This window comes from Ischnura elegans, chromosome 7, assembly GCF_921293095.1.
Source record: "Ischnura elegans chromosome 7, ioIscEleg1.1, whole genome shotgun sequence".
Lineage (NCBI taxonomy): Eukaryota > Metazoa > Arthropoda > Insecta > Odonata > Coenagrionidae > Ischnura > Ischnura elegans.
Genome location: NC_060252.1, coordinates 76,180,857 through 76,252,945, shown reverse-complemented (window position 1 = coordinate 76,252,945; position 72,089 = coordinate 76,180,857). Strand labels below are relative to the sequence as shown.

The 72,089-nt window shown below is 38.0% G+C and overlaps 1 protein-coding gene across 1 annotated transcript; it reads left to right on the top strand.

The window, feature by feature from the left end:
- The first annotated feature begins 11,791 nt into the window (after positions 1–11,791).
- Positions 11,792–58,958, top strand: LOC124163002. Its single transcript, XM_046539784.1, has 3 exons — positions 11,792–11,965; positions 12,836–14,515; positions 58,866–58,958. The coding sequence occupies exons 1-3, from the start codon at positions 11,792–11,794 to the stop codon at positions 58,956–58,958; spliced, it is 1,947 nt and encodes a 648-aa protein (XP_046395740.1).
- The last annotated feature ends 13,131 nt before the right edge of the window (positions 58,959–72,089 follow it).

The following is a 72,089-nucleotide window of genomic DNA, read 5'->3' as shown; positions in this document are numbered from 1 at the left end:
ACGGGCATAGTTGAGAAGGTGAGAGATAGTGGATGACCATAGAATGAATATTAATCAATATCTCTGAGCATTTTACTTTTAGAATGCAAGTATATTCGAAATATCGATTCGATTATTATAAAAAATACGAATATTGACATAACTTGAAAAGTATTTGAGGTAGATGAATGAAATTTGGTAAATGAGTAAATATTGGTATTCTTCAAAATGCACATTGGACATATGTTTTGTATTTAGTCTCTCATTCGATATATATCGAAAATGCGATTACTTAAGGTGCATCACATTGCTTTACAACATAATATTTTGTATCCACGGGCATATTCAAGAATGTTTATAGATAATGGATGAATAGAATGAATTTGTATGGATATTTTGATGAAAGTATGAATAGATTTGTGTATTTTTCAATACAGATGTCACTTTATTCATAAGTTCGATTCGATTATTGTAGCAAATATGCAAATTGACATATCTTCATTACTATTTCAGTTAGAGGTATGAAATTTCGTGTGTGAGTACATATTAATATTCCACTTGCTGTCAAATAGAAATTAATGGAGACTATGGGCTAAGATCCAATTAATATCAAATATGAGTTTTCATAAAATTAATCGACTGGCTTTACCTTTGACATGGTGAAATTTTCGACCTTTTCAACAACTTATGGACCCAAGACACAACTACTTATGACACCACCATATCTCCTTACCCACCACGACACGCTTGAAGAATTCAAGCGCCAATATACTCGTTGCATATAATAAAGCTGCATTCGGATTGATGACTTATTCATTGATACAAATTCACAGCCTTAACTACCGGGCCGATCGAGATGAAATTTTCAGTGGTAAAATTAAAAAAAAATTCATCGGGAGGAAAAATCTCAAAATTCGAAAAAGTTCGATACTTTTCGATATATATCGAGTTGAATTAACATGGCAGCCTTATGGGACTAAAACTGTTTCCTTAATTCCGACATAACTAGGCGTCTCAGGGTAATCGTCTCCCACTGACGTAAACTAGAATTTTTGGTCGATTTTTTGACACCTTGGTTTTTCATCGATCTCTCTCGATCACGGTCGAAATAATTTTTAAAAATCGACAATGCTTTTCTTATGGGCCAACTTTGGAATTTTTTTTGACCCACTTGCAAAAATAGTACGTCGTTCACCGCCTAATACGTTCTTTCTTATTTTTAGCCTGATTTTTTGGCTATCTCGGATAATTCGTATGTCGATTACATTCCGAGTTATTAGCATTATCGAAATAACATTGTCGAGATAGGACGATCGATAAATATCGATTTGAGAGCTGGCGCTTCAAAATTAGGCTATTCAGCTCAAAAAAGCATGCCTACAAACGTACCTTCGGTACGTCCAGGTTTTCATTTTTATTTAGATTTCGTAATATTTAACGAGTTATTTCATTCCGAAATTTTCCCAAATTATTTTCTTGAGCCCGCGGCAATCGCCGCCATTCCTCCCCGCCAAGCGGGCGGTGGTCGGTCTCCGGAAGAAATACACGCATTTCACTATTCCATTCATGTATTTAGGCGGGTGAAATTTGCGGAGGGCTGACAGGACTATATCCAGCAAAGCCTCACGGCATAACTTTTTAAAGTATTGATTTTTTCATTACGTATTCGGTATCGCATATGCAACAGTCATTTGTTATATATAGGGATTTCCCATTGACATTGGCCATAGGCTTAGAAGGTGAATTTACTGCAATGGTGTAATGGAAAAGAGCATAACTTCCAAAGTATTTCACCTAGGCCTATGAAATTTGGCAGATAGGTACATCATTGTATTGTTATTATGACCATATAAAATTTAGTCCAATAATGGCCATCACTTTCGATATATATCGAACCTACGTTTTCTTTAATTCTATCGAATGTTAATAACTATTTGAAATACATATCTTGAGAGTAACTTATGCCGGCATAACATGTGAAACGACCAACCAATTGAAAAAAAACAAATGACATGCGTATTTCCGAGAACCTATGTCAGTCTAATCGAATTTTCGATTCGATTATTATAACTAAAATGAATATTGAAATAACTTGATAAGTATTTGAGGAAGATGAATGAAATTTGGTAAATTGGTACATATTGGTTTTCCTCATAATGCAATGGGGAAATATGTTTTGCATGTAGTCCCATATTCGATATATATCGAATCTGCGTTTTCTTAAAATATATCGAATTGCTATAACACATACGATTCGGCATCCATGGGCATATGTGCGATGGTAATTGATAGTGGATGACCATAGAATGATTTTCGAATCAATAGCTATGAGCATTTTGCCGTACAGATTTCAGTGTTATCGAACGTTCGATTCGATTATAATAAGAAATAGGAATATTGACATAACTTGGGAAGTATTTGAGGTAGATGAATGAAATTTGGTAAATGGGTAGATATTGGTATTTGGCATCATGCGTAGGGGAAATACGTTTTGTATTTTGTCTCACATTCGATATATATCGAATCTGCGTTTTCTTAAAATATATCGAATTGCTATAACACATACGATTTGGCATCCACGGGCATATGCGCGATGGTAATAGATAATGGATGACCATAGATTGAATTTCGAATCAATAGCTTTGAGAATTTTGCCGCACATATGTCAGTGTAATCGAACGTTCGATTCGATTATAATAAGAAATAGGAATATTGACATAACTTGAGAAGTGTTAGACGTAGATGAATGAAATTTGGTAAATGGGTACATATTGGTATTTGGCATAATGAACAGGGGATATACGTTTTGTATGTCGTCTCACATTCGATATATATCGAATCTGCGTTTTCTTCAAATGTATCGAAAATCTATAGTACGTAAAAATTAAGCATCCGAGGGCATAATTGTGATGGTAATAGATAGTGGATGACCATTGAATGAAATTCGAATCAATAGTTATGGTATTTTTACCATACAGATGTCAGTGTAATCGAAGTTCAATTCGATTATAATAACAAATGCGAATATTGGCATAACTTGAAAAGTATTTTAGGTGGATGAATGAAATTTGGTAAATGGGTACATATTGGTATTCCTCATAATGCGATGGGGAAATATGTGTTGTATGTAGTCTCACATTCGATGTATATCGAATCTGCGTTTTATCAAAATATATCGAATTTCTATTATGTACAGGATTTAATATCCGCGGGGAAAGTTGAAGGCGAATAATATAGTGAATGACCGTAGGATGAAATATGAATCTATAAAATTGCGCATTTCACCATACAGCTGTCAGTGTAATCGAGAGTTCGATTACATTACCTTACCAAATGCTTAAATTAGCATAACTTGATAAGTAGACTTAGACCAATGACATTTGGTGAATGAGTACACCTTGGTATTCTACATAACGCACGGTGGTAACATGTTTTGTATAGCTGGAGGCTCATTGGTAGTCTACCTCATCTTTTCAATGTAGGCACTCTTTTGTTTTCATAGCGGATTAAATAGCCCTTAAGTGTGACCATTGCAGCCATACGTAAAATACCACATCTTGGGAAGTATTTATTTTACACCAATGAATTTCGGTTTGTAGGTACATCATAGTATTGCGCACACGGCATCATGGAAAAAAATTTGGAATAATATTGGCTATATATCGAATCTGCGTTTTGGTCAAATGTTTGGAATTGTTATTACTTCTAATAGTGAACATCTACGAGGATACTACTGCAAATATTATGAAGAAGATTACCTATTACTAAATATAAAATCTATAGGGTCGCGCATTTTTCTATACTGGTGTCAGTAAAATCGAAAGTTCTATTTCATTATTGTAGAAAATACTCAAATTTTCATATCTTGGCAATTATCTCAGGTATATCAAGGAAAATTGGTGATGGATACATCATAGCTTTGTTCATACTGCACTATGAAAATATGTTTGTTGACTGGCCTCATGGAGAAATAAATAGTGATGCACTTTCCATTACTGTAGACAGTATGTCGTCTTAGATCAATTGCTCTTGCAAATAACCTAAAAGGCATATATTGGTAAGTATTCCCTTTATACTAACGGCCTTTTGCTGTATCGTTCGTCTTGCTATTCACCTTAGCATCATTTCTCGGCCACCAGCGTCGTGGCTGGATCATGGGGGGAGTGCAGGATGGGCCCAGGCTACCCACACACCCATCGCCGCCAACCAAGCGTGGGCCTTCCGCCTACGTGGAGGTAAATCTTTAAAAAAAACCTTAATAACAGAAATAGCCGTCTTATATCACATGATTGGAAGTGAAGCTGGTCTGTTTTTTGTTTTATATTAGAGTAAATAATTTTCACAGTGCTGCTAAAAAAACACTAGCTGTTGGCGTTGTTAACGTAGCCCCGTATGCTACCAGTGACACGTATTTCCTGATTTAAGTCACGTTTTCATTATGAATGCGTATCAATATACAGCGACGTTAATTTATAATAGCATAACCTTACCTAACTACGATTGATTAGGTGAAAATCCATTTTATATTTCAATTTGGGGACATAACGTTTTAGCCTCTCACCTTATCATGATACGGAGCGATTTCATTTACATTTATGGCAACAAAACCAATCGTAATTGCCTATTGGTAATTTTTAAGTAGTCAGATTGTTTGATTCTTGATGATTTGACACTTTATTTGCTGGGATGACTGTGTATTCTTCCTCAAGGTGATTTTTCATTTCCGGCCGGGTTTCACTATAAAAGGCCATTCCTCATGACTTTGCAACAAATATCCAATACACACCTAAGCCCAATAAAATATCTGATTATAAAAAAAATGTTTATCCAGTACATGTTACAACTAAGTTTTCGATTCAGTAAGCTGCTGCATTGGGATATGTTTTCTTTTGTGTCGATCCGTCAATCATATCTTAACGCGTGTTCATTACTTTCCGTTTTCATACTCAATTCATGGAATTTTCTTCGTGTATAGAAATTTTGCATTTTAAGCGCTCTTTGCTGGTATGATTACGTGTTAAATACTATCGCGTATTATGATTGGTGTGCGTGTAACAATATGGACTGATATTTTAGAAATATACATTATCATTTCCTATGCATTTTAATACCACCATAATAACACCTTTAATGTTTGAACGTCAATGGATACCTGCTCTTTCAGATATTTCTCTGCTCTTTTAATTTCTTTGTACAATCGCTAATCTTTTCAGAGCTACGATGAAGAAAGGCAAATGCATAAGTTGGTCGTCCTTTCAATTACAATATTAATATAATTTAACACAGAATTATTTCGTGCTTCGGAATGGGCTGGCTGCGTTAGGTCAAAATAACTTCCCGACAGGATCTTATGCGGTTCGTGTCGACTAGGAACGAGTTTTTTTACGTTGCCTTCACTGAAGACAGATTGGGGAACGGGGAAGTGTGTGATGGACAGTTAGCTCCGAGACGCGGCGACACGATTGAAGGGGAGGTGAGAAAAAGAGCGCTGATTGGTTAAGAAGAGTGCGGGGGGAGAGAGTGACAAAGACGTTAGGAGGTGAGAGGGGGGAGAGACGGGTCAAACCCTCCCGCGGGTCAGGTCGCATGGAGAAGATGGTGGGTGAGGGGTAATGGCGGGGGGGGGTTGAGGTGGAGAGAGAGAGAGAGAGAGAGTGAGGGCGGGAGAGGGGAATGCCCGACATTCATTGCGAGCGAGGGGGGTAGATTTTGAATGCTTGCGTAACGGACGTGGAAGCCCTCCCTCTTCCGGCTACCTGTTTGAACATGTGCTTTATAACTGCCTAGATTTTCAGAGTAGACGGACGTGGCTGAAGCTCTCTGCAATTATTTTTTCTCTGTGGGAGTTTATTCACAGTTGTTCTTCAAGAATTTCGTGCTATTCATCTTCACCATTATTACCTTATTCCACCCCCTTAGAATTTGTGAATCGTCTTCAATTTATTCAATAATCAGTGTTTTACACAAACGGAATCCATTTCGTTGTTCGAGGTCCCTGTACGTAATACGTCATGAGTTCTCCAGAGCCGGGACCAAGTGGTATGTCTTATTTCTTTGTATAATTTTTCTGTTAAAATTTATTTGCCAATGCTTTCACTATGTTCATTGTTGATTGTTGGTCAAAGACATGGATATTTGCCAGTGTTTCAAGGGTATTTCTATGGCGCGTACAGACAGCAGTATGTTCAGCGTGGGTATGAGCGACAAAGGAGGATGTTTATAGAGTAATTTAATGTCAATGTTTGAAACTCTTGTGTCTGCGGCGGGTTAACAGGTGCTACCGATTTTCATTTTTTTGTAACGGTGAAGTAATGTTGTCCAGTAAGGGGAATCCTCATATGACTTTCACACGGTATAGTTGTGGCGTATTATTTCTCTCCGGCGTTGTTAATCGCATATTAATTATGTTTCACGTACATGAGATACTGCTGATTATGTTTTTCTTCGACGTAGTTAATCGCGCATTGATTGTTTCACGTAAGATATTGTTAATTATGTTTTCGTCACATAGACGTGTGACTATTTCTACAATGCTTGCGTTCCATTTTCCGTGTTATGCCTTCGCACGTGTGACCGCATGGAGAACTATTTGCGTTGTGGTTTCACGTTATCGTGTATTTCTATTAATTGCATACAATTACGTGTTGGAATTCCCTCACCCTATATTAATTCTTTGTTTGCGTGTGGCATTTCATTGCAAAGTCTGTTGCGTCTTAATACATTTAACGGCACGCATTGTTCAGTCATTCAATAGTATGTTTCAAACCAATAATGATTTCACGGTATGTTACTACTTGCATATTAAGTATGCGGATCGTTGAGTACGAAGTGTTGCAGATATTATTTATTAACAATGGAAAAAGTTTTCCTGAGGTGGAAATTTTTTAACCCTAAATGCTTTAGTGAAACCGTGTCGGCCCTTCTAATGTGTGCACAGTAATTATAATTGAATCCTTTAATTTCGTTGGTTTAAACAATTCCCGATATATATAATATCTATGATTGTAGTTTATTAATGTTAACCCTGTTATAGTTTCCGGTGTTATAAACTGCGTAGAGAAACCTCTTTTTCTTCCCGATAACTAAATTTGCAAGCTTTCCAATAGTCCTCATCATTAAATCAATTGCTTGCTTATCTCACTTTAATTCCATGTTACGAGCGAAATCTGAAGGACTTCCATACACCATTGCTAGGTACACACGGATTTTGAATGGCGATTTTAGTGTTACTTCTATCAACATGTGTGGTATTTAGGGTGTGCGAAAACCATAGATGTTATGGGAAGAAGTGCAGAAGCGAGGGGAGGTGGTGCTTACGGAAGATAGGGGGAGCTTCGCTGAGCCCTGCTGTTTGCGGCTCGGCGTGTAGGAAGGAGGAGTGGAGGAAGAGAGGAGAGGGGCAGGAGGGGGGGAGTTAGGTGTAGGGGCACCGCTTCTGGCAGCCCTGCGGGCTAACGTGGAAATTCCTTTCCACACGCGACACGGTATTGCGCAGGCTACAACTGTATTCATTTTTAAAATGGCGTGCAATTGCGCGAATGCATGAAGGAAGTTGGAACAGGGGCTGTTTGCCATCTCCCTTCCACGCATTTTTGCAAATTTTTTAGCCATTCACCACTTTACGTGAAGCAATTTTGGCTGCGCCTTCGTACACACGTCAGATATTGCGATTTGTTTGCGTGTGGCATTTCATTGCAAAGTCTGTTACGTCTTAATACATTTAACGGCACGCATTGTTCAGTCATTCAGTAGTATGTTTCAAACCAATAATGTCTTTCACGGTATGTTACTACTTGCATATTAAGTATGCGGATCGGTGAGTACGAAGTGTTGCAGATATTATTTATTAACAATGGAAAAAGTTTTCCTGAGGTGGAAATTTTTTAACCCTAAATGCTTTAGTGAAACCGTGTCGGCCCTTCTAATGTGTGCACAGTAATTATTATTTGAATCCTTTAATTTCGTTGGTTTTAACAATTCCCGATATATATAATATCTATGATTGTAGTTTATTAATGTTAACCCTGTTATAGTTTACGGTGTTATAGAATGCGTCGAGAAACCTCTTTTTCTTCCCGATAACTAAATTTGCAAGCTTTCCAATAGTCCTCATCATTAAATCAATTGCTTGCTTATCTCACTTTAATTCCATGTTACGAGCGAAATCTGAAGGACTTCCATACACCATTGCTAGGTACACACGGATTTTGAATGGCGATTTTAGTGTTACTTCTATCAACATGTGTGGTATTTAGGGTGTGCGAAAACCATAGATGTTATGGGAAGAAGTGCAGAAGCGAGGGGAGGTGGTGCTTACGGAAGATAGGGGGAGCTTCGCTGAGCCCTGCTGTTTGCGGCTCGGCGTGTAGGAAGGAGGAGTGGAGGAAGAGAGGAGAGGGGCAGGAGGGGGGGAGTTAGGTGTAGGGGCACCGCTTCTGGCAGCCCTGCGGGCTAACGTGGAAATTCCTTTCCACACGCGACACGGTATTGCGCAGGCTACAACTGTATTCATTTTTAAAATGGCGTGCAATTGCGCGAATGCATGAAGGAAGTTGGAACAGGGGCTGTTTGCCATCTCCCTTCCACGCATTTTTGCAAATGTTTTAGCCATTCACCACTTTACGTGAAGCAATTTTGGCTGCGCCTTCGTACACACGTCAGATATTGCGAGTACGGGCCCCGCGTTAACGGTCTTAAAACCTTTTTGCCACGTGTCTGACCACGGGTTAATGTTCATAAAAATGTCATCAAAAATAAATGTAATATTGGTATATGTATTTCTGCTACTCGGAGATAGCGGAACAACATCATCCAGATCGAGTATCGCCGTATCTGATTTTCGGGTTATCTTTGCATTAAGTACAACATGGTAGCGATTATGTTTCCGGCGACAAAATATCTCTGGGAAAAAGTTGACTATCAGTTCGACAAAATAGCAATTCTGAATATGAGGAAAAACAGCATCATTTATTTTCTATAACGGTGCGACCTTATTTCTATGAGTATTGTTGATGCATATTTTATTTTTCTCTTACGCGATAACAATATTTAACCATTATCTTCTTCTTGAAAAGTAATAATGAAAGTACAAAAATATTATGCTTTACCTATTTTCATTGGCTATTGCAGGCGGTTTCTTAAAATGATTTACGATAGAATGTTTACTCTTCGTGTTGATGTTAACAGGACATGGTTTGTGTTCGCTATTTCTTAGTGTAGATCAAGCCAAGAATTTTTTCTCCATTTGATAGTATTTTCAGACACCCATATTAATTCAATGTGGTAATGAATACAAAAGTGTTCGAGTTTTCATGGATTGAAAAAGTTTTTTTACACCAAACCCTTAGGTGAAACCGTGAACGACATTCATTGGTATGTACGATCATTATTTTTTACATCACTTACTTTCGCTGGTTGAAATGATTTTCGAATAATACATCGTCTATATTTGGCGTTTTTTAATTAGTCCACGTACAATAATATCCGGTGTCGTAATAGTACGTAAAGAGACTTCACCTTTTCCCCCTTTTAATGGATTAGTGAAACTTATTTTACACAGTTATTCGATTCGTACCAGGAGAGTTCTTACCCGGCGATAGATATATAGATACACCTGACGTCGCTGCGGACGACCTTTTCCGTATATGTATGGGAGGGAGCTTAACGCTATCAGCATTGCTAGCGCGTAATATTCCGTTTTTGAAGCAATTTTAATGGTTGAGCATTGCAACCATGGACACTTTTGATAGTGTTCGGAGGAATTTATTTTTACTTCTTTTTTTAAATGTGTTAAACTATACTTGCCTTCATTCCACGGAGCGAAAACGGCATGTTTCATTTATTTTTAAAGGGATGTCAGTAGTGATTTCACTATGATTTTCAACGAGGTGTGTTAATCATTGCCCTTGAGAATTTAAGAGTATGCAAATTGACTAACTATTCTATGATTAGGCGGCAGTAACGCGGTATTTGAGAATTCAATGTATATACTATCTATTTAAAAGGTTTAACGCTACTTTCTACCAATGCAAACTTAAGTGTCAATGTATCATTTTTAACTTATCTCAAATATATCGTACTTTTTTGTGGTTATCAGTAATAAATCAAAAACAAAATATTCATATATATTACATTTATAACAAAAATATCAACCTCTTGCTTTAGACCAGTTACTATTTCTTCAAATCAGGTATCAGACCAATATGGGCTATCCGATCCCATCATTCCTCTTCGTCAGATTCTGACGGCTCTTCCATCGCTGATTCAGAGCCCTTGACGTCAGGTAATGTTTCCTATATTTAATATTGTTAATATTAATATTTCATTTCTTTTAATTTTACATTAGGTATTTTATTTTGGACAAAAACATATTGCGTAACTTAAACATGTTCATGTTCGTTTTTATGAATTTTCACTTCTGAAAGATATTTTCATATCCCTTTTGTTTATTTTCTTATTATTTTAAATCCCCAAATTCATTATGCATATAGTAAAAAATTTTTAAAATTTCCTTCACCAAGGTGTCCCACCAAAAAAGCGAGGTAGGCCCTGCAAATCCAAGAGAGGGAGACCGAAAACTTCCAGCCTTACTCGGTCACAACAACGCAATATAGCATCTAAGAAGTATGCCTCTAAAAACCCAGTTCCAAATCGAGAAGCCGTTAAACGATATAGGGAAATCCATCCGGAAATTCAAAGGGCAGCATCGCAGCGATATCAGACGGCAAATCCGGAGGTTCATAGACAGGCCGAGCAGCGCTACGTAGAGGCAAACCCTGATGCTCGCACTGAGGCCTCTCAGCGATATAATGTAGCTAACCCTGAAATACACCGGGAGGCCAACAACCGTTTTTACAGGAATGTGAACACACGTGTCCGCAATTTAATACGAGAGTATGCCGGTCCAGCGTTGTCACGCGTATTGTGCCTAGGAAATCTTCCTGGCGAAGCTCTAGAGCATATACCATCACTCGGACTGCAAGTTGAGTCCTTAAGGTCAGAAATTATTTTCCGTTGTCCGTCCTGTAGGGCCGCACTCTTCCTTGAGGAATCTAAAAGAGCTAAATGGTGCTGTGGAGGCGGAGATTACATAGTAAATGCTTTACCGCGTCTTGAGGCTCCCTTTTATTCCGATAATTATTTTCTTAAAAACGCGCGGGCTTTCAACAACTTTTTTGCTTTTTCCGCTTTGGGGGTTAGTGGTAAATTTCAAAATCCCGACGCAGGTGTTGCCTTTGTAAAGATTCAGGGGAGGATTTACCACCGCGTATTCGATTTGAGCTGGAAAGGGGAGAAAAACAATATGGCGTTATACGTAGAGGACCCGCAGGAGCGACTCAGGTTAGCGAGGGAAATAGAATTGAGGCAGGACGTAGTCAATGACGTCATGGAATACCTTGGTCAGGTCAACCGCCTTATTGCAGATTTGCGGAATCTCAATAATCACGTCTCCGAGTCGGCGCACTTGGTTTTTAAACAGACCTCCAGGAGGACCGATGGACCGATAATTGGAGATGCACCCGCGACGAATGAGATAGCTGGAATCTTGAGCACAAATTTCGAGTATCATCCCCACCAGGTCGTTGTATGGAAAAAAGGAGAGGCGAAACCCCATCAGGTACATTATTTGAGTGAGACGTACGAGGCGTTGCAATATCCTCTTATATTCCCGTATGCGTCATCGGGATGGTCACCCGCCCTGCGCGATCGTTCGGGTAATAAAATTACGCAGGTTAAATATTATAGGAAACTGCTCCTCTCGGAGCCAAGATTCACGTTTTTGCGTCGGCTTTCTCAGGAGTATTTCGTAGACATGTGGTGCCGCGCAGAAGAGGAGCGTCTGCAATACGTTAAGCTTAATCAGCGTAACATTTTGAGAATCGCCTCGAGACAGGAGCTGGACGAGTCAATCGCCGCTGAGGGAGACATTGTGCCAGGGAAGGTTTACCTGCCGTCGACGTTCACCAATAGTCCGCGTTACATGCAGGTAAGGTATCTTGATGCAATGGCGCTGGTTTCGAGGAAAGGGAAACCCAGTTTTTTTCTTACCGTTACCTGTAATCCGTCCTGGGTCGAGATTAGATCTAGCTTAAACCCGGGTGAGGATGCCGTCGATAGACCAGATTTATGCGTGAGAGTGTTTCAGGAAAAGCTTCGTAAACTCCTCAATGGCATCAGGAACGGCGTCATTTTCGGAGAGCTAATTTACATTCTTTACGTGATAGAGTTTCAGAAGCGTGGCCTTCCCCACGCACACATCGCTTTTCGCGTCGCCGGTGGCGGCCCGACGCAATCAGATGAGATAGATTCTTTCGTCAGGGCCACCATTCCACCGAGAGAGGAGGCGAATGGCCGACTTCACACGTTGGTCCTTCAGCATATGGTCCATGGACCATGTGGCATTAATAACGCGAATGCACCGTGCATGGACAGGGAAACCGGGAAATGTTCGAAGCGGTATCCACGGTCGGCAAACGAAGTCACTCACGCCGACCGGAGAGGGTTCATTCTTTACCGTAGACCTTGCGATAGGACCGTCGAAATGGGAAGGAACCGAGTCGTAACGGATGAGTGGATCGTACCTTACAATCCTGCAGTTCTCCTCCTCATGGAATGCCACTGTAACCTCGAAGTGGCCACGAGTCAAAGAGTAGTCAAGTATTTGTTTAAATATATTAACAAGGGACCGGACCGCGCGAGAGTAGCGATCGTAGAGGACCAGTCGATGGACGAAGTTGAAAACTACGCCAACCTCCGATACATCAGTGCCTGCGAGGCCTTATGGCGTATATTAGAATATGACGTCAGTTGCCGGGAACCGACCGTGTTAAATTTACCAATCCATCTCCCTCAGCAGGATAACGTTATATTCCGCCCAGGACAGGAGAGGGAGGCGCTTCAGAGGAGCAAATCCAAGTTGACGTTGTATTTGAATAGGCCGGAAGATCCAGAATTCACGCCGTTGACGTTGATAGATTTTTACGAACAGTACGTAGTGGATACGACCGCTAAGCCAGGGAGCATTCCTTTCGACGATGGTAATCATTTCATTCATAAGCGACAGCGTGGGAGCAGCGTAGCTCGACTTCGGTGGCTCTCCCCCACGCTGGGGGAATTGTTTTTTCTGAGAATGCTCCTGGCGCGATTCCCGTGTAGGAGTTACGAGGAGTTGCGCACCGTAGACGCCGTTACCTACGGATCTTTTCAAGAAGCGGCAATGGCAAGAGGGTTGCTCGACGAACTAGACGAATACGGACACGCTCTAGAAGAGGCTGCGTCTTTTAAGACGGGAAGAGCCCTGCGACAACTCTTCTTCGCCGTAATTATGTTTGGTGCTCCCGCAGCCGTTCTTTGGGAAAGATTTAAGGGCCCCCTGAGCGAGGACTACGCGGGACGTTTAGACGAAAGAGCGGCCTATCATCACGCCCTATGCGATATAGATCACATGCTTCGTCCTCACGGAAGATGTTTGAGGGACATGGGTCTTCCTGAGGTCGAAGACGTAACTACGGAAGTCGGTCGAGAAGAGGTACGATGGAATCCCGAGGACGCCGCCAGGGCAGTTGAGGAGTGGCGTCCCAAGCTGACCGAGGAACAGCTTAGCGTTGTCGACGCCGTAATCACCGCCGTTAGGAATGTTCAGATGAGGGATAGAGTATTTTTTATTGACGGGCCAAGCGGGACGGGGAAAACCGTGGTTTTAAATCACCTGACGGCTAGGATGCGTGCAGAGGGCGCCATCGTGTTATGTACAGCCTCAACGGGAATAGCTGCTTTGAATCACCAAGGGGGTATCACCGCGCATTCAATGTTTCAATTACCGCTAGAGACGGACGACCCTAATGCACCGTGCGGCATTACCGGAGGGAGCCAGAGGGCCGATCTTATACGTAGGGCTTCGCTAATTATTTGGGATGAGGCGCCCATGTCACATAGAAACACAATAAACATTCTCGACCGATCATTGAGGGATATTTGTCAGGTGGAAGCGGCGTTCGGGGGGAAAGTTGTAGTGCTAGCCGGCGATTTCAGACAAATACCGCCTATTATTCCAGATGGGTCAAAGGCCGACATAATCGACGCTTCCCTTAAGTCATCCGTATTATGGCCTATCATTATTAAGAAAAAACTCCGTTCCATTCTTCGCTCTCGAGACGACCGTGCGTACTCGAAGTTCGTTCTCGCTGTCGGGGAAGATAGAGTCCCAACCGTAGCGATGGGGGAATATCAAACTATTCCTCTCGGTAGTATTTCATTCACAACATCATTGCAGGAGCTTATAGATTTCGTGTATCCCGCTGATGTTTTAAGTAATCCAGCCCTATGCTGTAACCGCGCCATTCTGTCGGGGACTAATCATAACATCTCGGAAATAAATAGATTCGTATTGGACATGATACCGGGAGAAATTGTTCGCCTGTGCAGCGCCGATAGCACACCACCGTGCGCGGGGGCGGTGGATAACACATTAATACATACGGACGTTCTCAACGCTATAAGTCACTCGGGTGTCCCTGACCACATTCTGGAGTTGAAGGTTGGCTGCGTGGCCATATTGATTAGAAACATCAGCTTTGAAGATCGTTTAGTTAACGGGACGAAAGTTATCGTAGAGAAAATATCCCGGCGATTTATTGAAGCTAGAATTCCGAATGCGACAGACACGGTAATGATCCCTAGAATACCTTTTAAATTTGCCGTTTCAAATTCAGGGATAGAAATGATCCGTAAACAATTTCCTTTAAAAGTGGCGTACGGAGTCACTATAAATAAGTCTCAAGGCCAGACCCTGGAAAAAGTAGGCGTCGATTTGCGGAGCGATGTATTTTCTCACGGTCAGTTGTACGTTGCTCTAGGCCGCGTTAGATCGGTGAACGACGTGAAAGTCTTAGTAAACGAAAACAGAGTAAGTAATGACAGGGCTCATACAATTAATATCGTTATGAAAGAACTATTAGATACATGAACACGATAGTTAAGTTTGCACGGGAAAAACATGTAATTTTTGAAAACGTTCACTCAAATAGAAACACAACAACGACGATAACAATTTATGGTAACGGTGACTATTGCCTCGCGTAATTCACGGTTTGAAAAATGCTTTTAACAGGAATAATTTAGAATTAAAGTAATCGGGAACCGGTGTCCAATGAAGGCGTCGCAGTAAATGAATGCCAATGAAAATTTATTCATTCCTGGCAAACACCAAAGTAGTATTGTTTTCTCCCATGGGAAATAGTATATAGCCTTGGGAAGGTCTCGAAGAGCAGAAGACAGAAGTAAAAATTTTTGTAATTGAAGAAAGAACATTGAAAGATGGCCCTCATTCTGCCCGCATCATCCTCGAAGATTTCGTACGAGAAAAAAGAAGACTATCCACCTGCGTATTCACTATCCGAATCCATAAACATGCGCTGCGCTGAGTTGTGTAGGATTGCTACGAGAAGTACGAGAATGCCTTCCATGTCTACGCTTTGAGGTGCTTAGGGTGACCTTATCCTCGCTCGAAAGAGTTGGTCACCAAGAAGATTGTAGAGTAGGGACATGTGAAGGCCGAGTACTGGCCATAGGGATAGGGTGTGTGAAGACCCTACGTGCCTTCAATCGTAATCGTTCTATATTTTACGGAGACCCATTAGGACGCTGTGAACGGCTGGTCTCCGGCGTAGGGGGGAGAAGGCACCACGGGTGTTTCCACCGCAGAGAGAGAGAGGTATCCAAGAAGATTGAAGACTAGGGAAATGGAGGGGATTAGTTTCGTAATTCGTAGGTAGAAACAGTAGTCGTTTTAATTTAAAAAATACAAAAACCCAAAAAAAATGAAAAAACTAAAATACAAAAATAGTATATTAATTTTTTTGGTATTGCATGTTGTTTGATCAAAATGAACTTTGTTTTTCCATCACATTATTTCATTATTTCCGTATAACTTCGAAAACTTCGAAGTTCCGCATGACCGGAGGTCAATTTTTTTTAACACACTATGAAGAAATAGTGATTTATGCATGTTAGGGAAAACAAAAACCATAACCACAAATAAATTCAAAACGGTAGAACAGAATATTAATAGTTTTAGTGTAGAAAATGTATTAGTACACCATATTATGTATGTCAACTCTTTAATAAGAAGCACCTAGCATGATATATTAATGCATGTGCTCCAAGATGAGTTTCTTCGGAGTACGGTGTTATTTATTTTATTTACATTATATCAACTAACTTATCCCCGGTATGAGTGATGTAATATGATTTTGACATTAACTGAAATGCGTGGAGGTTCCGCATTGCTGGTGGGGAATACATATTTATTCAGAACAAGTATGATTATTATTTTATGCATGTAATAAAAAAGGAAAAAAATTAAAATTTCTTACATAGGACTGTGGAGTTGTGTTATCACGTGGATGAGTCAAGAATTCTGCTGCAATATTTGATTGTTGGCACCTATCTTATCATTAATGTTAATCAGCAAAGTATTTTTAGGGTAATGGGGCCTGTTTCGAAGGCGTCTTAATTATGGTGGCAGTAGGGCGTCAATGATTGGGGATCCTGCCAGTTGGTGAAACAGAAGGGGTCCGCAATCATTGGCGCGATGGACCGGCCATCGGTATTCATATTCATTTGTTTGAATGCTGGAAACGGGTTCCTAACGAGCTGTTTGTGGTACCTCACGGGTCAGCATGGAAAACCACAGTAAACGGAAAGAATTTCTAATGAAGAAGCAGGATCAATTTCAAAAATTTTAAATTTATTGGTACTCCCAGTTTCGCTGGTACCAGTATATTTAAAATTGTGAAAATTGCTCCTTCTTCTTCGTTGTGTTCCGTTTCCACTCCATTTCGCCTAATACCTAAGATTATATTCGAAAGACCTTCTGTCTAAAAAAAATGAACTCCATCGTTGTACATAGAATGTGAAAGCTATATTATGTATTCAGGTCTTACTATTTTTGCCATTTCTCACATGAGATAGTTCTACTTGAAACATCCTTAAATATATTCGTGTCCAAACTCCCCTAAACAATAAATTACTACAAAATGGACCCTTTCAACATTTTCAGCGTGTCATGCGATACACATTCACATTTTTCTACCCGTTTCGGTGACTTTTTATGAGAATACTTGAAAGGCTTATGGACTCAATACTAGATCTCATATGACACTACCATGTCCAAATACCCTGTACACACACGCTTGAAGAATTCAAGCATTATATACTCGTTACATATATAAAAGCTGCAAATTCATTGATGACTGATTCATTGATACAAATTCACAGCCCAAACTGCCGGGTCGATCGAGTTGAAATTTTCGGTGGTAAAACTAAAAAAAAATTCATCGGGAGGAAAAATCTCAAAATTCCGAAAAGTGCGATACTTTTCGATATATATCGAGTTGAATTAACATGGCGGCCTTATGGGACTAAAACTATTTCCTTAATATCGTCATTAATAAGTGTCTCAGGGCAATCGTCTCCCATTGACGTAAACAAGATTTTTTGGTCGATTTTTTGATACCTTGGTGTTTCGACGATCTCTTTCGATGACTGTCGAAATAATTTTTGAAAATCGACAATGCTTTTCTTATGGGCAAACTTTGGAATTTTTTTTGACCCACTTGCAAAGGTAGTTGGACGTTCGCCGCCTAATACATTGTTTCTAATTTTTAGCCTGATTTTTCGGCTATCTCGGCATTTTTGTATGTCGAATAGATTCCGAGTTATTAGCATTATCGAAATAACATTGTCGAGATAGGACGATCGATAAATATCGATTTGAGAGCTGGCGCTTCAAAATTAGGCTATTCAGCTCAAAAAAGCATGCCTACAAACGTACCTTCGGTACGTCCAGGTTTTCATTTTTATTTAGATTTCGTAATATTTAACGAGTTATTTCATTCCGAATTTTTCCCAAATTATTTTCTTGAGCCCGCGGCAATCGCCGCCATTCCTCTCCGCCAAACGGGCGGTGGTCGGTGCCCGTAAGATATACACGCATTTCCCCATCTCATTCATACATGCAGGCGGGTGAAATTTGCGCAGGGCTAACATAGGACTATACCCAGTAAAGCCTCACGGCATAACTTTTTAAAGTATTGATTTTTTCATTACGAAACCAGTATCGCATAGGCGACACTCATTTGTTATGTATACAGATTTTGCATTGACATGGGCCCATGCTTTAGAAGGTGACTTTGCTGCTATGGTGAAACGGAAATGCGCATAACTTCGAAAGTATTTCACCTAAGCCTATGAAATTTGGCGAAACGGTACATCATTGTAATGTGCATTTGACTATATAAAATGTAGTCCAGTACTGGTCATTACTTTCGATATGTATCGAAACTACGTTTTCTTGGATTTTATCGAAAGCTAATAACTTATTGGAATACTCATCTCCGGGGATAGTTGTGCCGGCATAACATGTGAACCGACCAACCAATGGAAAAAAACAAATGACATGCTTATTTCCGAGAACCTATGTCAGTATAATCGAATTATTCGATTCGATTATTTTAACTAATATGAATATTGAGATAACTTGACAAGTTTTTGTGGTAGATGAATGAAATTTGGTAAATTGGTACATATTGGTATTCCTCATAATGGAATGTGGAAATATGTTTTGCATGTAGTCCCATATTCGATATATATCGAATCTGCGTTTTCTTAAAATATATCGAATTGCTATAACACATACGATTCGGCATCCACGGGCATATGTGCGATAGTAAGAGATATAAGATGACCAAAGAATGAATTTAAAATCCAAAGCTATGAGCATTTTGCCGTACAGATGTCAGTGTAATCGAATGTTCGATTCGATTATAATAAGAAATAGGAATATGGACATAACTTGAGTAGTATTTCACGTAGATGAATGAAATTTAGTAAATGGGTAGATATTGGTATTTGGCATAATGCACAGGGGATATACGTTTTGTATGTCGTCTCACATTCGATTTATATCGAATCTGCGTTTTCTTAAAATATATCGAATTGCTATAATACGTAAAATTAAGCATCCAAGGGCATAGTTGTGATGCTAATAGATTGTGGATGACCATAGAATTAAATTCGAAACAAAAGCTATGAGCATTTTGCCGTACAGATGTCAGTGCAATCGAACGTTCGATTCGATTATAATAAGAAATAGGAATATTGACATAACTTGAGAAATATTTGAAGTGGATGAATGAAAATTGGTATCTGGGTACATATTGGTATTTAGCATAATTCATAGGGTATAAACATTTTGTATGTCGTCTCACAGTCGATATATATCGAATCTGCGTTTTCTTAAAATATATCGAATTGCTATACTACGTAAAATTAAGCATCGAAGGGCATAGTTGTGATGCTAATAGATTGTGGATGACCATAGAATTAAATTCGAAACAAAAGCTATGAGCATTTTGCCGTACAGATGTCAGTGCAATCGAACGTTCGATTCGATTATAATAAGAAATAGGAATATTGACATAACTTGAGAAGTATTTGAAGTGGATGAATGAAAATTGGTATCTGGATACATATTGGTATTTAGCATAATTCATAGGGTATAAACATTTTGTATGTCGTCTCACAGTCGATATATATCGAATCTGCGTTTTCTTCAAATGTATCGAATTGCTATACTGCGTAGAAATTAAGCATCCACGGGCATAGTTGTGATGGTAGTTGATTGTGGATGACCATAGAATGATTTCCGAATTATTGCCATGAGAGTTTTACCATAGAGATGTCAGTATAATCGAAGTTCAATTCGAATATTATATTGAATACGAATATTGACATAACTTGAGATATATTTGAGGAAGATGATTGAAATTTGGTAAATGGGTACATATTGGTAATTTACATAACGCACAGGGGAGATACGCTTTGTATGTCGTCTCACATTCGATATATATCGAATCCGCTTTTCATTAAAATGTATCGAATTGCTATATCACATAATATTTAGCAAAGTTGAGAAGGTCATATACGGTTGATGAAGAGAATGAATGGAAATGTATAATTTGATGAAAGTATGAAGAGATTTGCTTTTTTCTCAATACAGATGTCACTTTATTCATTAGTTCGAATCGATTATGGTAGCAAATATTAAAATTGACATATTTCCTTAACTATTTCAGTTAGAGGTATGAAATTTCAGGTGTGAATACATATTAGTATTTCACTTACTGTTGAATAGAAATTAATGAAGATAATTGGCTTACTTTAAATTTATATCAAATATGCGTTTTCATAAAATATATCGTATAACTTTAACTTGGTGTGATGGAATTTTCTAAGTTTTTACTAACTTATGGACCCCGGACTAGGCTACTTCTGACACCACTCTACCTCAATACCCTTCACTAACACGCTTGAAGAATTCAAGCGCCAATATACTCGTTACATATATAAAAGCTGCAATGTCATTGATCACTTATTCATTGATACAAATTCGCAGCCCAAACTGCCGGGCCGATCGAGATGAAATTTCCGGTAGTAAAACTAAAAAAAAATTCATCGGGAGAAAAAATCTGAAAATTCCAAAAAGTGCGATACTTTTCGATATATATCGTGTTGAATTAACATGGCAGCCTTATGGGACTAAAACGTTTTCCTTAATATCATCATGAATAACAGTTTTAGAGAGATCACCTCCCTCTGACGTAAACTAGATTTTTTGGTCGATTTTTTGGTATCTTAGTTTTTCGTCGATCTCTTTCGATCACTGTCGAAATAATTTTTGAAAATCGACAATGCTTTTCTTATGGGCAAACTTTGGAATTTTTTTTGACCCACTTGCAAAAGTAGTTGGACGTTCGCTGCCTAATACATTGTTTCTAATTTTTAGCCTGATTTTTCGGCTATCTCTGAATTTTCGTATATCGGTAACATTTCGAGTTATAAGCATTATCGAAATAACATTGTCGAGATAGGACGATCGATAAATATCGATTTGAGAGCTGGTGCTTCAAAATTAGGCTATTCAGCTCAAAAAAGCATGCCTACAAACGTACCTTCGGTACGTCCAGGTTTTCATTTTTATTTAGATTTCGTAATATTTAACGAGTTATTTCATTCCGAATTTTTCCCAAATTATTTTCTTGAGCCCGCGGCAATCGCCGCCATTCCTTTCCGCCAAACGGGCGGTGGTCGGTGCCCGTAAGATATACACGCATTTCCCTATCTCATACGTGCATGTATACGGATGAAATTTGGAGAGGGCTAACATGGTTATGATCCCAGTAAAGCCTCACCGCCTAACTTTTTTGAGTATTGATTTTTTCATTACGTATTCGGTATCGCATATGCAACAGTCATTTGTTATATATACGGATTTCCCTTTGACATTGACCATAGGCTTAGAAGGTGAATTACCTGCAATAGTGTAATGGAAAAGAGCATAACTTCCAAAGTATTTCACCTAAGCCTATGAAATTTGGCAGATAGGTACATCATTGTATTGTTATTATGACCATATAAAATTTAGTCCAATAATCACCATCACTTTCGATATATATCGAACCTACGTTTTCTTTAATTCTATCGAATGTTAATAACTTATTGGAATACTCATCTCCGGGGGAAAGTTGTGCCGGCATTACATGTAAAAACGACACACCAATTGAAAAAAAAACAGATGACATGGATATTACAGAGAACCGGTGTCAGTATAATCGATTTTCGATTCGATTATTATAACTAAAATGAATATTGAGATAACTTTATAAGTATTTGCAGTAGATTAATGAAATTTGGTAAATTGGTACATATTGGTATTGCTCATAATTTAATGGGGAAATTTGTTTTGTATGTAGTCCCTTATTCGATATATATCGAATCTGCGTTTTCCTAAAATATATCGAATTGCTATAACACATACGATTCGGCATCCACGGGCATATTTGCGATGGTAATAAATAGTGGATGACCATAGAATGATTTTCGAATCAATAGCTATGAGCATTTTGCCAAACAGATTTCAGTGTTATCGAACGTTCGATTCGATTATAATAAGAAATAGGAATATTGACATAACTTGGGAAGTATTTGAGGTAGATGAATGAAATTTGGTAAATGGGTAGATATTGGTATTTGGCATCATGCACAGGGGATATACGTTTTGTATTTTGTCTCACATTCGATATATATCGAATCTGCGTTTTCTTAAAATATATCGAATTGCTATACTACGTAAAAATTAAGCATCCACGGGCATAGTTGTGATTGAAATAGATTGTGGATCACCATAGAATGAAATTCGAAGAAATAAATATGAGAATTTTACCATACAGATGTCATTATAATCGAAGTTCGATTCGATTATTATATGAAATACGAATATTGACATAACTTGAGAATTTTTTGAGATACATGAATGAAATTTGGTGAATGGGTACATATTGGTATTCCTCATAACGCACAGGGGAAAAACGTTTTGTATGTCCTCTCAAATTCAATATATATCGAATCCGCTTTTCATTAAAATATATCGAATTGCTATATCACATAGTATTTAGCATCCACGGGCAAAGTTTTGATGGTAATAGATATTTGATGACCATAGAACGCAACTTTAATCAATAGCAATGAGTATTTCACTGTACCGATGTCAGTATAATCGTAAGTTCGATTCGATTAATATCGCAAATACAAATATTGATATAACTTGATAAGTATTTCAGGTAGATCAAAGAAATTTGGTAAATGGGTACATATTGGTATTTCTTATTATGCCAAGGGGAAATACGTTTTGTATGTAGCCTCACATTCGATATATATCGAATCTTCGTTTCCTTAAAATGTATCGATTTGCTATACCACGTAGGTTTTGGCATCCACGGGCATAGTTGAGAAGGTGAGAGATAGTGGATGACCATAGAATGAATATTAATCAATATCTCTGAGCATTTTACTTTTAGTATGCAAGTATATTCGAAATATCGATTCGATTATTATAAAAAATACGAATATTGACATAACTTGAAAAGTATTTGAGGTAGATGAATGAAATTTGGTAAATGAGTAAATATTTGTATTCTTCAAAATGCACATAGGACATATGTTTTGTATTTAGTCTCTCATTCGATATATATCGAAAATGCGATTACTTAAGGTGCATCACATTGCTTTACAACATAATATTTTGTATCCACGGGCATATTCGAGAAGGTTTATAGATAATGGAAGAATAGAATGAATTTGTATGGATATTTTGATTAAAGTATGAATAGATTTGTGTATTTTTCAATACAGATGTCACTTTATTCATAAGTTCGATTCGATTATTGTAGAAAATATGCAAATTGAATATCTTAATAACTATTTCAGTTAGAGGTATGAAATTTCGTGTGTTAGTATATGTTAGTATTCAACTTGCTGTCAAATAGAAATTAATGAAGACTATGGGCTAAGTTCCAATTAATATCAAATATGAGTTTTCATAAAATTAATCGACTGGCTTTACCTTTGACATGGTGAATTTCTCATACTTTTCAACAACTTATGGACCCAGGACCAGGCCACCATTCACACCACCATATCTCCTTACCCACCACGACACGCTTGAAGAATTCAAGCGCTTATATACTCGTTATATATTTAAAGCTGGAAATTCATTAAAATTGCGTGATTGACCATAATTAGCAGCCCAAACTACCGGGCCGATCGAGCTGAGATTTTTTGTGGTAAAACTAAAAAAATATTCATCGGGAGAAAAAATCTGAAAATGCCAAAAAGTGCGATAATTTTCGAGATATATCGATCTACTTTAACATGGGCTCTTATGGAAAAAAAATAAATTCGCGATATGACCCACTTTAAATCGCCGCACGCGGACGAGATCCAACTGGGAAACATTAGTTTTTTGGCCGATTTTTTTGGCATGGGTTGGAAGCTTCCAAGTCGAGCCGATTTCGAGATATCGATTTACACGCGACCTTATGTGATTTCGATTTGAGAGCTGGCGAACGAAAATTAAGCTATCTAGCTCGCGAAGTTGTTGGCACAAGCCTAACTATTCGTTAGACTTTGGGTTTTCTTTTTTAATTAGGTATTGTAATAGTTAATGAATTATTTCATTTTGAAATTTTCCCTAATTATTTTTTTGGCTTCCCGGCGATCGCCGCCATTCCTCCCCGCCAAACGGCTTGAGGTCGGACTCGGTAAGAAAAACGCGCATCGCCTTATAGGAGGGAGCATGGCAGTAGACGGGAGAAATACGATAAGTATGGGACGATACCCAATCAACCATCGCGGTCCATTCTTCGAAATGCATTGCTCTTTTGTTTTCAAATTATTATTATCTTAGGCCTCATGCACCATGGATGGGTATATGAGTTTGATATAAGGGCCGCCATTGCCTGTTCGGTGAACCTATGCTGCCATTGAAAAACGCGAATTTGCACTACTTGGTTGGTATTACAGGTAGACCAATGAAATTTGCAGGAATGGTACATCTTGGTATTCTTCACGGAGCATTGTTAAACATACTACTGCTGGTGGGCTCACCTTCGATATATATCGAATCTACGTTTTATTGTATTTTAACGAATGCTAATAAGTACTTGGAATATTCATAAATGGGGACAGATTAGCCAGCCTAATATTGAGAAAGACCAAGAAATGGAATACCAACCAATGAAATTGCGTATTTCAGAGTTCCGGGGTCAGCATAATCGAAAGTTCGATACGATTATTATACCAAATACGTAAAGTAGCATAACTTCTTAAATATTTTTGATAGACCGATAAAATTTGGTTATTTGGTACATCATAGTATTCCTCATAATTCATTGTAAAAATATAATTTGTATGTAGTCTCATATTCGATATATATCGATTCTGCGTTTTCTTAAAATGTATCGAATTGCTACACCACATAGTATGTAGCATCGAAGGGGTAAGTTGAGGTGGTATTAAATAGTTGATGATCGTAAAAAGAATTCTGAATCATTAGAGTTGCGCATTTCACCATACAGGTGTCAGTGTAATTGAAAGTTCGATTCGATTATTATACCAAATAAGTAAATTGGCATAACTTGATAAGTATTTTCGTTACACCAACGAAATTTGGTAAATGAGTACATCTTGGTATTTGTCATGAATTACACTGGGAATACGTACTGTATGTAGTCTCACATTCGATATATATCGAATCTGCGTTTTCCAAAAATATATCGAATTGCTATAATACTTAGGATTTAACATCCACGGGCATAGTTGAGAAGGTAATAGATAGTGTACGACCATAGAATGAAATTCTAATCAATAGCTATGAGAATTTTACTGTACAGATGTCAGAATAATCGAATGTTCGATTCGATTATTATAACAAATACGAATGTTGACATAACTTGATAAGTATTTGAGGTAGATGAATGAAATTTGGTAAATGAGTACATATTGGTGTTCCTCATAATGCACAGGGGAAATATGTTTACTATGTAGTCTCACATTCGATATATATCGAATCTGCTATTACCTAAAATATATCGAATTGCTATAACACATAGAATTTAGCATCCACGGACATAGTTGAGAAGATAGTAGATAGTGTACGACCATAGACTGAAATTCTAATCAATAGTTATGGGCATTTTACTGTGCAGGTGTCAGTATAATCGAAAGTTCGATTCGATTATTTTACTAAATACGTAAATTGCCATAACTTAATAAGTATTACTGTTAGACCAATGAAATTTAGTGAATTGATACATCTTGGTATTACACATATTGTGTTGTGTAAATATGTTTACTATGTAGTCTCATATTCGATATATATCGAATCTGCGTTTTCTTAAAATATATCGAATTGCTATAATACATGGGATTTAACATCCACGGGCATAGTAGAGAAGGAAATACATAGTGTACGACCATAGAATGAAATTCTAATCAATAGTTATGGGCATTTTACTGTGCAGATGTCAGTATATTTGAAAGTTCGATTCGATTATTTTACTAAATACGTAAATTGCCATAACTTAATAAGTATTACTGTTAGACCAATGAAATTTGGTGAATAGATACATCTTGGTGTTACATATAATGTGTTGTGTAAATATGTTTACTATGTAGTCTCATATTCGATATATATCGAATCTGCGTTTTCTTAAAATATATCGAATTGCTATAATACATGGGATTTAACATCCACGGGCATAGTTGAGAAGGAAATAGATAGTGATCGACCATAGAATGAAATTCTAATCAATAGCTATGAGCATTTTACTGTACAGGTGTCAGTATAATCGAAAGTTCGATTCGATTATTACAATAAATACGAATATTGACATAACATGATAAGTATTTCAGGTAGATGAATGATATTTGGTAAATGGGTGCATATTGGTATTCCTCATAATGCACAGGGGAAATATGTTCACTATGTAGTCTCACATTCGATATATATCGAATCTGCTTTTACCTAAAATATATCGAATTGCTATACCACATAGAATTTAGCATCCACGGGCATAGTTGAGAAGGAAATAGATAGTGGATGACCATAGAATGAAATTATAACCAAAAGCTTTGAGCAATTTACTGTACAGATGCCAGTATATAATCGAAAGTTCGATTAAATCATTGTAAGTTATACCAATATTGACATAACATGATAAGTATTTGAGGTAGATGAACGAAATTTGGTAATTGGGTACATATTGGTATTCCTCATTATGCACAGGGGAAATATGTTTTGTATATTGCGTCAAATTCGATATATATCGAATCTGCGTTTCCTTAAAATATAACGAATTGCCATACCGCATAGAATTTAGCATCCACGGGCATAGTTGAGAAATTAATTGATAGTCGATGAATAGAATGAATAGAAATGTATAACCTAATAAAAATATGAATAGATTTTTGTATTTTTCAAAATAGATGTTACTTTTTTTAAATTCGATTCGATTACTGTAGAAAATATTCAAAACGACATATCTTCATAACAATTTCAGTTAGACCAATGAAATTTGAAGTGTGTGTGCATATTAGTATTCCTCTTACTTCCCAATAAAAATTAATGAAGAGAATGGACTACCTTTAGATTTATATCGAATATGCGTTTTCATAAAATATGTCGAATTGCTTTAACATTACGTGGTGAAAATTTCGAACTTTTTACCAACTTATGGACCCAGGACTAGGCTACAATTGACACCACCATATCTTCTACCCTTTACACACCCGCTTGAAGAATTCAAGCACCCAATCGACTCGTTATTATTTACATCTAAATTTGGAGATGAAAAAACGATTGTTTTGTTTTATAAGAATCAATAGCAACCACAAGAACTAAATACAGATTACAAATTTCAAAGGTTTTGTTTATGATGAAATTGATTCCATGAAGAACATGTAGAGTAAAAAGAAATCACATCAATATAATGCATGTTAAAAAAAGTACCACTCCTACCCACCCACTTTAGTGGATTGTGATCTACCAAACTCCTTGGTAGATCACAATCCACTAAAAAGTCCAAGAATCAATTAAAAGTAAACATTATTCAACCAACTCGAACGAGTGAATTTCGACTCGGCAAAATAAAAATCCGGCATTTATGAAACAAAAACTCTACCAGTTTCCTCCAACGACCTAAGACTATATAAAAAATAATAAAACTACATAACGTTCACAAGCCCAGCACAAAGCCGGTGAAAGGAGAGTATGAGTAGCTATACCGTAGGGATTCAAATACGCATGCAAACCTTGAAATAATTCCCAGGTAAGAGGCAATTTATTTGCCTTAGCAACAGAGTAAAGGTCTTCCCATCTGACGACTGAAAAAGCCAGTACGAAAAATGGCAAAGGTGAGGGATGAGAAGTGGTGGAGGGGAGGGGAAACTGCGAGGCAATGTGATTTTCTGTCTCATGCAAATATGTACATGGGCACGTTCGGGGGAATACTTAAATGGTTTCAATGCTCCACCCCGAAAACATTTTTACCCCGATAGGGATGCGGAGGAAAAGTGTAAACAAAATAACTATGAGGAACAGGAGAAAGAGTGGAGGAATCATGAAGACAACAGATCGAAGACGGAGGCGGAAAATAGACGTAAATATATTACTCATAAAATGCCTTGAAATACACTGACAATGAGCGTACAAATGAGCATAAATGGTAGCCTCAAGTTTTCCGACGAAGGCACCTTAAATAAAACTAATCTATTTTTCATTAGCATAAAAATAACCTGCATGAAATGTAACATATATCAGTTTCTTTTTTATGCCTATTTTTTTAATCCTAATTAATATTTAAATTATGATTGATGAAAATATGACTGCCAAATATTGATCGAATTTTATAGAGCATGAAAAATACTCGTGTACGCAGAGTAATTTTCTTCCTTGAAAGAAACCCATGAAAACGCAGTTAGTGACACGAAGTTTGATAGCTATTAATGTTTTTTTTATATTAAACGAACGTCATGCTAGAAGCAAGTATCACGGACAGTAATAGTCAATCTCCGTCGCGACTACAGTGGTAATGCTCCCTGATGAAACTCAAGATTTTCTCAAGATTCAAATTAATATTCCGTTAAGCATACAGCATATGGGCAGAAAAATATTATGTAGATATCGATAATAATTAAGGCTATCTCTATTAAATAAATATCGATAATAATATTAATATCGACAATAATTGATGCTATTAAACTTGTCCGGATCTCAAAAGGTATTTGAAAAACCGTCATTAACACTCAACATAAAATAAAAGCAAAGTAAGCGATGCTTTGTTACGAGTTAAATAATTTTAACGCCATAATAACTCAATGAAAAATTCCTTGTAATAATGAATCTACTGAAAATTTTCATTTTTTAAATCTTTAATTTATGTAAATTATGCATAAAAAATAGTAAAAACCTACTTCTTTATATTTTTTATATTTAAAAACCTCAAAATTTAAACTAAGTTAAAGCACTAAATATAACTTTAATAGTTCTAACTCAAGTCCTGCTTATCATATTCTAAGCATCTACTCTTTAAGGTCCTATTTAAACAGGTAAAGAGCATATTACCCGAATATTATAAAAGAATAGTGATTTAAATTCTCGCTATTAATTTCATTCCTCCGATTTCCAGCAAAATGCAAAAAAAAACTTACGTTCAGATTCTTTTAAGCCAAGCGAAAAGTGAGCCTATTTCATTGCGAAAAAAAATCTCCATAGCTATTAACGGAATCATTCGTTTCCTTTTGGGATCATTTCAGTGGGCAATTGAGGGAAAAATTACAAACAATAATCCTATTTTTAATTGCGTTCGAATCGCTTTTTTCCCGCCAGGAAAAACGGCATTACGAGAAGCTCTCCATTATAATGCACTTAAATTAGTCTATATATTCCCGGGGAATTCTGAAATTCTATCACGATCTACGGCCGTGAACTCCAATTAAGAAGTCCCATTATCAGACTGCCGGAATGGCACTCGGCTCAAATGGCCTGGTAATTTGAAAGAACCGCTGACTGTTGAGAGGGAGAGAGGCGAGTTCGGGGTAGAAGGTGCGCGAATGGAAATAAAGAGAAAAAAAGAAGCACGATATTGCGAGGAGAGACAAGGGGAGGATAGAGTAGAGTTGGTTAGGGGTAACTAGTACAGTGATAAAGATGAGCGGTGGTTGAGTAAATTTTAATTCAAGGAAACACCACACCACCCCCCTCGCCACATTTTTGCATTAAGTTTCACCCAGAAAGGAAAGAATTTAAATCCTCATCCCCCAACCCCGTGTATGTACTACGGGATAAATATTTTTTCCGTAATCTCCAGCTCGCCCACATTTCTCCTGGAACACGGAACGAAATAAGATAGAGAGATAGAAAGAAACGGGGAGGGGTCGAGGGTGGTCCAGAGAGAAAGGGTGTGATGAAAATATAGAACGAAAAAATAATAAACCGCGGCCACTTTAAAAAGTAGGCATATAACGTTTAATCCCGACCGGAAAAAAATGAGTTAGGGTACGAGAAGGGGTTGGTGGTGATATTAAGGGATGGAGAGGGTGGCGAAAGCGGAGGAGCATTAGCTTAATCCCGTGAATGATGCTAAGTGATCCGATGTGAAGAGGAGTGGGCGTTGGTCTTGGGAAGGGCTTAAGTCTTAACCGTAAGGAACGTCCCGGAGGAATATCCGAGCTCACGGTGGCGAGATGAGGATTGGACGGAAGACCCTGAACCCCTTACACTTGGTTTTAATTCGGTGAAATCCGCTTCTTGCCCCTTGCTCTTCCCCCACTAACCACCCCGCCGCCGCCGAGGGCCAAGTTTCGTAAGACTGCAGACTGAGATGCAAGATCAGGAGGGATTGATCCGATAGCCTTCTGGTGACTTGATGTTGAGAAAGCTTCATTTGTGACCGATCGGGTCATGTGAAATATAAATGTCGATCGTCGGAAATTGAGATTGAAAAAATTTATCTGTATATATAAAAGAGGATTTCAAAAATGAAACAAGTTAACTTACACTTAAAAGCCTAACAATAAATTTTAAGTGCCAAATTATTCGCTATATTCAACCCCTGAAGACGCAGGCGGACTTATTCATCAAAATGTTGGGATCTGTGGCCCAAATTTACACCCGGTGGGAAACCCGAGAACTATTCCTGAAGAAGATTTCTGTTTGTCTGTCCGCTATGCATTTCCATACGGATCCACGGATTGTAACCAAAGTTAGTACGTTAGGTACATTTCATACTTGTCAAGCCCGTGGTGATACTACTCGCGGTTTTCAACGGGTCCTTTGCGTCGTTTTCTCATTACCGTTTGTTACGTCACGTCACACAACTTCTGTGGTTGGATACCCTGCCGGGTAGGCACACCTCTTGACACGCTCAAAAGGGAAAATATACTTCAAAGGATTCTACACTTAGTTATTAATCCTCTTGGTGCAAACCCTTTTGCTGGGGTATGCGTTCACACGTTTTTGGCCTACGCATGAACGGACACAAATAACGATCAATGTTGTGGAGCGGGGAATAATGTTATCCCGTGCGCGGTATGCGCATAGCGTTTTTTCCATTGTTTGCTGCTACGTATGAAAACCATCTACATACCTGTTTTGTTCGGTTACCTAAAAGTCAGAAGACGGAACAACCTTATAGGCCACATCTTGAGACATGATGGCCTGATGAAGACCATCGTCGAAGGGCAAGTGGAAGGCAAGAATGGAAAAGGAAGACCTCGAACATAATATATGGAACAAGTAAAGAGAGATGTGAGAGAGAAGAAATACGCAGGTGTGAAAAGATTAGCTGATAGGAGAATAGAGTGGAGAGCTGCGTCAAACCAATTCTAGGATTGTTGACCGATGATGATGATGATGATGACCTAAAAGTCCTGCCATGAATTCCAAGTTTCTCACTTCGCTGGGTGCTATCCTTCCCGAGCAACGCCTGGTGGCCTACTAAAATTTAATAAATCGTATTCATTGGGCCGACGAAGTGCTGGGCATGGTGGGTGAAGGGAAGTAGTTTCTTGTTCAGATACGGAGGGAACAGAAGGTATGGATGGAACGAGTGCTGAATGGGGAAGGATAAATAAAGGTCATAGTTACTATAAAATGTTTAAACAATTTAATTGAAACTAGGCGATACACTAGCAGCAGTAAAACCTTATCGGGTCACGGATTGCATCAAGTAAATTATTGACCTTCGCAACTGGAGATTTAAAATATTTATTTCATAAACGATATTAATTGGGAACGACGAAGTGCTGGGTATGGTGGGTGAAGAGAGACATCTTGACGATGCGATACGGAGGAGACAGAGGGTCTGAATGGAGCCAGTAGTGAGCGGGAAGTGAATGCTGAAAATTATGCGAAAAATCCATCATTGGCCTTGACCGGAATTCGAACCCGGATCCCTCGATTTCCGGCCGAGTGCTTTCGCTAGTTAAGCTACCGAGGCGTCATTCTCCCCTGTGGAAATTTGTGGCTTATACCGGATTTTTCGCACAATTTGTGCATTGCGGGTGATTCCGTGAAAGTTACCACCGTGGCTAGTCCAGGTATACTTAAGTCTAGAGCGAACACCTCTTCGTGTTCAAAGTTTGGGCTTTGCTCTCCGGCTGTGGCGCCGTGCGCACGACTTGGACTGCAAGTCGCATAGTATGCTCAGCAGTCCATACAACCTTGTCCGGTATAGTCCACAAATTTCCACAAGGGAGAATGACGCCTCGGTAGCTTAACTGGCTAAAGCACTCGTCCGGAAATCGAGGGATCCGGGTTCGAATCCCGGTCAAGGCGAATGATTTGTCCCCTGTGGATTTTTCGCACAATTTGTGCATTGCGGGTCACTCCGTAAAAGTTATCACCGTGGCTAATCCCGGTAAACTTAAACAGTTGAACATTGTGTTAGAGGGTTTGTTGAAAGTTGAGTAAAAGAGGGAGGGGAAGGAAGAGCATAGGATTTTTAGATAGAATAAAAGGGAGTACGCATTACTGTGAATTGAAGAGGGAACTACATGAAGGAAGAGGAGGCTAACAGAATGCTTCTTAAGTCCTCCATGGAAACCTACATTAACCGGTAGAATACTATACCGATAAAAATATTAATTGTAATATTCCTTGGATATGACCCTATAAAACACAGATAATAGCGCTCACCAAATAAGCTAATTGATGTAGATTTTCAACGAAACTATCAAAAATATCAACGCACGTAGGAATAACTACTATGCTGGAAGGCTTCCTCATTTAGATTATTTTTGAATTCTATGTTTTTCTAAGTAGTGGTGTGGCATATCTAGAAAAAAAAATATGTAAAACACGAGTGTGTTTAAAACATGGATATTTTTTATCCTCCATCCCGTATGCATTAAGTGCGCACGCTTAGTTTCTATTTTTTATTTTCTTGAGGGCTAGGTTATAGTAAAACGTAAAAAAAGATACCTTGTCAAAGTTTAAATTCATATTTAAATTGAGATTAAGGCTCCATTGAAGGGAAATATGGCTAAAGGCAGGCAAAAAATGAGTTTCAATATTTATGCCTAAAAAATCAAAAATATACGTAATAATCAGTCAACTTGGTAGGGATATTATGGGTAAAGGAAAGCTACAGAAATATAATGTTACTGGCGCGAAAAAACAATTATACGCCATCATCAATAATTTTTTAATATGAACATAAAATTTCCTTCATGAATTACGCTCCGGGAAAATCATATTCGTACTATGGACACCTAAACTGCCATTCGCGTTGACTTATGTTTCGCTTAGATATTTACAGAGTTTCATTCAGATACGTATCTTTTAATTGTGCAAATTGTATCACAGATCGTTTCATTTTCCGCTTACTCCCATTATTCATTTACATGAGACGTATCTTCAACTTTCCCACACGCATGAAGGTGGATCGTGGGAGAGAATAAAGCTATGGACTAGACGCCCAATGTCACCTCGATAGCTCAGGACGTCCACCCTCCTTCCCACTCAACGGAGCGAACCGTACTAATTGGAGGACACGATCAAATTCACTTTGGCCAGTAATCGCAAGGGGAGAGTGCTGACGACTGATATGCGTACCAACGAATGAGAGGACACAGAGGAGAGAGATTTCAAGTGGCTCGTTTCAATGCCTTCATATTAACGTGACTCCACTTCAGACACAACCCTTCAGAGGGGACTGCCAAAAAACTCGTCCATACACGGAGCGGAATGGGGCTTTCAAATCTCTCTTGACAAGTTAGAATTCCAACATGGTGGCTAAGAAATGTAAAGATGTACGCATAGCTCCAGGGCAATGACTTGTACGGAGTAGAGGTAAAGGTCAATTGCCGCGTAAGACGGCAATGTATTAAAAACTAATCACACCGTAAGTCCAAGGAATAAATTCAGTCAAAGCCGTAAAGTGAATGAAATTATAACTCTACGCCGTCGTATATTTACTTGAGGTACTGTACACAGAGTTTACATTGCACTGTCTCAAAATGACGCATATTATGCATCGACATTAGTCATACGGTGGAGTAATGAAAGAGGATATATACGAAAAACTAATGATACTAATTAATATAATTCTAAGTTTGCGCCTTGAAATGTCTTGCTATATTAGGGACTAGAAACGATGAAAAGTTACATTTCTACAGGCAATAAGGGTTGCATCTAAAAATACCTAAGCTCATAACAGTGAAAAGTTATGGGATCGTGACAGCAAAAAGTAAATATTTTCGCTCCAGCTACTCAAATAGCTTCAGTTTGGTATATAATGAGACAGCGAAAGTAACGTAGGAAACTGATCTAGTAAGGTCTATTATAAGAGGCGAATGGATTATACGCAGAAGAAATAAATATGAGTAAAATGGATATGTGACGTGCAGTTCATTTCCACACCCTGGCCTTGCGACTTTAAATATTTCACATTTTAAGACTGTAATGGTGGTATCGGTATTTTTACTTCAACTATACATGAGACTTTTAAAATAAGGTAATTTATAAATCTCAATCACAAGTTCCACTTGAGCTGAAGCCTCACTCTCAGTTAACCTCTGACCTATAGCGTAAATAAAATACACATATGAGAAACCCAAAAAGGCTCGATATTCTAACTCCAAGTTTTAGTTTTTCATTTGATACAATAATCTGGAGAGGGGAATGTCGGGCCCGGACTAATCCCTCAGATCTCCGTTGGGATTGAGCTCCCCGTGGCTGTCGGTCTGCTTTTTAATAATCCAGGATTGGCTTTGGTTCCGCTCCCCCCAAACACCCCTGAAGAGAGGAGCAACACGATTCCACGTTTGTATTCAATCAAAATTTCAGATGTTTAAAATATTTATGTCCATACATAATATTACAATCACTCATGCACGCTATATTAGTACACGATTACTGGGTGTTTCATGAGGAATCTTCAGTAATTCAAGAGGTGGCAGGAGATACAATTATAAGCATTTTTGTCCATGAACATGGGGTCGCAACTACTGCAATCCGACCAACCATTATGTTACCCGGGTTGTGCTTTTCGAAATATATTTGTGAACTTAGCAAATTTCATTCTTTCATTTCCCATAAAGGAAAGCTAAAATAAATCTTCGAACTGCTGGAGGCTCGAAAGCTACGCGCTAGGCTTACAATGCCCGAGAAATTGAGAATGGATATCTTTAACGGCGATTCGGAGAACATCATATTAGAACCCCACTACATTTCCAGGTCCGAAAGAAACGACAAATTAAGATAGATATGTTGTCAAACGGATAGATATGGGAATTCGTTTTTCCCCCGAACCATAAAGGAATTTAATAAATACTAGTCATAATCTGGTTTGAGCATTTGCTGTTTAGATATAAACGGTTGGTATCCCAACATCCCATGCCACACGCCTTTTTAGGCGGCTTTCGAGGTAGTATGTAGATGTAATGTTGGATTAATTTTCCTGACCTCTACTCGAATACCAATCAGAAGTACAGTTATAGAATATAGAAGTTTTTTATGTTATTCGGAGGAGTCAACCGACAGCTGAAGTCAATATTTCAGTCAAGTCAGCTGAAGTCATTAGAGAAGATTAGCGATGGAAGGTTGGATAGAAACCCGGCGTCCGCATCAGCCTACTAAAGGAGACAAAGTGATCCACGGATCAACCTCCCATCCGACGGATGGAGTGCTGATTCGAAGTGAACTCAAGCGGGGAGTCTCTGCAAAATTTCTGCCACCGCTGGGATTTGAATATTGAACCACTGGCTGGGAAGGCAACAATCTTAACCACAACGATCCTATTCCCGAGGAAAAGTAATCCGAAATCGTACGTGATTATAAAGTCGAGGCAGTCATATATCATCATCACTGGTCAAAAATCCTTTGGTTTGACGCAGCTCTCCACTCAGTTCTCCTATCAGCTAATCTTTTCACACCTACGTATTTATTCTCTTTCACATCTCTCTTTACTTGTTCCATATATTTTGTTCGGGGTCTTCCTTTTCCATTCTTGCCTTCCACTTGTCCTTCGACGATTGTCGAGGTTGTTCCGTTTTCTTATTAAGGTTTTCATGAGGCTTCTCTTCTTTTTCTTTCTTTCATGAGGCAGTCATATATCAAGCCAATAATTGTTATTAAACTACCGTTTCTAAGAATAATTTCAGCTTTGACATAGTAACTAAAAATAATTGTACAGTTTCTCTGGTATCGACAATTACCACTGATATTTCTCAATAGTTATTTTCACTAAATTTGCAGGATGGACAGAATTATATTTAAAAGCCAATTCGAAAATTTTCATCAAGAGCACAATTAGAACCCCTTTTTAATGTCACAAAATACATCTTGACAAAGAAAGGATGCCTTTTACATAAGTCTAATCATTACAAGTAATTCACAAGAGAACCTTCTAAATGAGCACTTCTTCCATACTCAAGAGTATTATATAATTGGTTACACTTCCGAAAAAAATACGGGAAAGACCTTACCGTAAGTAAGAAGAACAGATTTAATAAGGTAAAGAGTAACTCGGAGGAACTACACTTTCAAAAAAAATCGTCATGAAAAGCCTTAATAATGGTTTAACGCAGCTCTACAAAACCAACTAAAGTTACCTTTTTTCAACGCATTTTCTACGATTGTTTCCAATAAGAAAGTTAATTCATAGTATTACGTCCGAAGGAGCAGGAAGAAGAGATTTATTGAATCAGAACATATTCCAACTTGCAAAGCTCATTGATATAGGAGATGCTGTTGAATGGCTTTCCCCAACGCCTGTTAATAGTATTGTGGTGATTCATGTAATCTTAAACGCTCGGCGTGAAAAGAAAATGTCAGAATGTTTTCGCCAGAACCAATTGCTCAAATTTCGCGACCAAAGGCGCACACAATCCTCGAAAAAAGAAACGACTGGGAACGTAAAAATTTAGTTCATCCTACGCGATACCATACTAAAAAGCAACCTGCTGCAAAAATTGACTTTTCAAGTTTGACTATTGGATAGAAAGATAGAGATTAGGTATAAAGATAGAAGGACAGAGATTTGGTACCAAACCGTTTGTTCTGATTGTTTGCCGCAGCGGAGAAAGATTTGGATTAAATTCCAGGGCAATTAGTTACGCAATACTGTAAGTAAGAAGAACAGATTAAATAAGGTAAAGAGTAACTCGGAGGAAGTACACTTTCAAAAAAGCAATAAATTCGTCATGAAAAGCCTTAATAATGGTTTAACGCAGCTCTACAAAACCAACTAAAGCTCCCTTTTTTCAACGCATTTTCTACCATTTTTTCCAAAAATGAAGTTAATTCATAGTATTTCGTTCGAAAAAAACAATGATGGTCGATAGAATAACCAGGGCAAATGGAAACTAAGCACGATTTGTTCCACACTCTCAATACCAAACCTCCACCATCCGCGTTCTAATTAATACCGCGGCAAAATGAAAGCCGAAACGGATATCCACAAATTGGATTAATCGCCCGAAGGACGGAGGGTTTTGAGAGGGAGGATTTGAACAAGGGTGAGTTTTCGGTCCAGCACGAGCACCCCTGGGAAATCTTTGGCGACCGTCGCGCCGGTAGTGACCACTGCATGTCCGCGGTAGTTTTCATCATGGCCAACGGGCAGTGACCGATGCGAAGGACGGATGGAAGAGCAAGACACGAAGAGAGAAAGAGCAGAATATTATAGCGTGAAGAGCAGGGGCATTGAGTGAGGAGTTGATAATTTCACTTCAGAATGTTCTCGGGCGCATATTTTTGTACATGGAAGTAGGCAAGTCTTGATAAAGCACCTCTCCATATCGATGGCTAAGTTCTAACAACACGAATCTACAAGGTAGCAACTTTTCAGGAGAGCAAAAAAACAAAAATTTTTTTATTAAATATATTTTTAATTTAAATTAAAAACTAAAATACATAAAACTGAAAAAGAAGCATACATATGCCAACAATGAATTTAAGTTTACTTGAATTTTATTTTTTATTAACAGTATTAACTCAGACCGGCCAAATTTTTAGATACATGTTGTAAGAACTTAACCTACGCTCTAAAAATTTAAAGAAGAAAGCATAAGTTTATAGACCTTCAATCATTAATCTCTTCATTATCAAACGAAAACAATCTTAACATAAGTTTTACGCAACTTTCCAATCAATTTTATTTTCGGCTAACCAATAAACGTTTTCATAATTTGTCTTGCATTCTTCATCATTTTAGGAACCTGGATAATGTTTTTGTCACCGCTTTGGGGAGTGCATGGAGGAGACCCAATTTCATCCACTATAAGGCTGATTTCTCTTGCCTATTCAGTCGCATTTTAATCCGTTTTCAAAAATGTCAGCGGCGCGCTGATGAGTGCAATGCAATCCATTTTTTTCCAATATTCTGAAGTATAATTTTTGTAACCCATTTATGCCGAAGGTTTGAAAATGAGAATTTTACCCTAATTTTCACATATTGTAGATGAATAAAATGAATGAATGAATGAATGCACGCATAACAGTAGTGGATTTGCCTAGTGTTCCAAAAATGGAGAACTGCTAAATAAAAGCTTATACCAAAAAAATAGTTTGTTTCATAATTTTCTCCATTAAGCACTATAGGTTAACTATTACTGAACATGCCGGAAACAATTTACAACATTTGGGCGTAATGGAAAATAGTTATTATTATAACATTAGAGTTGGTCTAAGAAAAACTGCCTTAAAAAAAAGACCGATATTTTTCAACACACTGGCTGCGATGGAATCTACCGATTCGATCGATAGATTTTTCTTTCTCATAGGAAAATCTACTAGAATTGGTAGAATATTAATAGCGTATACTTGGTTTCGCTGATGGTAGGACCTGCCCGCCTTGTGACGGTGCAGGATTCCTCGTCCTCTCCCTTCCTTCCCCGTCCTTCTCCTGGAGGCGTCGTCGGGCTCTCATCGCGGCGGCGCCTCCTTTCCTTGATCCCTCCCGTCCTTCCCCTTCTGGTGGTAGAGGAGAAAAGCTAACGCTTACAGTCCCTGCCCCAGGAGAGTATCCCGCGAGCCCGTCCTAAGGGTTTCGTTCCACCTGGCTGCGATGGATGGGCAAAACTGACTAAATCTTTGCGCCCCATAATACAATATATCTTTATAAAGAGTAAATGAAAGAAAATCCGTGGCATATTGGTGTATAATAAGTCATATTCATTAAATTAGAAAGTCGCGTCAGGTGTTCCAAAAATGGAACTCTAGGCATAAATGGGTTAATTGCAAGAATTATCATTGAAAAGTATTATTGTCATTGCACATTATTCATTAGTCATCACATCATAGCAAAAGTGTCATTGAAACGAATGTGGTAGATAACATCATCATAAGTATAAAGTTCGGTTGACACCCCGAATTATACCTTACTTCCCCTTGAAACTCGGATCAATTTGTCCGTCATCGACGCGAGTGGCGACTTTTGTAAATCCATTTATATGCGCGGTGGTTGACAACACATACAGAGGCCAACTTGAGGATCGTCGTTTTTAATATTCGTGGTCAAAGGCCTCTGTTTCGATTCACGGCTCTAGAGAGTTTTTTCTAATACAAATAATACGAGTCCTTCATAATCTGCTCCATATGTCATGGACGAAAACTGCAGGTAAGAACATGGATAAAGCTCCATAAACGATGATTTCAGGGGGTACTTATTATTTGATGTTAGGGGGTAATTATTATGGTGATTATTTTGAAGTAAATCAATAGGTTCAAGCAAACCACAAATTAAAAGAAACACATACTTTAGTTATGGAGTCCTTTACGAGAATAATTCTCGAAATCGCCACCGAATCAGGAACTGCAATACTGGCGATAACTTTACCGTTCTTCCCTTCCACATGCCCTTCAACGATTGTATCCATCCTACCATGTATTTCATATTGAAGGAAAGATTGTAAAGCAGGAGACGAAGAGAAAGAGAAGAATAATAGAACGTGAAGAGCAGGGACATATAGAGTTTGGATTGATAGGGAAAGAGTCACGGAGAGGAGTTGAAAAGGGCCATAACGCCAATTACGTGATTGAATTCCGGACGATCTGATGGCGGACAAAGGGGAAATAAACGTCGGAACATTCTCACACACATACGCGAATTCGGGGAAGAGATACTACAAGCCCGTTGAAGTGGACCGAACGGATGGGTGTGACGCGAAAAAATAAAAAGATCCACTCATTTTCTATTGGGATTTTTTTTATATTTAACCCCTCAAACAGCAGACGTGGGAGGATTCATGAGAAAGAGGAATAAGGTCGGGGGCACTGGAAAGCAGAATATTGGCAGGGCGGGATCGAAATCGATAGACCGGAAAATCGATTCAACACCTGCATGTCGGTGGTGTTCCTTAACCGTTTTTCGAAAAAAAAATAATATTTTTTAATTCGCCAAGCCAGGCGCGAGCGGTTACTCTTGCGTGGAGCAGAGCAAGCTAAATTTGTCTGGGTTAGCCCTCCAGCGATAACGACAGGAAAAAAAATAATAAAAAAAGATTTTTAAGACTCGAAAAAGAAAATTTATGACAGAAAAGTGTACTCAAGGGAAAGTACCTACACATTTTTTTACGAGAATCGTATTCATTTCGCAAAATAAAGAAGCTTCTTTGAAATAAATTGTATAAGTTACGCTCTAAAGCCGATTGTAAAGTTTTACGACAACAAAACAGTAATTCAAAGCATACGAACTTAAGTTTTTGAGTGTCATCATCAGGGCTAATTACGTATCGCTCAGGTAAACCGATTAAAAATTCTGATGCAGTGAAATTACCTATCACGTAAAATATAAAATCCAATTAGTTTCATGTACCAAAACTGCAGCTCTGGAGCTAAGAAGATGGATAAAGCTCCATAAACTCTGATTTCAGGGACTACTGATCGTGATTATTTTGAATAAAATCAATGAATTCGAGCAAGCCACAAATTAAAGGAAACTGATACTTTAGCAACTGTTCTTTAATTAGAGTCCTAAAAACTGTGAGAAGAATTTTCATAATCGCAACCGGGTCAAGAATTGCATTACTGGGATCCCGAGAACTCTCCACGCAGTCTATTCATCTGCATCTACATACTACCCCTCTATCCGCCTAAAAGACGTGTGACAGGGAGTGTTAGGACACCATTATTCACCGGGAAAGCACCAAATATTTCTACAAAAACCGATACCTATCTCAATCTCCATGATTTTTAAAATCATTTTCCTCTCTTATATAGCATGAGAAGTTAAAAGATAATTTGTGAAGAACTGAACAAATGCTGTAAATGTACCAATCCACCAACAGTATCGGCAACAAATTTCAAAACACAAAAACATATAAGTCAACATTACGCCTCAACCAAGAATTTCACCTAGAAAACTCACTCAATAGAATACATTGCCGTCACTTCTTTCTCAGATACTTTTTCTTTCCTTCCAAAGATTTACGCAAAATAAAAATTTTACTACACACAGCTTTTACTTTTCACGCATGGCTCATGTTTCAAGGCTTCCTCCACGTGTAAAGACAATCTTTACAAAATACGTCAGGGCCGTTATCGCGACGCGTTTTTCATTCGCCATAAGACAGACGGATGAAAGTATAAATATATTTTCTCGCTAATATACAGTTACTTTAATAACTACGTGAAGTTACTAGATTTGACGAAAAATTACGACCAATTACTAAATCAAATTGAAACAAACGCATATTTTCCCTCTACCTTACAATTTCACTCCACGAAAAGCGCATACAAAGTAAAGAAGTTACTCAGTCTAGCAGGGGCGGATCTATGGGGGGGCTAAGGGGCTACAGCTTCCCCCCATGGGTATCCAATTTTCACTAGATAGAATGGTTATTTTTTCCGACTCCTATACTGCTGGGATGTTTCCCCTTACTTTCCTACCCCCCTTGCCCCTATCCTGGATCCGCCACTGCAGTCAACGATACTCAAAAGGAAAATCAAACCTTGAGAGTCGGAGAAAATATTCATTCGACCCAAACACAAGAGAATACCAGCAAAATATATTGATGAGTATGTTTTGAAAGTAAATACTAACAATCATGGCACTCTTCGCAAGGAATCAACCAACGTATCAACTTATTACAACTCGATATCACATGATTGATAAAGGTTATTTTCAACTAAGGATTGGCAAAATAAGGGGAAAAAACGCCTGAACTACTATGACAAGGTATTGGTTAACACCTCAATAAAAATTACTTTCTGGAGGGCGATATTCGGTCAAACCTTTCTTTTAGAAATAAATGGCTAAATTCAGTCCTCAATAGTGTTTGGAAAGATATTTCATTTCACTTTGAATTAATCTAGTTTCACATTGATCTAATTTTGATAGATAACTTAGAGAATTATATTTTCTTTCACATTCTTTGAATCAGATTTTTTCTTTTAGCCATTACTCTATCAACAAAAAAATAAAGTAAGTTAACCAGATTAGACATTTTATTAATATCAATTAAGAATTTTCATTGTTAAAAAGTATGAAATAGTTGGTAGTTAGGTTTCGGATAACTTCCATATTATTTCTTTACACAAATTAGTAAGACAAATTATATTCCATATCATCTAATTGACTATTAGCATAAACTTAAAATTTCTCTCCATCATTCCTTATGAAATCTAAGTGATGGAATAAAAAATTTTATACTTAGGCAATCAATTGCAAGTAAGGGGAATTTTTAATAACGATGTTAAAAGATTATCAGAATCATATCTTCCTGGAAATGACAGCGTGGTATTTCAATTAACCGAAAGAAAATACGTAAAGCATGACTTAAGCCACGAATATAACTTTGCCGAGAGAATATTATTGCTCGAAAAAGGGATAAGGAACCGAACGATTTTCAAGATAATAAAAAAACAGGTAGGTAACTGGATGAATGTTGCATTTTCTTTGACGCAACACATTTTTTTCAATCTCCCATTTCTTTTTTTCTCAACTCTTCACGTTGCAAAGAGTGAGGATTTTTCGATTTTTTCACCCCCATTCATCCAATCGACCAAATACGTGGAAAAAAATCACTCTCCTCTTAAGCTGAGGGGGGGATGTAATGAAAAATACCAGTTCAATCGTCGTTCTCTCCACGAGCCGAAATGTTAGGGTCAGCAAAAATAAAAGGTTTTCTGAGGGAAGGAGTGTGGGTATGTGGAAAAGGGGGGGTGGAGAAAGGAGAGAGGGGGTGGAGTGATAGGGATATATTATCGAATTCCGCCGCTGGCGGCGCGGCGGGCGTCCGCACACTCCGCATCACGTAGAAAGGGGTCGAAGGAGTGGGGGATGGAGGAGAATTGGGGTGGGGAAGTGTATGGGGTGGTAAGAGTGTGAACGAAGCACGAGGTGGAAGGACAGGAAAACGGTGCGATGGGGAAAAAGGAGAGACGGTGATAGAATTGCAGAGTTGGGAAAGTTTTTCGAAAAGTTCTTGAGTGAAGTGACCACTGGACAAAAGTCAAGTAGCCACGGGTAGAATTCCGATCCGAAGAATTCATCCCTCGTCCTTTTCTCTCCTTCTCCTTCCAAAAACCCCCTCTTAGGGAGACCGCCTCCAAACCCACGCAGTGTGCCTAACACGAGGGAAGAAGAGGACAGCCAATACATAGAGGGCGGGACAAGGGAAAGGTATCGATGGCAGGCAAGACGGGAACAATGCGGCCAAAATGAGAATTCCACCGATGCAAGGCAGGCGAGGGCAAGCGAGGATAAATCTGGTCCCAAAGAGAAGGAAAACTTCAAGCCCTCGTCTGTTTTCGGCCATTCCATAGCAACTGTTATCGTGTGAGACGAAAATTTAAATGTATTCATTAAATTGATATTTTTTCCATTCTCTTGACTTCTTTGCTTAATGTTGATTCAGTTGGATCGATTGTTGTCGGATTCACTTAGTGGAAATTTATTGCAGTAAGATACAAACAGCTGTAGTAATTTTCATTACTTTTTTATTCGCTCAACCGGTTTCAATGTTTGCCCATCATTATCAAGGGCTGTCTGTCAGACAGACAGGCAGATCTTAATGATGCTAACAGACAGCTCTAGGTAATGACGTGTAAACGTTGAAATCGGTTGAGTGGATGAATAAATGTGGAAAATTACTTGGGCTGAATGTATTTTATTGTTGATTCAATGCCTTAGAGTATAGGTCTTGAAGAATGTAAAAAATGTAGAATGCCTCTTCTTTTTTAATTAATTTACGATTCAATTATTTTTTCTGTAATTTCATTATTACAAAAACAATATTATAACCTCTCATGCCCTTGATTTAACAAAATTATGTACACAGATATCAGCTGAAAATAAGCACGAAGAAAACCAAGATCTTAGTATGCAGCAGAAGAGAAGAAGTCAAGACCAACATTAAAATAGGGAGGCAAAAACTGATAGAAGTGGATGAATTCTGTTATTTGGGAAGCAAGATAACTAGTGACGGGAGAAGCAAGAAAGAAATTATCAGCAGAATAGCCCAGGCGAAGAGAGCATTCCACCAAAAGAGAGACCTGCTTACAGCGGGAAACTTAAATATGGATGTAAAAAAACAATTTATAAGAACCTACATCTGGAGTATGCTCCTATACGGAAGTGAGGCATGGACAATGACCGCAGCGGAGAAAGCATGGATAGAGGCCTTTGAAATGTGGTGCTACAGAAGAATGATGAAACTCAAATGGATCGACCGAGTTAGTAACGAGGAAGTCCTAAGAAGGGTAGGAGAGAAGAGAAGCCTCATGAAAACCTTGATAAGAAGACGGAACAACCTTATAGGCCACATCTTGAGACATGATGGCCTGATAAAGACAATCGTCGAAAGACAGGTGGAAGGCAAGAACGGAAAAGGAAGACCTCGAACAAAATATATGGAACAAGTAAAGAGAGATGTGAAAGAGAAGAAATACGTAGGAGTGAAAAAATAAGCTGATAGGAGAACTGAGTGGAGAGCTGCGTCAAACCAATCCTAGGATTGCTGACCAGTGATGATGATGATGATGATGATATTTAGTAAATATATACCGAAACGTTGCTTAAACGTTTCATTTAAAATTCTTCTAGACCCATACTCCAAGACACTGAATCGGCAATATATTCATTACTATATATTCATTTTTATATAACCATGTATAGAGCGTTGAGTAAGATTTTAATCACTTCTTAACACACAAGTATCAAATTAATGCCTGGTTTCACTATGGATGGTTACTCGGGATTTCCACCGAGTCAGATCTCCAACTCCATCTTCTTCAGAGGCATTCAGGGCATGCCCTGATGACAATGGACAACTCGTTCATCGAAACGTCGGCCTATATGGAGTTGGAGAACCTAATACGGTGGAAATCCCGAGTAACCTTCCACAATCCTAGACGCCGGGAAAGCCTGCGATCATTCAATCTAGCTTCAATATTTCTCTTTTCTTGTTATCCTGTTTCACGGTGAGTCTAATAGATATTTAGGATATGTTTAAAATACTTAGAGCCATAATTTTGCAATTCTGATGTTTGCAGTTTCAAGGATTAAAAGATAGGGTTCTCAACTGCAGTTCCAACAAGTCTATTTTTTTATGTTTAATAGCGTAAACAATGTTATGAATGAATTTGTTAGTAGTCTTTGTTTATTTTCAAGCCCGGCACAAAACCATTTAATTTTACAGCTAAACTCAATCAGCTCTAAAGCGATAAGCTTTCATAGGTTATGAAATCCAAATCGCCCAAAATTAAGCAAAATGATTTACTCCTCCTTACTCACGAAAAATATATATATCTTTCATTCGTCTTCGTTTGACATTCAATGAATGTTTCAAAATGAGAATAGGGTGGTTTCCTATTATTTGTTTATTGTCTAAACCGAAAGATTATTACTCCTGGAGTACGTATTTCACGCTTTTAGATTTTTAAATGACGATATCTATTTTTCGCGAGGAAATGAAAAGTGAAAATTTTCAAGCGCGCGAAAACGCGACGCGTAAGTATGAATGCCGGGAAATTTCTCCGTGTGACGAATTTCTGGTTCCCGCTGCCGCCCGGTGACCTTGAGCCGAGGCTTAGCGCTGATACGACGCAGGCTGCTAGCGGGTAGCTGAGTACTCTGCTGGCTGGTAGCGCTTGGCTTAAATAAGGATTATTAATACCTTATCAAACGAAGAAAACTTTCCGACCTTAGCCAGTTTTAATAAGTGATTATTAAGACATGTTTCCCTGAACTCTGCGCCTCATGCATGCATTGGTAACCTCAGACGATGTATAACTCTTATCTTCTCGTATAGAAACTAGGTCCCTGTGACGTCACGTGGAGTGGCATCGCATGGGCGCCAATCTGGCCCTTTTCAAATGAGGATAAAAGTGGACCATAGCCATTCGTCTAAACCGGTATTTGTAAAACGAAATAATTTGTATATTATGAATACACTAATGGTGGGTAACGAATCGCAATCAATGCCTTTCGTTTTCTTTGATGAAGGAAACTATCCTATTCCACATCCACGCACAGCCATGAATCTGGCCCAAAGACGATGGAAACCGTCAGGCACTGTCAGTTTTAGAAAACAATTTCATCGATTACGTCAAGACACAAATCTTTCAGCTCGCAAAGAGGAATGTTTTCCCAGCGTGGCGTTAAGTGCGGAGCGACCCACTTATTCTCAATATTACCAACAGAGATTTTATTTTTGCGAGGAACAGCGGAAGGAAGTCATGAACCTGATGGATTATGTGAACAGAAATATTAACTTAGGTTCACCGCGCTAATTACAATTTAGTTTACTATTAAAATCGGATTGTACAGCCGTAAGCGAAGCGAGTGGCGATTTTTTAAACCCCAGTTAAATATACGGTGCATGATAGCATATGTAAGTGAATTTAGAAACCAATATGAGAATCCTGCATCACAATATTCGTGGATTAGCCGTAAAAATTAAAGACGGACGCACAATAAAATCAATCAGCGAGAAGGAAACATTAGGTCACCGTCATATAATTGCGAGATACCCACTTAAAACAATAATATCCTTCAATTTACTCGTAAAGAAACGTTGAACAATATTCTGCTCCGATGTATCATAAATTACTTATCTATCAAGTAGAAGTAATTAAGTTATGGAATTTATACAGAGACTATTAACTTTATTTCATCTGTCTGAATCATTGGATACCAGGCATCATAATGGTACGATGTTTCCCAACAGCCATGGAAGTCTTTGTGGGAATTCCACATTAAAAAATATTAATATTGGGACTTAGGGCTAAAATGAAGCAGAAATAAAATTGGGACTTTGGGCTAAAAAAAGAAGAAATTAAGCAAGTTTTATTTCATTTTACTATTTATGATTTTGGTGAAGAGGTCATTTCATTGCGTAAGCACAAGCCATCATTCATTATTATATCTTCTACAAGTCTTCATTCATTACTACATTCATTCACGATGCTATATGAAATGAGGAATAAAACATTTGTGAAAGTAGATACTTCTCTCTATCACTTCACGGCATCCAATTTGATTAAATGCAGAGAAATAGGCTATTTTGATAATTCACAGTTGATTTGATTCACAGATGCATGATCTCCACTCTGTAGAAAATCGAATTGAAAGCGTCAAAGAAGAGTTCACTTCATACTATTAAGTAATAATTCTCGAGTAAATTAATTTCATAATTGATACTCCAGTAAATATATGATATAGAAATAATGATATGTCCATTCATTTTTCAAAAGTGATCAACAACTGATGCACTTCAGCAACTAAATATCAATAATTTTAAGCATTTCCGCCATTACTTTCTCGTGTTCAAAATGCCAGGTGAAACGTATTACACGCTTTAAAACTGACATCTTGGAAATTTATGGTTATTTAAAGAAGACTCATTCTCAAGTCGCTGACAGAGGTAGCGATTCTACGTCTGAACCTGTCTTACAAAGACGGCGATGAGCCGTTTGGTTTCTTTAATAATTAGTATAGTTTCTCAGAATGAGTGAGTCTTTCCAGGTGGGCAACTCACAAGTGACATGGTGAGCCAAAGGGAAATATGAATGGTGAAAGATTTTAATTTTTTTGTATTTTTATTATAAAATTTCCAATATTTTAAATATACCTAACTACTGGAATATCATTGTGATGAGATATTTTATATACTCATAAATTTTCAAGATGATAACACAAGTTTTGAAATAGAAACACGTCACCAATGAAGACAAAATACGATCGGTGGAGAAGAATTGTTACGTTTTCTTAAGCACCATCCCCGCATCAAGCTACCCTGCATCACGTGTTCATACCATTAGAGATCAATTCATCATAGACAAGCAATCTAGGCACCGTTTAAAGTTTCATTCCATTGTTGGGACGATTACGAAAGAGGTTGATGGATGCGCCGGAGAGCTGAATGCGATTCTCGAAGAGCAAGGCACAAAAATCACAGCCAATTAAGGCCCGAGAAATCAAGACCATGAGGAGGGCCAAGAGTTAAAAGGGGGAGAGGAGGAAGAAGAGGGTGGAAGAGTGCCCCCTTGGTTCGCAGTTATTTGCAGCCCCGGAGAGCTTAGGAGACGACAAGTCAGAGTCTGGGAACGAGCACTCCTCCCGAGATAAATGGAGCTGAAACTCAGGAGCCGGCTCGGCAGAGCTTCGAAAAGAGTCGTTTAAATTAATTGTTAGGCCTTGAAGAAGGCAATAAAATGCCGGGTCGCAGTTTTGGGTTCCTCCAATGTTCCCTGTGGCAGCATCGAACCAACAGTCCAAATTTCCGACCTCTCTTCCCCGAAGTCTTAACCGCGGTTGAGCGAAAGAACACTGGATATTTTATGTCGACATTTACTCGATTGGAGAGGTTTCGTAAAGGAATATGCCAACCCAATCGTATTTAATATCCAACAAAATATATTAATAGCGTTTTAATCTGTGCTAGCATAATATAGAAATGGAAAATGATAGAAAACTTAGTTAAAAAACTTTTTTAATAAACTTCGTTAGTTTCACTAAAATATTTGAAGAAGCACGGTCCGTGTTTCATAACATAGTTAAATCGTAAGATGTAACTATGCTATGTTAACAGGGTCGTGCTTTTTCAATTATATTTGTAAAGTTTATTCTTTAATTTCCCAAAGCGGAAAGGTTTAACATGATTTAACCTGAAATTACCAGTTTTATAATACTGAAAGCTTTAATCACTAATATAAATCTTCGGATTACCATAAATAACTTTAAACGCGTAGGCTGACATTTTCCGATCACTTCGAGAAGAATAATAGTTAGAAAAAATAACTGAGGAGAAAACGTGTACAAGAATATCACCAAAATCAAAAGAAAAGCTACTTTAATTCATAGGAGTTGAATATTGAAATATGCATGGCACAACATTTAGTTCAATATCTTCAGAAAAATATTGGTAAAACGCAAGGAAACGATTACTGATGAAAGCCAAAAATAATCTAAGCTAAAAAACACGAAGAAGCTTCCATAGAAAGCCGGAAAAAGTTAAAAACTGCTTTATTGGAATGAAAAAGAAATTAACTACGAAAAAAGTCTCATGAAAAAAAAAATTCAAAGATCTCAAAGACTTCAATGATTTGAAAAAATATTGAAAGAAATAATGCCTTGGTAACCATTCTGATTGTTGACGAAAGCAAGAATAGAATTTCCACTGTGAGAAGGGTATGTTCAAGAAAACTAAGGAATGGAATGCTTCCGTTTTCTTTTTTCTTTTCTTCATTGATCACAGCGATCAGCTGATTTCGAAAGGCAGCTGCTCGTTTCCTCATTCCAACCGATCAGCTTCACCAAACACTCCTCCATCAATCGAAACGGGATGCCACAAATTTCGAAATAAGGAGTTCGAGAGTCAGGAAAGGAATGAAAATAGAACAGATGAAAAAAAAATAAAAAGGCCGCACTTGGACCCACACTTCTTTTCCAGCCTTTCTTTTCCCTCCGGCGGCGCAAAAGGGGAACCAGTGTCTTATCGCCCGACCACGCGACCTATTAAAAAGACCGCATCACCCCCTCAAAGTCACCATCAATTATTCAATCTCCCTCCTCCTTATTCTTCTCGGAAAACGGGAGGTCATTGTTTTCCGTGCAGTCGATGACGTTGGAAGGGGGGAACCGCTTTTTTGGGTGACGCAACCCTGAGGTATTAGTAAAAGGGGAGGCCGAATGGTAACTATTCACGGAGGAAGGAGAAGGGACGCGTGTCCCCTTCGAATTCATTATTCTCGATGCTTTATGTAACGAAGGGAGAAAATGAAACTAGAGTGAGGGAGATAGCGGAAGGGGCTTTAGAGACAAAAGAAGCGGAAATTCCTGAAGAGCGCTAGAAGGAAACGAGAAGAAGAAAAAAAATACTAATTTTTCTGGAGAAGGGGTTTTTCTCAAACTTGCGCCCGCCACAAAAGAGTTCCTTTCATGACGTGAGTGGAACTAGGCGTATGTTCTTGGCGGGATAAAGTAACACCCTGCAACTTTAAAAGGTTCCCCGTAATGGAGAGAGAAAGAGCTCAAGTAGCCGAGCTGATGGCAAGAAGAATGAGTATCGGGGAGAGAAAAAAAGTACATCCAACTATAAGACTCCAAAATTTTTAATCTCACGGATTTTATACATTTCCTCTCATTAAATTCGGAATAAAATTATTTAATAGTAGCGCAGAAAGCTCATATACGACTTTTAGCTCCTCTTTCATAATTATAACTCAACGATTACTGACTTACCAGAATCGCGGTATTACAGTGAATTACACTGCTGCAGAAAATGAAAGATTGTTTATATTTAAGCCTATTTTACAGGTAGCAGCAGATTACTATAGCAATAACTTCGAATTAGTGTCCCGCAATTGCTTTGGAGTAGAATGCCAGAAGTGCCAATGCTCTTCATGTTGGCAGAAGTAGAGAAATTTTAATCTTTTTAATATTTCCTAATCAGTTATCAATATAAAAATTAAATAAAACGAGATTTAAAAAACACTCTTCCTCCAATAATATTAGGTATTAATAAAATGCACTAGCGCGTAAGCTTTACAACACTTGAAGTATAAAGCGTGGTTTCTGATTGGGTACATTATAGATATCGTGAATAAGATCCTGATGGATGAATGCGTCACTTATACTTACTAATTATATTTAAACATTATCAGCACTCACGTAAGAACCTCCATGTCATAAAAAGCTTGATTTTTCAAAAACAGTATTAAAGGCACGAAAAAGTAAAAAATAGAGGTTTTTACCCTTTTTTCTTTATTGTTGTTTGTTAATGATTGATTGTAAAATATAGAAAAATTAAAATTTGAAAACAAAAGTTCCTAATAAACTGGACTAAAACTCGTTTACCACGACAACTTTCAGTTTCAAAGGTTCCAGAAGACACTTACGCCAAAATTAAGACTAAAGAAAACTATTTTCCCTATAGAAATTGAGTGAATTAATTAGAGCACAATTTACTTTAAACTACGGGAACAAAAACTACGAGACAAAAAAAGGACGGCGCCTAGATGGAGTGACTGACGCTGTGGAATGAGATGCTTATTTGATTATCGAGGAGATAGAAATGAACGCTTTCGGAATGTGTCGTAATGTACATATTGGCGTGGCTACGTCACTGATCCCCAGTAGCAAATATATCGAAATGAAGAAATCTGTAATTATATCCCTTTCCTTCGAATTTTAATCAATATTTTCCGCTTGCGATATATCCACAGCCATCATCGCATTGTGTTCAAAGTTTAACTGCTTCAATTTCGCTGAAAGGTCGGATCAACGCTTGAATCGATTTGTACTCTCACCGTAGAACATCCCACTCGCTGTCCACGCGTACGAGTTGGGCCTATTCGACTGCTATAGCTATCAAACGCGACGTGTAAAACCAGCTTTTCGCGGAAATTCCGATATTTTATTCTTCACAAAGGTCACACATCACCATCTGCAGCACTTGTGCGTTCTCACACGCCTATGGGCTTTTCAAGACAAGGAGACGTATATTAATAGCCACAGGTAAGTGATCTTATACCATTTTTAGTATATAGTTCTAGATATTTATTAGCTATTTATTAATATAAGAAATCAATAAATCATAATAATAATAATAATATAATTTACATAAGAAATTAATTACGTATTAATTATTAAGTTTTTAATATCCAGGAAGATTTATTATTTAAAATTTTCTCAGAAATATTTTTGGCTAGATTTATATAGGGTTACTTCATCGCATTTACGGAGCTACATAGTTCAAGTTTTTGTTTGTTCTTGAAATTGATTTTGAAGTTTTTTCGTTCTGTAATTTTAATTTTTTCCTTTGCAGCCATTTCGTAATTCTGCGTTTACACATATTTATTTAAAGTAAAACATTCTATTTTTAGGCATCGTTTGATATAATATCTTCTTTGGCGCCTTTTATATCATTTAAAATTATAAAAAATCATTTTTAACAGCCTAAAATAATGAATAACTTACAAAGTACATAAAACCACTACCATTTATCCAAATGGCGAGAGATAAGGTCATCTATAATAACAACTTCGATAAAAAATTAAACTTTATGGCTTATTAACTTCATTCTCACAGGTTGTTTTCTAGGTATCTCTAACATTCTCAATTAACGCTCAACTCAAGCCTAAATTATGCTTCCAATATTAGTGAGGCAAAGGCTAATTAATATCACGTGCGCAATAACTGAATGCTACTAATTACTCGTGGTTAATTTTCCGCAAGTTGAAGCACAACTGATTCCATTATAAGAACACCGCAAGCCACAATGGGCAACTGCATTCTCACAGTACCTCCAAAAACACGGCTAGGATGAAAAAAGTTCATTAAGGGATGTGAAAAGTACCTTTACCTCAATCGCTGGGGACAAAATTATACCATACCCTTGGTGGCTAAACTCTGCTCCATTAAATGAAGATCCTGGAATACTCTGAAAAAAACACCAATTATGGGTCGCTCATAATAAAATGTCTCTGTGCTAAAAGCCCTTCACAATCAGGACTTTTATCTAATGCCTAACCTAATGGACTAATGTCTAATCTAATCTTATCTAATAGACTAATGTCAGGGGATTGCAATTTAATGGACGTAAAAAGCCAATTAGGAATCCAGTGACTGATCATTTTACGTGCAATTGCATAAGAATCATGTTTGCCATGAGTATAGGTAATAAAAAAAGTGGGAGTAGATATAGATATCTCGATAATCTATACGTGACGCCATACTTGGAAGTTTTTGGTCCATTTACTTAACGCACAATATTCTGCTTTAAGTTTCCCTTAGACAAATCAATCTAAAATAAACAGAGTACGGCTTCCACTTATTTGGAAACAGCGTACAGGGCCTTCTTTGTTTTTCAAGGAAATAAAATAATGATTTTCACTAACGTGTTCCAAAATGAACAATAAAATTTATAAAATTCAACCACATTGGCCTACGACATAGCGAGACTTCTGTGTCATCTATATATGATTTAATGAAAAATAGGGATCAACAGAAGAAATTGTAATGAATTTATGCGATATTCCAAATGCAAATGAGTTTTCCCCTCAGAGCTTCTGCAGTATGGCAGGTTTTGTTTGACATAATTTAGGATAAATGAGAAAGCTCATCACTTTAGGATATTCTTTGTTCTGATTCACCCGATTTCCCCATTTACTGCATGTATCGATCTTTCGAGATTCCCATCTTCCCATTTCCTACTGTTTACGGTAATTGTAGCAAGTTATGGAAAAAATAGAACTTTAAGCAAATTATCTCTCCGATTTCATTCCTGCCCGCTGTAAAACCATTTCTAAGCTAAATATATAAAACATATACTTAACTTGAATTCCATCATCACAAAGCATTAAATGCTTTAACGAGCATTAAATGTGATTGTTAGGTGTCATTAAAAGAGCTTTAAATGTGTTATTCTCTTTAATTGAGAGTTGAGTTCATATTTTTTTCGTTCAATTGCTCGCTGAGTAATAGACAGTTTCAGAGATTGTTGGAATCACGGATATCCAACTATACATCCAAAATACTTGTTAAAAGAGTGCTAACTACAGAAAAAGTATCTACACCTGGAAAATTTATTCAGAACCTATTATTTTTCGTATTAATTACCTCTATATTTTAGAGAGAAAATCAATTAAATAAAATACGTCTTATGATTTCAAGATATCTCCATACTATCAGTGTAATAATTTTCTATCACTCATTTAACATTTAATATAAAGGAAGGGTTTTTCTTAGTAAACTGATTGATTTCCAGCCGATATATATCGGAATATAAACATTCTATTATCAGATTTGAATGCCTAAACTTTGCTCAGGGCACTTCAATTTTTATTGTCGATGTTGAATGTCAAGCGTGATTTCATGGTGATGAGGCATTACTTCAAAGAGTTTTAAATGATGCTACTTTTGACTAACTACGCATGGTATATTAAATCGGCAGTGTTAAAATTGACTGTTTTGGAAGCAAAAAAATACCACATCAATCAAAGGGAGTGGATTAAGCTACACTAATTAATTCGATAGGGTTAAAGCCAAAGAATTTGCAATATTTTTCTTAACTGTTGACCGTTTTAATATCCTTCTATTTCACAGCTCAATTATGTAGCACCAATGGACAACGTTCTTGCTATCAATTTTAAGCGACAATATAATGAAAGCCACAGAATTTGCGTTAATGTTTAACCCAAGTGATCCAAATAAGCCACTTTAAATTTATCACAGCAAAAAAACTGATATTAAGGTAATATTTTCAATTATTCAAGGAAATCACCAAAGGAAAGTCAGCGGATTACATCTTTGGAGTCACCCACAACTGCAATAATAGTGCCAAAATTCCACACAGTTTCGACATTGAAAAAAAAAATTCACCAGACTAATGAGTTCAATGTGTTGAATAACGATAGTGGCATCACTATCGCAAGTTTTAAAATAATAATAATAGCAATTTTTATTTTTATTGCGGTTAGAAAATGATAACCTTTAATATTATAAATATAAATCCTATTGCTTTACGCATCACAATGTACAAGGTCAAAATGGCCCCAAGCTTATAACCATTGTGACGTTCCGCGACTATTTCTTTGGTTTAAAAGTCACTTTTGGTTGGAGAAAAAAATATGAAATCACGAGAAAGACAAAAGAATGATGAAACGAGGCAAGAGGGACGAGCGAGCAAAAGAGAAAAGGCAAAGAGAGTCCGTGGAGTCGTCTCTGTTCGCCTTCCTTTCTCTTCCATCCTCCCTTTCTCTTACTTCCTCCCTTCTCTTTTCCTCGCGTTTCGCCCTCAAAGGGATTCTGGAGGCGACAAAGCGGCCGCAGAGACCGCACGAAAGGAGAGGAAAGGGGATTAGAATTAACCGAGGAGGAAAAGAAGAAGGACGTACCCTATCCTCCGTCCACTCCCGCTTCTCCTCTTTCGCGAATCGGAGACGACTCGACGAAGGCACCGAGAAGAGGAGAAGGGATTTACGGTAAAGGCGCACTTTGAGGGAGGGATGACGTGGAGAGGCTCAGGGAGGGAGGTTTTTAAAGGCCAGTATACAGAAAAATTATTTTTATCCTATTTTATTATATAATATTTAAAAATTTTATTATCATTTTAATTATATTTAAGCATTCTACCAATTGAGGTAGGTTTTCATTAAGTTTTTCAGAAGTTAAATGCACCAAAGGATTAAGTTCGCCTTGAAAAAATATTTGACTTAGCCGGGATTCGAACCCGAATCTCCCGATTGCCAGTCAGGCGTGTTAACCAGTTACACCACCAAGCCATTTTCTCAGATAGAACTTCGAGATGGATTTCACCAAAAAAGATGTTGACGTCACAAGTCCACACTGTGGCACATGTGGAGAGGGTCGTGCTTACTAAGCCACTGAGGGGTGAAAAACCTTATTTTGTCGCTGGTCTGCGACGAAGAATTTCAAAGCAATGCAGGAACAAGTGACTTTGTACGCAGTCACGCGCACGGGTGCAAAGGTAAATACACCAAAGGATGAGTTCATCCTTTTATCCTTTGGTTAATTTAACTTTGCACCCGTGCGCGTGACTGCGTACGAAGTAGCTTGTTCCTGCAGTGCTTTTTCAGAAGTGCTCTGGTAGTATCCCATCCTTTCATGGACTTTTATCATAATCGCGACTAAACTCTGATCAATAAAATGAACATCCTCGAATACTCTGATCGAATTCAACCAATGGCGGGTCGCTCATTGTTGGACTGGAACTAGTCCTCCATAGTCATGACTTTTAGAAGCGAAGTATGCGTAGTGCATTTAAATGCTAAGTAATGTCAGCGGATTGCATTTTAAGGTACGTGGAATGCCGGACAGGAGTCCAGTGGCTGATAATTTTACTGGCAATCGCATAGAAAGCATGCAAGCCATAATTATGGTATTAAAGTATTCTACTGGTGATTGATCACCCCCTGCCAAACACCCTAGAGGTGCAGAGTATTATGTAGATGTACCGATTGCGGCAGGTTAGCATGGAGTTACTTTAGAAGAATTCTGGGAGTATCCCTTCCCTTCATGGACTTATATCATATCCAGGACTAAAGTCTGGTCAATAAAATGAAAATCCTCGACTACTCTGAACTTATAGCAGGACGCTCGTAATTTGAAAGCATAACTAGTCCTCCAAACGCAGGACCTTCATTCACTCATAAGTTTCCTCGTGAACGCCTCGCCTTTTAACGCAAGGCTCTACAAAAAATATCGGCAATAGATTATCCAAAGGGAGTACTTGGCATGTGATTCCAGTACCGCCTATGGCGTCGTTCAAAGAAACAAATAGTACAGAGCCTTGCCCTAATAGGATAGTTTCCTTCATCAAAGAAAACGAAATGCATTGATTGCGATTCCTTACCCACCACTGGCGTATTCATAATATACAAATTATTTGGTTTTAGAAATCTCATTTTAGACGAATGGCAATGGTCAATTTTAACCTCATTTGAAAAAGGCCAGATTGGCGCCCAAGCGATTCCACTCCATGTGACGTCACAGGGACCTAGTTTCTATACGAGTAGATAGGAGTTTTACATTGTCTGAGATTACCAATGCATGCATGAGGCACAGAGCTCAGGGAAACATCTCTTAATAATCACCCATAAATTACCTAAGTTCGGAAAGTTTCCTTCGTTTGATAGGGTAATAATAATCCTTATTTAAGCCATGCGCTGCCTCCTAGCAGGGTACTCTACCAGCTACTAGCAGCCTGTGTCGCATCAGCGCTTAAAGTCTCGCCCCAAAGTCACCTCACACGGCGACAGCTGGAACCAGAAATACGTCACACGGACTTTCCGCAGCATTTCTACTTAGCCGTCGCGTTTTCGCGCGATTGAAAGATTTCACTTTTCGCTTAATCGCTTTCGCTAGCAGTATTAAACTCGCTTAATACATAAGCTATTGGAGCGAATATTCTGCAACTTTTGTAATCACTGTACAGATCTTATTTAGCTGGAAAGAAGGAATTATAGATTTTCATGCTCTTCTTAAAGTGACATTCGATATTTACAATGCATAAATAAACATTTATTTAAGTCAATGTGTAAATTTACAGCCATTATCAGGTCCACATTGTCTGTTATTAACACAGATATTACTCGGTTTAAAATCATCACATAATATCCGTGATGTCTTCGCACTTTTCTAAGAGAGGCTCTACATTTGAAAAGCCAAGATAAACATTTTTCTTACACAATACTTAAATTTATACCCAATCACGAGGGGAACATGGCAAAAAAATGTGAGTTAGATAAAAATCCTCGTGCATGGCCTTATGAAAGTCATTTTGCTCTTCAATGCTAAGAACTTGAGTAAAATGTATATGTGAACATTAGCTAATTTTGAGGATCTTTAAGAATGGAATTTGCGATACATTTACTATTTTTGGGAAGATTGAAAATAATTCGTGGTGTCGTTGATCGAAAAACATTTCAAACTTACTGATCAGTTCAAGAGACACTGCTATCTAATGTAGGTTGCCATTTAGTTGAATGATTAACTTCAAATAAGTTTAATTTTATGATTATAAAATAACATAATTCACCGACTAACGTTATTATCATTATGTTATAATAACTTTCCCTCCGACTATGACAACGATGTGAATAGTGAAGTCAATACCTACAAATTGCCTTAAAGTATTTTACTTGTTAAGGTAGCTTTACATGAGCATTTTTCGAAACACCCCAGCCTGGCTGCCCTCCCATATAGGACTTTCCTCTTTAGTTCTCAGTAAGGCCTCCTAAGAAAGTAAGCTCCGTTTTGAAATAAAAAAAGGACGAGTTCAGATATTTCAGGGAAATGTACGGCAGACAACTCTGCCACTCTTATACTATTTTTCGACGTAGATCCCGTGATTTTCCAAGTATTTGTCAAAGCATGGCACAATTTTTCGTACACCCTCTTCGTAAATTATTTCCGCCAGTGTAGTCTGTCAGCTTTTCGTCGCAGTTGTACCGCTGACCGCCTATAACAAATTATAATGTACCTATACTCTGCATTCTTTCAGGCATTTTCCATTGCTGTTAATTTTTCAAGTGTTAATGATTACATTTCAATAATATGCTAAGATATAAAAGTGATTGTTGAGATGTAAACTGTTTGAAAAAACCTTAAACTTGTATGATATAATGTATTACAGTAATCTAGATTATTATTATTTCTGAAGAATATACCACATCATTTTCTACCAATTTATGCACAGGAAAATGATGACCAAGTTTCAATCTATATTCCCTTAACATTTTTGATAACTATGCGTTAGCATTTTCCTGTTATTTTTCACGGCATGGGGCAAGTTTTGTGTACCCTTTTTTTTAATTATTGCCGCCACTGTAGTCATCCATGAGGTCCAACGATTGCTGGAACCAGTGGCGCAGCGAGGGGGTTTTGGGGGATAAACTCCCCCCCCCCCCCCCCCCACCCAGAGCTCAGAGAATTTTTAAAGTTTAATCCATTTTACTAAATTGGACTAATATTACACATAGAATAATGTAAGGATTATAAAAATATAAGTCATTCCCTCAGCTCTTCGTCACAGTTGTCCGCCAAGAAAAGACTTCAGATGCAGAAACAAGTGAATTTCGCCTGGAGCGAGGTCGAGGGCTGTGCAGAAGATGATCAAAAACATCGAAAAACAGTCACAAGTCATCAACAAAAACGTGTGCCACGCTATGACAAATACTTGAAAAATCACGGAATCTACGTCAAAAATAGCACAAGAGTAGTAGAGATTTGTGCAATAAATTTCTTTGAAGAATCTGTTCTTGCTGTTAAATGTATTTAATATGTCTGAAAATGTTGTGTGGCTAGATATCCGCATTCGGTATGCAATTGTATGTATATGCTAGTATAGTTTTATATATTATGTTTTCTTTTCTTTATTTTTTTGCATTTACTGTGTCTTGCTGTAGTGTTTTTTTTAAACCTTTGTCAAATAATTTTTACTGAATTGTTGTGCACTTGTAAACTATCTCATGGGCCAAATGGCCCACGATAATAAATTAATTGAATTAATTGAATACAACTCCAGAACTAGGCCCCTGCGACTACTTTCCTAATTTCAAAACGGAACTTACTTTCCGAGCGTACCTCGTATCTGTGAATTCTAATTTCTACCCTACCCTCGCTCATCTAACATTCTTAACATTAGCAAGGATTTTAGTATCCCCTCCCCAATCAGTACCCCCTCCATCCAAACTGTATGTTCCGGTAATGCATCCTGCTAGAATTGTCTTTCCTCATCAACCATGTCCAGCACTTCTTCTTTCCTTTCCCTCTCCATAAAACTTGATCCAATTCTTGAAATTTTCTGGATAAATTAAAGAGACTTATGTAATCAATTTCCTGTTCCTCATAACGCACTTAAAAGCAATTAACCACAATACATCATCGAATTATATCCTAGGAGAACTACATTGCCTAATGTTGTTACTAGAGCTAAAATCAATTATCTTCATGTAACCCATTATTGGTCCACAAATTTTCAAAAATTATTTAGCGCTACCGCTCAACAAACATGAAATGACCTTCCCAAACCAATCAGACTCTTCATACTTGCAAAAAATCGGGAGTAAATTATAATGTACCTATGTTCTGCATTATTTCATATATTTTTTCCATCGCTGATTATTTTCATTTGTTAATGAATTCAATTCAATAATATGCTAAGACATAAAACTGATAAACTGTTTGAAAAAATCTTTAAATTGGATGATATAATATGTGAACAATAAATTATATAATATTTTATCTGAAGACCATCTATACTTCACTATTTTTTGTCAATTTATGCACAGGCAAATGCTGACAAATTTTTAATCTATATACCTACCCTTAAAATTTCTGATACCTATACCATTAGTATTTTGAGTAAATTCATATTTAGACAAAAGTTGGCAAAGTTCTAACCTAAGTAGGCTGAAAATTTGAAGACGACAGAGTAAATATCAAATAAGTAATGCGCCAACAATAAAAAAAACTAAATACGCCCAGTCGAACGAAAGGGACGCGTCCCCAGAAATTCAGAGAAAGAGAAAAGAAGAGGAGAAATGAAATTACGGGAGGTAAGAGGATTGCAAAGAAGTCTGAGCGAGATATAAAAAAAATAGCGCAATCCCTTTCCCTGGAATGGATGGTGGTGTTTGAGGGAAAGATGAAGGGGACAAGGATACCGAAGAAATTTAAAAGGGAATGACGAACGATGTGGAACGAAAAAAAGGGTCTGGAAGGGCAGAGAAATGCGGAAAAAAATAATCCAAAGGTGTAGTGGCCCATGTCCAAGAAAAAATAAGGGAAACGGCAATTCCGAAAAAAAATTTGATTCAGCGCAACTCCTTGAAGTACGTAAGCCTTTGAAAATGTGCAACCAGATATTACAAGACAAAGCGCATGACCACAATTAGAATGGGAAATTATTCGGAGAGAGGTAAGGAAAAATATGGAAGTAATAGGGGAGCATTCGTTTCGACATTAACTTTCTTAAAATGTACGCTTTCATCAAGGGTAAACCCGTTAACGCCTAGCGGTACCAAATGGTACCGTCTGGTAGTGCAGTGCTAAACGTAACTTTTTTGTCATTCATCGTAATTTATTAGGATTTTTTAGAGTTTTAAATTGATAAGAATATTTTTAGTAACATTTTTCCGAAAAGTTTGGTATTTAAAGCCGTAATTGACGCATTTGGAGCCGTTTGAAATTTGTGAATTATCAACTAGCCCAAAAAACGGATTTTTAGTCCAAGCATTTCGATTTTCTTTTACTTACGCCTTATGTACTGTTACTACAAAGGTTTATTATGAAATTATGGTTGTTATAACATGTGCATGTCATATAAAGTATGGTTATTTGATGTGAGCCTAATATTTGGGATGTAATGATGCAAAACATTTTAGTATTAGGTACCACATGGTACCGCTGTAAGTGGTAATTTACCATAAGGCGTAATTATTAGTGGAAAAAGAATAAAGTTTGCACCTAATGACTCCGAATTTCATTGATATTGAGATACATGATCACCACAAATATCGCAGAAACATTTTAATTCAGGCGTTACCGGGTTAAGATAAGAATATCCGTATAGGATTCTATCCATAAGGAAGAACGGCAGTTACCAGAAAGGTAGCCGACTTATTGAATGTGACATGTGGAAGCTGAGGATTAAGGTGATTTTACAATAAGGTGCCAGCAGATACGCAGAGGATGGCGTCAGTCCTATATATAAAAGTGCCACATTCTAATGTAGCAGTCATAAATAACGCTTGGGAAATTATCTCAAATATAAAAATGATTAAATTAGAGGACCTCAAGTTTTTAACCATTAAATTGGAAAAACCAAAAATTCGCAATCGATTTTAGGTCGATTTTGCAAACTCCCTTGTCGTGTTTCATAGTTCGAAGGCCATTTAGCGGTACTGGAGATCCCAGTTTCTTAATTGATCGAGGCAATAGTTTTCAAATAAAATTAACGCGGAAATGTTTTCGTTAATTTTACTTTTCAGATGTATCATGAAAATTGAGACACTTTTAAATTAACCAACCAGCTATATCAGAGAAATTACAAAGGTGAATCAAGTAACATCAAATACTACACTGATACGGATGAATTAATCGGGTAACTAGAGGGGAAAAATTCAGTGAATATTTTATGAGACCATTTTGGCATCGTATTTTCAACAGAGCGCCAGTTAAAAATAGTTTTATTATTACAAGCATAGACACGGAGAAAATGTGCCAATATATCTGGCCTCCCTGAATAGCCGGAGAAGACTGCAGGATTTTAATTTAAAAAATCGTCCTCCAGATGACAAACAGATCCAGAACTCGTTAAAAAAAGTGTTTCCATGTATTTTCCTCCAAATTGCACCTCACTCCCCCAACATAAGCACAAATACATTCTCCATTCATTCAAGTGCACTCAAGTCAAATAGGATATCTTGTATTTAATGCTTGACGCATGCAATATGCCATGAGATCTCTGGCTGCCAAAATAATGTGATATGCATTGCATAGAGCAGGAAATGCAGGCGCATGTAATGCCAGAAAGTATAAAAAGTATAAAATTATAAAAAAAGAGAAGATAGTAATGCGAAGTGAATAGTTTGTTATAACTACTTGTGTATAATTCCTCCTACATAAATTTTTTTAAATCTGACCCTTTAAGTAAATTATACAGATTATTTGCAGCCACCAAATGATTTTGACTGAGTTATCAAACCTCCCATGCCCGAAAGATCCCAAGACCCAAAATCCAGAATTCCGTAAGTCTCAACGTGTCTGTATTCAAGACCCTGTGCTAATATACAAAACGTGGCCAATGAAAGAAAGTTTAGCGGTATTCATGCTACCGAAAGTTTTCGCAAATAAATCATAATATACATAAGGCAATAGAGGTAGCGTGTGAAAAGGGTACAATAACTGTGAATAAGCCAAAAAATCAATTATTAATTAAAAACTATACTAATCATTGTGGAATACGTACAGTATTTCTGTTCAGCTACGAACATAATTTGACTTTATTGCAGTGTACAAAAACTACTCTAAGGTGCTAAATGCTGAAAGGTGATGCGTAGTAGGATATAATTTCTTAAGTAAGGCGTAATTGGTTACCTGCCGCCCAGGTCGCCCTTGTATTACCTGTCACAACTATTGAAATATAATGATAAACAAAGATATCATATTTCCCGCTAATTTCATCATAAAACCTAATATCACGTTCCACGAAATCTCCCAGCAAAAAGTTAAGGTTATTAAAAGAGGCCATATTTTTAGAAAAACGTTTTTTTTTTTCTTTAAGGTGGTTCCAATGAAACCACTGATTTTTTTATTTTCTAATGTATCATACTCACCAAATAAAATTGAATGAAATGCACACGTGTACGAAATATTATCTTAAAGCGCTTCGTTAAGATAAGCATGAAGTGTAACTATCTCTTTTACCATATACCGTGCAATGTACTGCAGCTGAATGAAGATCCAGTGGGATATAGGTCGTTCATTACTCAAGGCGTGTATCGACTGATTGCTGTTGTTCCCATTTTGATTCCTCAAATTCCGCTGAAATCCAATTTCAAGCGAACAACTCCCAAAGGGTGGAGCGTTCGCCAAAACTCTTTATCTCATCAAGCCAACGATCGCGGTGAGAGTCATGAAATATTCGGAAGCCAACGTATGACCGACTTGTTTCTCGAGTATCGCTCGTGGAACACGAGGAGGAACGCGAAAATTAAAAGAGTTTCACAGAGTTAAAAATTCTAACACAGTGAACTGTTGAAAAGTAACCGATAAGCTATCCGGGGAGAGAATATATGCAAGATCACCTTGAAGATAAAGTCAGTTTCACAGCCACTGAAACGGCATCGAATAGAATTTCATTGGCCTGGATAAAAAGGCTAATTAACACTTACCATGCTGACCTTAATACTGTAGGTGACTGCCCCAATGCAGGCCGATTTCAACACTTTTATGTTATTACTCAACGACCAACTTTTGACAATTATAATTATAGCTTAAATAAAGTTACAAGTAGACCATTCGGTCGGGTGGTAACTTAGATTGGTTACAAGTTTACCCAAATTACTACATGTTTAAAGTTTACCCAAAGTAATACATGACTTTGAAATGAGGAAAAAAACGTAAACATGGGGAAAAACATAAACCATTAATACCATATAAACTTTGTATCAAACACAGTAAATATACAAAATGTAAAGGCCCTTAAAATTCAATATTCGCCTTCTCGTATAAAATCATTTCAGCCTTGATTTTGTGCAAGTTTGCCATATCCATGATAAAAACACAAATGGTAGGTACTTCCAACACTATTGAATTCACCACTCAACGACCGACCATAGTTTCAACACTTAGTATTTGAAATCTTCGTAACACTTCAACAACCTTCTCATTAAGGTCTTTTGGTTTCGCGGGAAGGGTTCAGAAACTATTTTAGGAAGACCGTTCCCTTATCCTCCGATAGCGGGAAGAATATTGCACCAAATTTGAAAGCTGGTTCTATTTCGTGCTTGTGATCTTTTCTTGATAAATGACGCGGCTCTTTAAATCTATTGTTGTTTCTATCCACGCAAGATCACCAACATGGGATTTGAAAATCATATTCAAACACGCTCTTTTTCTCCTTAATTCGAGGTCACTTAACTGATGCGAGGGATAGGTGTTTTGTATCATTTAAAAGAATGGATTTTGCATTTTTTTCTTTCATTTGTTAATTTAGAGGTTAGCAACTCTTTGTTTTAAAAATTATGGGGCAAATTAAGATTTACGAAGGATTTTACGTGGCGTAATATTACGCCCATAGCACGCAAAGTGTTGTCTAGGACCCAAGGACGCTGTGATAGAATCAATAGAGGGGTGATTAAGCAATGTCAGACTCACTTAGAAATTTTTCACATTACATCAACCATGCTCAATAGCAAACGCACTAAAAAAATCAAGGGATCACAAATTGAGATCGTGCTGCTTAAAGGGAAACATCACAGTCTAACACTTCCTATTTTGAATAAGATGAAGTCTCGCGACATAATTTTTTCCATGGGACGTCTAACAGTATCAACTCCATCGTTACCGAAATAACCAGCAATAGCTACAATACAAAATCGTTCTCTCGCAAGGACTCCCTTTCCATCGCAGTGGACCGCTCACTGATACGTTGAAATATGCTCAAATGTACCAATTTGATACTCGAGATAAATATTTTCCACATTATTGCTCCTAGATGAAAATTTACACATGACCTAAATCAGTTGCAGCTCCGAAGGCTGTTGTAAAATTTCCTAGCTTAAGCACTTGTGTAAAACAGTAAATTTATCTGAATTCGTTTGAATAACAATGATCACATCGCAGCCATAATAGATCAATTAGCAATTTGTGGCGTAGAAGCAATATGAATCAGCGCGGAAGTGAGGGAATTTTGAGAAATAACTTAAATGAATGAAAAGAAAATTGTTATATAAGACCATGCTTTCGTAACTGTTCTCAGCCCAAAAGGCTATTAATGCTATAGTAAAAATCAATTAACCACTGAGAGCATTGCTTATGGAGGGATTTATATTAAACCCCGCATAAACGTTGAGGAAACACGCCTCTGGCATATCTATTTTTGTATCCCACCTCTTGAATCAAACAAAAAGCGAAAGGAGTAGCGTAAGAAGAAACAACTCATTCGAACACAATGAAATAATGGAAGTTTCAAACGCAAGAGCTTAGAAAATTCGAAGGATATTTAATGAAAATAACTCTTAGTCGCGACTTTTATAATCATTATTAGTTATTAGTCAAAAAAGCAACATGATTTAACAAAAACCAATCGTGAACGATGGGATTCTATTTATTTCTAAAGTATCTCAAAAAGTATTCAACGGAAGTTTTATTTCAAGCTAGGATTTACACTTTTTATAAAAGCTGTGTCGTAGTAAAGGTAAGGATACAATTTCTACAAGTACAAGTATCTCTTTCTTTACTCCATCCCAAACTCAACCCTGTCAATCACCTATTTATAAGTAAACTGAAATTTTTCCTAATACAGGAGTTCCTTAGCAAAATATAGCCAATCTTAAAGTAATTGGATTCAATTTCCTGATAGCATTGCCAGACAGACCTCCATTTGAGGGTAATAAGAGGTATTTTGTGCAGAAGATTCAATTCAATACAGACGACGGTCAGGCAGCAATTGCGAGAAGAAGATAAAGTAAAAAAATACACGTTTCTGACGGAAATTTAAGGAAATGTTTTTTATAGCTTTTGTTATAATTTTTAGCGAAAAACTATTAAAACCATTGAATGCAGCATCTCTTTCTAAAATAGAATGCAATTTTTAATCAGTGAATAACGCAACATTAATTTTCGTGCTGTTATTGACAACACCGCGCTCCTGGCCTTATGGAGATTAACATGGGAAACGATTCTCCATAAGAGCCCAAACTGTCAACTAAATGTGGAACGCTCTATAGCAACCTGCATTCACCTGCGAAATTATTATGTGTATACAAAGTGCAGTGATTTCATACTTGTAAATACATATTTGTATTTTAATGCAAAAAAGCGAAAGCCGTGTACCCTACGGTATTTAAATTTTGGCAAAAAATATGACATGGCTAATCAAAATCGAAGATTAGCCAAATATTTTTCCTCCTAGTCAAGACCATTTAAACGCATAGGTATCTAATGGCTAATATAAACCTACCTTCAAATGGCACATACATGACAGCTATCGCCATCATCTTGAAAATTATGGCTTGTACGAGAGCGGAAAACTTAATACTGAAGGTGCAGTCCAGGGTTGTATTACCAGGAATAGGTATAGATAATAAACAAGTATCAGCTTATATGCTACGCTAACGAATGAAATTAAATGATAAGCCTTTCAAAATAAATAATCTCTAGGCCTTAATTGCAAGAACTGGCATCTGCTCATTCTACAAACGGCGCTTTAGGACTTGTGAATGATCGTCTTTTCATCAATCATCAAATTTAACGGACAAATTTACGCGGATTGAACCGATTCCATAAAAATTCAGCTATACAATACTGAGTTACGAATCAATTACCGAGTTAAACAATCCATCTCGACGAAATGAAGCGATGAATCTGTTTCACATAAAAAAATACCTAAATTGATTATTTACCTTCGTTATGTGTCTTCAGATATTCACCGTTAAATATCAAACCAAACATCCACGGCGGAAATAATGGCCTGCGGGACGCATCGAAAACTCCAACGAAGCGTTCCACCAGCGTGGCCACTAATAATGTTATTTCTTTCCCACAAAAGGGGAGGGAAAAGAAAATTACCTAAAAGGGCAGAGGGGAAGAAAACAACGACCGATCAAGGCACCCACACACACAAAAGGTAGCAAACGAGGCGAAACAAAAAAATAACAAGGCTTAAGAAAACCACAATCCCCGTAGAGACGGAAAAGTGGGGAGTGGGCCCAGGATGGCGGCAATGGTCGACAAAAGACGATCACGTCCCGTCCCTAGAGCATTGGTAAAGGAGGATACCCTCCTCCGGCCACCGCCCACTTTATTTCGCAGCGTTCAAATGCGACGGTGTCGCCGACCGCGCGGCCGTGTCCCACCCCCGCACTACGGATTTTCCGTAGCCTAACAAATGACTGGCGGTTAGCGCGCGTTCCTAAAACACGTCAGTCCCACGTGGGCGAAAGGGTGGGTGCCATCGAGGGCGGGCAAACAGCAAAAGGCGAGACCGCGTCACGATTGACGGGGATGAGCTCTGACGAGAAGAGGGTTAAAAGGGTTCCGGAGGAGTGGAATGGGGCTTAATGCCGATCGAATGGGGCAAAGAGATAGAATGGGTCAGAGAGAGAGAGAGAAATAGCGAGGGGTAATCCAACCTCGCTGTGTGTGGTGTGGTTGCGGGACTGGGTATGTTCGGTTTGACAAGGGAGCGTTAGGCGTCCAGTGAACGAGAGGCGACTACTGAAGCGACGGCGTCGGGTTTAGTGACTCGGAAGTCTGCGAGATGGGCGCTTGGAAGGTTCGTCCACATGACGATAATCGACGCTATGTCCGAAAGGTATCGCGGAGAGATAAGAGAGTAAGTAATCGCCCATATCATACGCAGTACCAGGAATACTACAAAAGAGGGTCCTCAAGTCGCCCTCTAAATGTGATGTCACCGCCGCGCATTAAATGGGTGTACAAAAGTCGCCACTTGCGTCACTGACGGATTAATTGAACCAAGTTTCACGGGAAAATAAGGTATAATAAGCGGTTTTAACCGAACTTTATATACATGATGATGTGATTTATCAAATTCATAACTTTTCCATGCATCGCAATTACAAACAATACTGCAAAATATTGGTAAAGAAAGTGGATCGCATTACAACCGTCACCGGGCCGCAGATAGTTTTGAAAACCGATTGCACTGCGACCAAAGTGACAATGGGAATCAGCCTTCCTTGGAATGAAATTGGGCCTCCTCTATGTATTTTCCTTGTTCAATATCATTTTGAAGGGGACTGCATAGAGTAGGCCCAATTCTATTCCATTGAAGCCTGAATTTTATTGCGATTTGAGTCGTATTTTAATCGGCTTTCAATAAAGACCGGTGATGGCGGTGATGAGTGCAATGCGATCCACTTTTTTTCAAATATTTGGCAGTTTAGTGTTTTTAATTGCGAGGAATAGCACTGAAAAGTTATGGATTTGATAAATCACATCAACATTTTTATGTAAATTTTGTTTGGGACCCCTAATTATACCTTATTTCCCCGTGAAACTTAGATCAATTTCTCCCCAGGGACGTGTGTGGCAACTGATGTAAACCCATTTCAACGTGCGGTGGTTGACAACACATTTAGAGGTCGATGTGACGATCCCCTTTTGCAATATTCGTGATCACATTCAGGATTATCTCCATAATCCGGCTTTTCGGCAATGCGACACTTCAAGTAATCCGGCGTGCAGGGCTCGAGACCTCCGTTTGGCTAATATAATTCCGTAACTTTTAAATAAAAGGATTTTCAATGCATAATAAGTATTTTTAATTGTTATGTATGTAGCTTTTGGTCAGTTCATAATTTGCATGAATTTTTGGTTAAGTAACCCACAAAATCGGGAAAAGTAACTAGCCTTAGCAAAATCTCTGTGGTGTCAGTAACGGATAAGGAAAAAAACTCAAGGGGGGGCGCAAAAGATATTTCGAGCTGCTTTTACTTTTATCTTCAAGAACAATAATGAAGTTGCATCAAAAATTTAAGATAGATTTATTTAAACTGATTATGCGCATGTAAAAGACAATGCTATCTTATGATATTAATAAGTCACAAATGTGGTTCTGCAACGTTCGGCATGCGGGCAGCCACGCAAGGGGGGTGCGCGCCCCCTCGGCCCCCATATATATCCGCCGCTGAGTGGCGTCAACGGTTTATTCTCTCTTTATCGACCACAATCGCTACAATTAATTTGTTATCTACTTTGAATCAACCCCGTGCAGTAGGGAGATTTTGCTTCACGATATGTACTTCATTGTGAAATTATTCCTTAAAAGGATTTTTGTTTTTTGTGCCTGTTTACTCTACGTTTCCAATTATCCGGCGTTCTCTTTAATCCGGCTTGGCCACGGCTGCATATGTGTCGGATTACGGAGATCCTACTATACAATAGAGGATTCTCGATCCGGCCACTGGGTTTGCTGTTACCGACCCCGCATTTATAGGGATTTATAGAAGTCATCACTCGCTAATGTAGAGGAATTCAATCCTCGACTCATACGTGAATCCATCGATATCAAGAAAAACTACTTGAATCAGTATTCTATAAATCTCACTTCTGACTGCTGACTGACGGAATGACTGATTCACACATTTCTTTTGGGTGAACGAGACGAGATAGGACGAATTTTCACAAAATCGACCCCCTACAAAATCGTCTGACACCAAAGAAAATTGTTTTGAAATACTGAATTTTCTTTATTGGACGCCCAAAAATTCGATGGCAGTGAGGAATTTGAACGTCGTGCGTCGTGAATTTGATCGAGAAGCTTGCTGATGGCACCAAAGTCGTCGTAGCAGCCATTAATCAACACCTTGGAATAGTCAGGAAGAATTAAGCCAAGAAATTTTTGATATTTCAATGATTTAATTTTAGTACATTACATATCAGCGAAAAAAAATCTGTTGGGAACAAACTGCAGACAAAAATTTTAAGAACTGGGAGAGTGACCAGAAAAGCTACACATGGAACCCAGTCATCCGCAATATTCCAATCTCCTCTCATCCTTCCATCCTTTACTTCCTCCTCCTTCCACTTGTCCTACTTGACGTGGATAAAAGTGAGTATCGCCTTATAAGATCATTTCGCGTGACCGGATTATACCACGATAATTACCACCATTCTTGAAGCACACATCGACCCCTTTGCACTTCCATTGAAACCCTTCATAAGCCTTTCCCTATCCTATCTGTCACCGAAGTAGTCTGTACCTGCCGTTTCTTGTTGCCCTTTTGTTTTTGTAAATGTAATTATTGTTTTCTACTTGTTATATTGTGTTTTCGTCCTCTAATTTATGTATTGTTACCTGGCCACTATAAAATGGCAAGTATATGCTGTATGTGGTTCTCTTTCTTTGAAATAAAAAAAATTAAGATTGAGGTAATCACATAGGTGCACAAGAGAAAGCCCACTATATGGACGAACGCTGATGCAGCAGCTACAGTCCGCCCGGCAAGAGTCGTTTGATGACAGTGTAATAGGAGGGGCGGATAACCCTGCGTCAGCACGGTTTGCAGCCAATCACTGCTCCTCAAATTCACCTCACACCCTCGCCTAGTCGCACAACGTTGTCGAATTCATATGAAGCACCGAAATTAGCCTGAACAACCAAAACAAGCCCTTTCTTCGAATCACCAATGCAAGGGATTTTTTCTTTGGACCCTTCACGCTCGTCGTCTCTTTCGGCTCCTTTCTTTACGAAAGCCTTTTGTTTACATGTGACGTGGGCATATCCCTTCCTTCCCTGGCAACCTTGCCACATCCGTAGCTATCTCCTCTCTTGCGTAGCTCACTTAGAAGTTGCCTCTCCTCACCCACCATGTCCAGCACTTTGTCGTTCCTCCTCCTCTTCCTCCACATTGCCTAATCTATTCTTCTCCAGGCTCAAATCCCAAAATCTTCCCGTTTATTCTCGTTCTCCTTCCTAAGCGTTCATGCTCCCGCACATTAAAACGCTATACTCCTAATCAGACTCTTTAATAACCTTTTCTTTAAAATCTTGCATAACGATTCCCTCATAAGTTTCTTCCTGTCAATAATGCCTAATTTGCTAACGAAAATTTCTTATTGATGTCCTTACTAATGTATTCATTTTCCTTAAATTTGCTACCCAAATATCCAAATATACGTTGCTAAAAAAAAAATTCAACTCTATTTCAATACAGAATGAGGGGCACCTTGCTGGAAGTTCTTCAGAAGAACGGCAGATGACGTACAGCAGGAGTAAATGATTTTTATCAATTCACCACAGCCATTATGATAATATTTATGAGTGCTGAATCAAATATTCTACTACTTTTACTGTAAAAAGACCTTACACTGGCAACTTTGTTTGGTTGCGTAGTCACGGAGAGCGTAGTGGAAACGCCGTAGGAAAATGGATAGGTCAGCGAAGACGGGCTGAAAACCATGAAAGGTAGGGAGGGACTGATGGAGGCTGCGTTCGGCATCAGATGACGGCAGGAGGTGAACGGAACTCCAGCGATAGCGATAAGACAGGTTTTACGGTGACAGGGAGAGAGGTGGGAAGAGAAGATATGACGTGAAGAGCAACCCCAGGCGACGCCGAAACGATGAATTGCAAAAAAAGAGCATCACGAAATTCTTTGCTTGCTTAATGGTAGGGTGCTCACTGAGCGTTTGATGGCTGATGCTGATTGGGAGCATAAGATTGCTGTCTTATCCGATTAAACCAACCCTCACACAGCTACATACCTGGAGTACATAACTACGCCTTTATCAGTTGCGTATCTGCATTCCAAGCGAGAAAAAGATGTGAGTAAGTTAAAAAAAAGTGAAATAGCCTGCTTTGAAGAGAAAAACAAAACACGATAAACTTTTCCATGGCGTAGGACGCAAAGCGGGAAATATTCATTTAACTCAAAACAGGAATCTAAAAATATGTTTCTAATTTAAATTGATAAAAACTATAAAGAAGAAAGCGTTAGAAGAAGCTTCATCGAGCTGCCTAAAAATTAAAACTAACGAAAAACTTATAAC

Coding starts and splice junctions, on each gene's coding strand:
- LOC124163002 (XM_046539784.1), top strand. CDS start 11,792: ATGTGGTGCCGCGCAGAAGAGGAGCGTCTGCAATACGTTAAGCTTAAT. Junction 11,966..12,835: donor ATAGTCCGCGTTACATGCAG/GTAAGGTATCTT, acceptor CTCCCTCAGCAG/GATAACGTTATATTCCGCCC. Junction 14,516..58,865: donor ACCACATTCTGGAGTTGAAG/GTTGGCTGCGTG, acceptor TCATTCCCTCAG/CTCTTCGTCACAGTTGTCCG.